We start from the raw sequence: 72,089 nt of genomic DNA, 5'->3' as shown, positions 1-72,089 counted from the left end.
CCACTGGAGGAAATCTACCCAACTGCTTTCTTCAACTTCTCCCATCTTAGAGCTATGAAGATGGCAACACTCAATGGCTTCATATTAAAAGAGTCTAGAGCAGGGCTTTTCAACCAGTGGTACTGGTACCACCTGTGGTACATTGGCACCTGGCAGGTGGTACGTGACCACCCTAGAAAAGTAGTGGGGGAGGGGAATGAGCTGAACCAGTGGCATCACCCCACAAGCCTGAGCGAGAGATGGCTGGAGCTGTAGGGCTGTCAGGGCTCAGCGGAGGCACCAGGATCAGTGCCAGGCTCCAGCTGGAGCTCGGTGCTGATCCTGGCATTTCTGCTGAGTCCAGAAGAAGCGCCAATCAGCTGGAATGTTGCAGCATCTCCAGGGTCTTGTGATTTACATTCAGATGCTTGGCAACTGATGCATATTTATGATGGTCACAGTGTCCCAGGGTTATGTGAAGTGACCAAAACTTGCTGCAACCACCCAGCAGAGGGGGGGAATAAAAACCAAACATCCCCCCCACCCCACCCCCGCTGCCGATCCTCAACAGAAATGATCACAACAATCAAAACCTTGGACAGGAGGAAGAGCGCCACTGGGCAGGCAGGCAGGTGTCTTGCTTGGCTGTGGCTTGGTGGGCAGTTTTTTCAGTGCCATTGTGACTTCAAACAGTCACTAAGTGAACTGTTGTAAGTCGAGGACTACCTGTACTTAATGACTTTTTTTTTCCTTTGGGGGGGGCATTAAGTTTTTGACACCTTGCTATGTGACTGGTGGTACTCGAATGTTGCCATATCCTAAAAGTGGTACAATGGGTGAAAAGGTTGAAAAGCCCTGGTCTAGAGATTAGTGATCAGTTCAGAGTACCACACAGACTGGGGGAAAAAGCATTATAAACCAGCTGTCTGGTTGTATCCCAAGAAATGAAAAGCAAGGTTATGATACTGAGCTATGACAATGCAATTGCAATCTCGGGGAGGGGGGGATTGGTGTAAAGGTAGTCACAATAAAATGTTTTCTTATCCACTTTTTGAAAAAAGAAATTGTTGTGATCTTACCTCAGTCCTTTTTAGTAATAGAAAATACTGATTAAAATACATTTGAGAATTTCCAAATAATTATGTACAAAGGAACCTAGTCAACTTGAGTTTAAGAATGAGAGTTTTAAGACTCTGCATGATTTGGCATAAAGTTGCTGTCCTTTTTAATCCTTAAGGTTTACATGTACATCAAATCTCTTAATTCAGACTAAGCAAGTATTGGAAAATCAGTTTGTATTAATGAACTACCTGTCATGGCTCCAACAGACAGAGACAAATAAAGCAGAACTCCTAGGCTGGAAAATTCCTCAAAGAACATGTTTATTAGTCAGAAAGTATTGGCACAATCAAAAGTGAAAGCAAGTCTGAAATTCCCACTAAAAATTTCCCAGTTACAAAATATAATGTCCCACCCACAAAACTATGCCATCACTACATTCCCCAATACATGCATTTGGTGGGGTTTCTTTATACAATTCCCAGTCCCTGATCACAGGAGCAGTAGATGACCTTGGTTCCCATGGGACAGAAGATTGTTTTGACTAGTGAAGCACCTGGGCAATCCCCCCTCCCGCTGTTCTATGTGGCAACCTGAAATAAAGAGAAAGATGGCTGCAGCCAGGCTCATTGTAGAGTTGACACTACCCTTTGATTAAGAAAAGATAAAATAGAAAAATTATTGGCAAGCTGTACTCTAAGACAACTTTCTCTCTCTCTCTCTCTCTCATATGTGATGTTGAATTAATACAATAATGAATCAGTTAGTAAGAAACCAATGTAGATGCAGTAGGCCCTTTACTTATAACTTAGACAAAAAGATAAAAAACCCAATTGTTTAAATGTATTAAGATTGCTACCTTTTGACCAAATGGGAAAGAAAGGAGTGGAAATGTATTTTAAAAACTGGTTGTATAGTATGGCTGTTATTCTATTTATTTAAGTAGAACTTTGAACAGACACGTACAGATATGCATGCAACCAGAACAATTAAATCTCAAAAAAGAACAAATACATTCAAATGCTGAACTTCACTAGCCTCATTCAAGGTCTAATTAATATTTCATTGGCATCCTAACACAAACCTATGGAAACACTGTGGAAAATGCCTAACTGAACACTCAACAATGGTATCAGCATAACTGTGGATGTTCCATTTCTTTTTACTCTTATTTCTTTTTATTTTATTTATTTAATTTAATTTGTATACCGCCCTTCTCCCGAAGGACTCAGGGCGGTGAACAGGGCAATAAATGCCAAAATACAAAAATACAAAAATTAAAAACAGATTAAACCATAGTGCCCAAATACAATAAATAAATTACTTAAAAACAATAATTAAAACCCAAACCCATCAGACCAGGCCGGCTTGTTCAAACAAATAGGTTTTTAGATCACGTCGGAAGGAGCGAAGGTCGGGAGCCATACGACTATTAACTCGTCAACTACAGTAATAACATTGAAAGACCAGATGGCAAAGCAAGTAGTATGGGGCTAAACCTATGCTGGCAGGGGAACACAGCTCTTTGGAGATGTTTTAATCTGGTATCATGAACATGCATGGGGCACTGTGAAAATCTTTGGTCCACTGGAAACCTTTTCATACCAGTGAATGAAATATAAGGATCCCAGTCAGAAGAGCCAGTCCAAGTTGAATTTGGGAAGGGATGGACATCTGATCAATGATTGGGCATCATCTGAAAAGCAGATTAAACCTCTAACTCAGACATGTCAAACATATGACATCACATGATGTTCCATGATGTATCAGAGCTTTTATCCCATTGCCGGCAATGTGGTGGGCGTGGTTTCCTGGTGATGTGTACAGCCTGCAGGCCGGCAGTTTGACACCCCTGCTCTAACTGTTAAAAAGGCTACTTCTACCTAGTGTCTGTGCACCAGACATAATTTGCTTCATAATTCTGCTCCTGAACCATGTAATCCAGAGGTCCCCAATCTTTTGGGCACCAGGGACCGGTTATGTGGAGAGAGGTTTTTCCTCGGACTGGAGAGGGCGTGGTTTTGTGTGCTGCCCGTATCTGCAGATGGGACTTTGCTTGTCTGTGTGGACCAGTTTCTGGCATGCCAAGGCCCAGAACTGGTCCATGGACGAGGGTTTGGGGACCCCTGGTATAATCTCATGTCATTGGTTCTTTGCTGCGAGTCAGAACACTTGCTTGATCAGTTGTAGTGTCTGAAACTGCAGAAAAGTTGTTTTCCCATGCAGCCCTGCAGTTCTACAGAGCTCCGGGGCTCTTTTTATTCTCCCATAGGCATTCATTCCAGTTTTTTCCAGCTGCCAACTACTTTCTCTCCCTGTCTAGCAATACCTACAGCACCTACAGTAATAGTTTCAGTGCTCTGAGGTTGGCGAAAATAAAGACAATCATGGATCAGCTCAAAATTGCCTTTAAAGTATTGGAAAACTGAAACAGGGATGATTTGTAAGTGATGCAGACTGTGATGCTAATACGTTTTAGTCAGAGAGCTAATATGATTGTTAGCATTGTTCAGGTGATTATCCAAATTATTCTGGTGCAGACTCCTCCTGTAGTCTGAAACAATAACAAAAAAACCCCACCCACCACTGATTTTGATTTGATGTAATTTACTCTCACACAACTTGATATGGCTGACTTGATAGGGCTGACAAAATAAATGTATCCCGGCAGTCATAATATCTAATCTACCATTTTTTAAAAGAGAAAAGCTTCTTTTCTAAGCTGTCTCTCAATAAGATTGATGCACAATTTAAACATCTGTGTTTTCCAGCAGAAAACAACAATTGTGCTTCACATCACTTGTGAGATTCCCTGGGTACCGACAACTTCCAGTGGGGGAAAGAAGTGGATGTCTTATTGTTAGGAATTTTCCTTTCTACTTCTTTAGCCTCTTTATTTTTAATAATTCAGATGCCATAAAAGAAGATCTGCTCTTGCAGCAGGAGAAGGATTTGGGAAAAGTGTTAGCACAAATGTCTTGCACATTAGCATGCCATCAAAGGGACTAAGGGAGAACCACAGCAATTTCTTTGAAGGTGTCCATACAAACCTATGGAGAAACAGATGACATTCTTGAATCCCCAATGAAGTCATTATGATCAGTGATACTCTAATGAATACCAAATATACCCATAATGAGAGGACCTTAAGCATTATTTTAATCAATTATGTCACAATAGTGTGGGAGTATATCAACAGCACTTATAATCTGGATGCTCTAGTTGGAAACTATAAATGTCTAATTAACATACTTCGTTGTTTCGACTCCTGTCACTGCAAAAGCAAGGAAATTACAATAGTTTCAGGATGCTTTCCCAAGACAGGATGAAAAGGCCTGCTAGGATCTTTTGTAAGGTTTAAATTGGTCTGATGATGTTTTGAATGGTAAGAATCCAGCTGAGCAGTGCATTGAGGAGGGCCTGCATTCTACTAGTGTTCCAATATTTGATGGGTTGCCATAAAGAAGAGAGTGGTCAAGCTATTCTCCAAAGCACTTGAAGGCCTGATGGAAAGTAGTCAAGAAGAGAGCCAACCTAGAACTAAGGACAGTGAGAACAATTAGCCAGTGGAATAGCTTTCCTCTATACATTGTGGATGCTCCATCAATGGAGGTTTTTAAGAAGAGATTGGACAGCTGTTTGTCTAAAATGATATAGGATCTCCTGCTTGAACAAGGGGTTGGACTAAAGGTCGTCCAAGATCCCTTCCAACTCTGTTTTTCTATTACTATTCTGTTATTCTGTAGCTTAACTTAGAGATGGTGGCAGATAATCAGGAAGGGCAGCAGAGAATGGGGCAGGAGCAATCATGCCTGCCAATAGTAGACTTCATACCACTGAAAGTCAGGGTGTCTGTAGGGAGCTATCAAAAAAGTCAAGGTGATGGCCAGGACCATATGCTCATGACCACCATTTTAATGTTTTGAGGTCTCTTGAGGATGCCAGAGTTTCAAATGTCCACAAATCATTGATCTTCAGATGCTAGGATCTCTGCTTTGCAAGCTATTTTAAGAAGAGCAAAAATAGTAGCAGGAGGAAAAAAAAGATGTACAAATGTCACTAAGAAAGTAGAATTGAGCTACAGTTATCTGGATCCTCTTCTGTTTATTTCCATGGGCACAACAGAACTGGGTAATGAAGTCCAATATATTCCTCCCTTCAAATACAGCCACTATCCTTCAGGATTAAAATCATTTTTCAAGGGTTGAAGTACCATAATATTGGGGGGGAACCCCAATGAGATCTGAATGAAAGATAAGGGTGAATTTATCAGAACATAATAAGATTTTGGATGTTGATCATGCCACTGGTGCTGAAGCCATTGCATAGCATCATTCAAATGGTTTGTGAGGTTCTTAAAAAGTCCAAAATTCAGTTCAAAAACAATAGGAAGGGGAAAGCTCACTATCTAAATTACACAACAGACAAAAGGTCAAACAGCCTTTACCATTAACTCAAATGAGCGAACTGATACATCACTAAATTATCTACTGTAATTGAAAAGAATAAGAAAAGTAGGTAGCTCAAGGTTAAATCATTGGGTCCTTGGTGCTCTCTGAGCTTGGTTGTTTGCTTGCTGATGTTTCCTTATCCACCTAGGTAACATCAATGGCTGCCAGCAGTTTGGCAGTTCAATTCTCACTGGCTCAAGGTTGACTCAGCCTTCCATTTTTCCAAGGTCTGTAAAATGAGGGCCCAGCTTGTTGTGTGGGCAATATGCTGACTCTGTAAACCACTTAGAGAGGATGGTAAAACACTTGTGAAGTGGTGTATAAGTCTAAGTGCTATTGCTAAGTGACATGACAGCAATCCTCCAATACTTGAAGGGCTGCCACAAGGAAGAGGGGGGCAACTTATTTACCAAAGCATCTGTAGGCAGAACAAGAAGGAGAGAAGCAAGAAGAGAAGCAACCTAGAACTAAGGAGAAAATTCCCAACAGTGATAATATTTAACCAGTGGAACAAATTGCCTTCAGAAATTGTGGGTGCCAAAACACTGGAGGCTTTTAAGAAGATACTGGACAGCTATCTATCAGTATATGTCTCCTGTAAGAACAGGGAGTTGGACTAGTGACCTTGAAGTTCCCTTCCAACTCCTTTACTGTTACTGTTAAATATTTCACATGCCTGTGGTTTGGAATTGTACAATTACTAACCTAGCACTATTGTGTTGGTTCTGTTTCTGTTTCAAGAAACTGTACTATTGTCAGAAGTATAGTTAAATGTGTGGCCTTTAAGAGGAGTTGCGTATATCCTCTACTCCTTCAGCTCTGCAATAATGCTGTTAAAGCAGCACAATTCAAAACTTCATCCTGTGGCTCAGTTTTACCATAGGAAAAATAATCAACAATCAAAGCAAATCTATACTTAAAATTCTTGGACCGAGTAACTAAATGAGAGGACAAGACAGTTGCATGTTAACTCTAGGATTGAGGTTAGAGATTGTTGTTGTTGTTGTTAGCTGCAAAGTCAAGTCCAACGCATTGCAACCCTATGGACAACGTTCCTCCAGGCCTTCCTGTGCTCTATCATCTGCTGGAGTCTGTATTATATATGTAAACAGTTAAGTTAGATGTGATTAAACCGTATACGTGAGGAAAAGCAAATCTGACAGGAGAACACGCGGGAACTTTGACAGCTGTCAAAGTTCCCCGCACAGCGCAGGCGCAACCGCTGACAGCTCGCGGCTGTCAAAACACCGAGCCATGCGGAAGCCTGAACTGTCAAGAACAGACGACGCGGATTGGTCCAGATAGACGCGGCGCCAAAATGGACGTTCCTGATTGGCCCTCACTGACAGCTGCCGGCTATAAAAGCCGGGCGAGTTATTCTGTTTTGCCTTGCTCTAAATAAACCTTTTAGTTAACTAGCCTGTCGTCCCGAGTGCTCATTCGGCTACTTCACTGGCGACGAAGGTGGGATCGCTCCAGAGCTGAAGTCACGGCCGCGGAAGAGAGTTCCCGGCCAGAGCTGTCACGGAAGTTTAACTTCCAACGGAGCGAGAACCAGGACCGGACGACATGGCAAACTTCGGTCGCGTGAGGGAATTCGACACCCGACATCCCGAAAGGTGGCAATCACACCTGGGCCAGGTCGAGGGATTCCTCCTTGTCAGAAAAATCACCGATGACCGAGCGAAGGCCGCGGCGCTGCTATACATCAGCGGACCCCCCATCTACGACGCTGCCGTAGGGCTGTTCAGCCCGGTGCCCATCACCAAAGTATCCTACGCGGACCTGGTAGACCAGCTGACGAAGCATTACATGCCAGCCCGATCCGAACTGTACTGGCGGGTTCAATTCGCCCAGAAGAAACAACGCCCAGACAAACCCGCAAACGATTTCATCGCTGGGGTCCGACACGCCGCGCGGAACTGCCGTTTCCCCGACCTAGAAGACCGCATCAGAGACCAGGTGGTGATCGGCCTGAGGGACGAACGCCTACAGAAGAAGCTGACATCCAAGACCGACATGAGCCTGGCAGAGCTGACCAGAGAAATCATGGCCTACGAGTACAACCACAAGAAGAAGCCGACTACCACGACCCCAGAGAGCCAAGCGACCGTCTTCCAAGAAAGCGCCACCCTCAGCGACAGCGAAGAGTCGGTGGATTTCACCGACAGAGAAGTCCTGCAGCACAGAATGGAACGCAGGCAACCAAGGAGAAGCGACACTTCGGACCGCCGAAGGTCCAGGAACCCCCCTCCGCCACCACCGCGAGCAACGGGCCGCCTGCGCCAGCTGCGGGGGCAACCATGCCCGAGGAAGCTGCCGGTTTAGAAACGCTAAGTGCCACAATTGCGGGAAGACCGGCCACATCAAACCGGTGTGCCGCAGCAAGGGCCGTGACAACATCAATGATTTGGAGGCAAACTCCCCAGGTAGGCCAGCTACCCAGGCCAGCAGAGAAAAACCGCCAGGGGCCCTGGTAGAAACAATTGACAGGGTAAACAGCCTAAGCTCAAAGGTTAAGATCAGGGTAAGAATTCAGGGGGTGCCCTGCCTCATGGAAGTGGATTCAGGGTCAGCAGTCTCCCTAATTTCATTTAAAACTTATCAGGAGATCTGTCAACAAGGCAAGGGAAAAATTCCCCTGAGGCAAACCCAGGTCCACCTAGCAGACTTCCAGAAAACCCCTATTCCTCTGGAAGGGAGGGCTAAGGTGGAAGTAGAGTACAGATCTTTCAAGGGTCCCCTAGAAGTACTGGTAACGCCAGGAAATCGCACCAACCTGATAGGGCTGAACTGGTTCGGACCGTTAGGGATCGCCATAACGGGGGTAAATACTGTACAATCACCCAGTCTCGAAGCCGTTTGCAATAAGTATGCAGACGTCTTCGATGGCACTTTAGGGAAATACACGGGTCCCCCCATCTCTTTACAATTAAACCCAGCCATCCAACCCATTAAGATAAGAGCTAGGAGAGTGCCCTTTGCCCTTAAAGAAAAAATTGAAAGGGAACTAGAGCGCCTCGTTGGGCTCGGGGTGCTTGAACCGACAGAGGGGGGAAGCTGGGAGACCCCAATAGTCACCCCGGTTAAGCCTAATGGGGAAATAAGATTATGCGCGGACTATAAGGCGACCCTCAACGTAGCTCTTAGCCCCCATGCTTACCCGGTGCCAGCGGTAAGGGACGTTTTTGCTTCCATCCGCTCCGGCGCCATTTTCACCAAACTTGATCTCACGCAGGCGTATTTGCAACTGCCTGTCACTAATGACACCGCGGAAGCCCAGACAATTGTCACCCACCGCGGTGCCTTTAAAATAAAAAGGCTACAATTCGGCATATCAGCAGCCCCGGGTATCTTCCAGGGTATCATGGAGAAAACCCTGAAGGGAATACCCGGGGTCTGCCCCTACTTCAACGATGTTCTCATCGCCGGAGAAAATGAAGAAAATTTAGCTGACAGACTGTCAGCTGTGCTGAGCCGGCTCAGAGAAGCCGGCCTCAAACTTAAGCTGCCGGCTTCAACTGCTGCCGGCTTCAACTCCCCTCCGCCCTGTGCGTTCCCACAGAGAGGGCCTCCTCAGGGTGCCTCCGGTCAGGGAATGCCGACTGGCGGCCCCCAGGGGGAGAGCCTTCTCTGTGGGTGCCCCGGCTTTGTGGAACCAACTGCCGGTGGAGCTCCGGACGGCATCGGACCTCCGAACTTTCCGTCGTGGTCTGAAGACCCATTTGTTTGAATTGGCCGGTCTGGCCTGATGGGGGAGCTGGGTTTTAAATTGTCATTTTAGATTGCATTATTGTTTTTTAATTGGGCACTGATTTAATCTTTGTTTTAACTTTTGTATAGTATTGTATTTTTATTTATATGCCCTGTGAACCGCCCTGAGTCCCCAGGGAGAAGGGTGGTATATAAATTAAATTAACAAATTAACAAACAAATTAAGCGGGAAAAGTGCTCCATTGGAGTCACCTCCACAGAGTTCCTAGGGTACAAAATAGACGGACAGGGCATCCACCCAACCACAGACAAACTAAGGGCTATTCAAACAGCACCTAGCCCAAGGAATAAACAAGAACTCCAAGCCTTTTTAGGATTATTAAATTTTTATCATGCCTTCATCCCCCACAAAGCCACTATCGCAGAGCCTCTGCATAGACTCCTGGATAAAGGAACTGCCTGGTCCTGGACCAAAATTCATGAAAATAGCTTCCAATCACTAAAAAAGATTATTTGCAATAGTTCAACGATCACCCTTTTCAGAGAAGATACACCAATATGCATCGCTTGCGACGCATCTCCCTATGGAATTGGGGCAGTATTAAGTCATTTATACAAGGATGGCACCCAAAGACCCATAGCCTTTTATTCACGCACTCTGTCAAAAGCAGAAAGGAATTACGCACAAATAGACAGAGAAGCCCTAGCAATAGTTGCAGGGGTCAAAAAATTTCACGACTATCTTTATGGGAGACCCTTCACTATATACACAGATCACAAACCCCTATTAGGGATATTCACTTGGAATAAAATAACACCTCAGATTCTCTCACCGAGAATACTACGGTGGTCCACATTCTTATCTGCCTATTCTTATCAGTTAATCCATAAACCAGGGAAGGAATTAGGACACGCAGACTGCCTCAGCAGACTGCCAATCCCTAGCAATGACCCAGACCCAGCCCCAGCTGGGATGATCTTAGCAATTTCGCAACTTCCAGACTGTCCCCTCTCTGCTAAGATTATAGCGAACAACTCAGCTAGGGACAAAATACTCAGCAGAATTCTCAGGTGGGCCACAACAGGGTGGCCAGCAAAAAACCCACACCCCCAATTCCAACCATACTTCAACAGGAAAAATGAAATATCTTCACATAGGGGATGCCTGCTATGGGGAAATCGTGTCATAATACCAAATAAGAACACAAATCAAACGTTAGACATCTTACACGAAGGACACCCTGGCATGGTCAAAATGAAAGCTATGGCCAGAAGTTATGTTTGGTGGCCGGGAATAGATAAGGAAATAGAAAAATATGTAGGAGGGTGCTATACCTGTCAAGCAACCCGGAACGAACCACCCCAGGCACCAATCCACAAATGGGAAACAACAAAAAACCCATGGTCACGCATACATTTAGACTTTGCAGGACCTATCCAGGGACAGAGTTTCCTAATTGTAGTGGACAGTTATTCTAAATGGTTAGAAGTCACTCCCCTTAAGAAAACAACGTCAGGAGCCACTATACAAGCCCTAAGAAAAATATTCGCCACACACGGCCTCCCAGACACCATAGTTTCAGACAATGGCCCTCAATTCACCTCTCGTGAATTTCAGATATTCGCTATGAAGAATTGTATTAGGCTGGTCACGTCTGCACCCTTCCACCCATCGACTAACGGGATGGCTGAAATTATGGTACGCTCCACAAAAGAAGCTTTAAAAAAATTCGTCAAGGGGAACTGGCAAAGGTGACTCAGCCAATTCCTAATGTCACAACACGCAACTCCATGCACAACAACGGGCAAATCACCAGCGGAACTAAGATGGGGGAGGAGGCTGATAACGCGGCTTGACAGACTGCATCCTGACACATACCCGGAAGAAAACGAACAAACCCCCCCCCCATCCGCACATTCAAACCAGGGCAAATGATATGGGCACGATCTTACTCAGATAAAAACAAATGGGTCCAAGGGACAGTGCTACAACAAACAGGACCCATTTCTTACCTAATATCCACACAAACTCACGGCAACCTACGCCGCCATATCGACCAACTCAGACCCAGACAACCGCCATACACCCCAGAACCCCAAACGTCGGAACTCAACCTGCAACCCCCTCCAGAAATACTACCGATACCAAACCAAGAGGAAGAGGAGCAAAGAGACGCACCACCGGCAGACCCAGACATCGCCCCACTTCCACGTCGTTCCACCAGGAACCGAAGGGCCCCCACCTACCTAAAGGACTACCAGTGGGCAGGTTCCAACGACAGAGAGGGAGGAAACGCTCCAGGGGAGGGGTAAGGGGTGTATTATATATGTAAACAGTTAAGTTAGATGTGATTAAACCGTATACGTGAGGAAAAGCAAATCTGACAGGAGAACACGCGGGAACTTTGACAGCTGTCAAAGTTCCCCGCACAGCGCAGGCGCAACCGCTGACAGCTCGCGGCTGTCAAAACACCGAGCCATGCGGAAGCCTGAACTGTCAAGAACAGACGACGCGGATTGGTCCAGATAGACGCGGCGCCAAAATGGACGTTCCTGATTGGCCCTCACTGACAGCTGCCGGCTATAAAAGCCGGGCGAGTTATTCTGTTTTGCCTTGCTCTAAATAAACCTTTTAGTTAACTAGCCTGTCGTCCTGAGTGGTCCTTCGGCTACTTCAGAGTCCATTTAAGCTCACACCTACTGCTTCAGTGACTCCATCCAGCCACCTCATTCTCTGTCGCCCCTTTCTTCTCTTGCCCTCAATCTTTCCCAGCATTAGGCTTCCTTCTCATTAGGTGGCCTAAGTATTTGAGTTTTAGCTTTAGGATGTGGCCTTCTAAAGAGCAGTCAGGGTTGATCTCCTCTAGGACTGACCGGTTTGATCACCTTGCGGTCCAAGGGACTCGCAGGAGTCTTCTCCAGCACCATAGTTCAAAGGCCTCAATTCTTTGGTGCTTGGTTAGAGATTAAGTTTATTTATACTTCACACTGAATTAGAATAGAATAGAATAGAATAGAATAGAATAGAATAGAATAGAATAGAATAGAGTAGAGTAGAGTAGAGTAGAGTAGAGTAGAGTAGAGTAGAGTAGAGTAGAGTAGAGTAGAGTAGAGTAGAGTAGAATAGAATAGAATAGAATAGAATAGAATAGAATAGAATAGAATAGAATAGAATAGAATTGAACAGAAGAGAATTCTTTATTGGCCAAGCATGATTGGACACACAAGGAATTTGTCCCCAGTGCATAAGTTCACAGTGTACATATAAACAACAAATAATAGGTCATAGGTCATAATCATAGTTACAATCCAAAAAGCATTTCTTTTTTAAAAAAATAATCAGACTGCAATTAGACATTCTGTGATCTACAATTACAAATGTGTTGACCTATAGCTTCTATCATTCTCAATCTATGTAATCATGCTAGTTTAGGATTATGGGAACTGTGATCAATACAACTGGAGAAGGCCAGATTTAAAAGGCTGCTTTAAATCTTGAATATCCCAGGATAAATATTAAAGCTCTGTTAGGTCTATTTATTCCATAAAATTGGAAGTAGTTTTCCCTAGGCTGTTTTTTGGGAAAAAATCCTAACTCCAGGATTATTTTCAGTGTAAGTAATAAATAATATTTCTTGCATGGTCAGATAGAAAATATAGCTCCCATAAGCCTTGCTTAAAGAAAGTTACTTTGCTAGAACTGGCTTTTGTATGGTTCTGTCTGTGGTGATTATATGCAATTATTTTTAACAATTTCTTACCAAATCCCATAAGGTAGTGATTAAAACTTGAAAGCTTTTAAAAGGCAAAAAAGGAGAAAGAAAATATTAAAAAGTTTAATCAAGTGCTTTGAGCTCTGACTGCTTCATTTCTTCCCCCGAGTCTGTGTCTTCTCAAATTCCATAAGAAAACAACCAAATCCTATTTTTAAACAAACAAATAAATAAATAAATAAAATGGCATATTTCTAATATTTGTTGCCTTCATCCAAACTCAGAGGATTCTGAACACATGTTGCAATAGCATTCTGTCTTTGTGATGTACAAAAAGCTTTCCTCAAAGTTCTACTCCTGGACTTCAATTCCATCATTCCTACACAGGATTGGGAAATAAAAAAAATCCTGTCCAAGGCATTTAGAAGACACCTGACCAAGAAAATCTTCATGGCTGTATAGCCAGAATGATAGAAGAGTAACTACAAAGCCTACAGAACAAGCAGTTCCAAATATTTAAAGCATCTCCTTGACAATAACCTATAATACTGGGGTCTTCAAACTTGGCTCTCTTATGACTTGTGGACTTCAACTCCCAGAATTCCTCAGCCAGCATGCCTGGCTGAGGAATTCTGGGAGTTGAAGTCCACAAGTCATAAAAGGGCCAGGTTTGAAGACCCCTGCTATAGTAGATAAGTCTAGTCCAGGGCTGAAATGGAGTTCCCTCTCCCTCTGTTTTAAAGGAAATGAATTAATTCCATGAGGAACTGAGGGAAGTGAAGATCACCACATCTTGATTATGGAGTGGATGGCTGATTGTCTTTTTTTTTAACTTTTAATGATCACCTTTGCATGCTTGTTGAAGCACAACTGATTTCTTCTTCCACCTTCTTTCTTTGCAGAACACACACAATGATCCTCTGATTCCAAAATTTAATGCAATGGTCATTGATCAGTCTGTGGACAAAAAGGAGATGGAGAAGATCTTGCACATATTGTACCACTGCCCATGTGAGTACTTTGAAAGTTAAAGAAAATACATTTTAAAAGAATCAAAATGATAAGTGTCCGACTCCTTTTCAATTTTCTGATTTCTACTCATTCTCTTTTGTGAACATAAAGTATCGTTCCACAAATAACAGTTCAGTGCAATGGGCCTTAATTTAGATCAGGAAATCATCATAAAAAGGAGTTCAAAATAGTGCATGTGGTCTCTGAGATTTTTCTTGCAGTCTTTAGAACCCTTTAGGCCATCATTTCTGAAAATCAAAGACAAAGGTTCCTGTTATTTTCACATCAGGAAACAGGTGAAAACTGTAAGATAAACCACAAATAGCCAGGTAACTGTTTTCAAAAATTCAACATTCCCTCATAGTCATAAAGACCTCTTGATCCAGGAATAGGTGCAATTAGTATACAAGATGAATTTATATGACGTTCTTCTCTGAATAGGAGCTGAGAGTCTAGGAGGAGCCCAAATTTGTGCGGATCCTGTTACTAGAAGTTACAGTGAAGATCTCTGCACCCTAAGTGGGCCGAAGTCACTCTGTCTTGCTAGGGTTGAGCCTTTTCTTCCCCATAACCTGATACACACTAAGTTGGTTTTAACTAATCAGTCTATGGTTGAGATATAAACTTGGGTGCTATTGACATACTGATGATACCTAACCCTATAAGTGATGGATCATCTCACTAAAATGCTTCATGTATGCACATGTTGAAGAGGAAAATGGAAAGAATAAAACTTTGAGGTACCTCACAAAGTAAGATCTTATGTTTAGATATCTTCTGCCCCTCCAGCACTCATTGCAACTGATCCTGAAAGAAGGAGGACATGCATTGCACTTAATTCCTTGAATCAATTCAAAAAAATAACATGTTCAAAGATAGTGACAGCTCCTAAGAGGTCCAGAATAGCCAGGATAGATGCAGCGCCCACATCTCGGTCTACTTATAGATCATTCATAAGCAGTAGCAATGCTGCCTTGGTGCTCTGCCCAGGTCTGAAACCACACTAGAAGGGGTCTAGATAGACTGCTTCCTCCAGGACCTTCTGTAGCTGTAATCCAACCACATTCTCCACAAAAAAACAAAGGTTGTAGGCTGAACAGAGGTTATTCAAACCACTGGTTCTGGTAATGGCTTGAATAGGGGACAGACCACTGTCTCCTTCTATACCTCAAGTTAAGCTCCTGGCAACAAAAATGCATAAACTAATAATTAAGTATCGAACAACAAATTTATAATCCTTGTATGACACTCATCACCTACCACATGAAGATGTTGTCTTCTTCATCTTAATGAAAGAACTGCCTGTATCTCAGAATTAGGTTTTTTTTAGATCTTGCACTTGTTAACTTTTAATGGAGGAGAACTGGTATATTGAAAACATGCTTTTGCCCTTTGGCTACAAATCTTTATTATGCTCCCATTCAGAATACTTTTATAAAATACATTTGTTCAAATCACTTCCCATACTCTTCAGAGTATATGTCACCAGGCTTAAAGAAATGACAATGGAATTGAAATGCAGAAAGAAAAATCAGTGAGGACATTAAAAAATGAAAGGAAAAGCATTAGTAGGCTATGTATGGCCAGCCTCAGGTCCAGGGCTACATACAGGTTGATTCCTCTCTGATGACTTCTATAAATGAATGGTTTATTTCAGTAATAGGGCAGCACAGTAGCTCAGCAGTTAAGACATTGGGCTTGTTGGCTGGAAAGCCAGCAGCCCAGGTTTGAGACCTGAGCGCCAAATGACAGGGTGAGCTCCTGTCCTTGCTCCAGCTCCTGCCAACCTAGCAGTTCGAAAGCATGCAAATGCAAATAGATAAATAGGTACCATTTTGGTTAGAAGGTAATAGTGCTCCAAGGTGTCATGCTGGCCACATGACTGGAAATGTCTTTGGCAGGACTGGCTCAATGGCCTTGAAAGAGAGATGACCACCACCCCTATAGTCAGCAACAACTAGCAGAGTGAAATCTGCAGGATAACCCTTTTTTATTACAATTTAATAGTTAAATTCCCTTCCTTACAGTCCAAAAAGAGTTAATCCATGAAAGAAGAACCCAAGAGTTCTGACTGGACGTATGCACTAGAACAGGGGTGTCAAACTCAATTTCATTGAGGGCCGCATCAGCATTGCGGTTGCCCTCAAGGGGCCGGGTGGGTATGGCCAGGGTAGGCGTGGCCTACTGGGTGGGCGTGGCTAGAGTGCGTATGGCCTACTGGGTGGGCATGGCCAGCTCTACATCGTTCGCATCAAGGGTGCCTATGGGGGCCTGGGCAGGAGTGGGAGAGATCTGAGGGTCTCTGGCAGGAGGAGGGTCTCTGGGCCAGGGCCAAGGCAGTGGGGGCCGTTCCCTCACTGTTTCCAGGGTGGCTTCGCGGGCCACATGAAACCACTTCGTGGGCCGGATCCGGCCCCTGGGCCTTGTGTTTGACATGGCTGCACTAGAAGGAAGGTAAATGGTGTTTATTAGGTGTTTAATAAACATTTGTTTCTTCTCATTTGTTTTTTTCTGTGCAGAGAATAGAGCCTTCTCTGTTTTGTGAAGGGGAAGAGGTTTGCATCTGTTCACCATTTTGGTAACTGAATTCACTTCCACCACTATGGGAAATCACGCTCACAATGTCACTGAACAGTTTCTCGCTATTTTGAGGAAGGAAGCCAATTAAAATTGTGCATAACCCTTAAACTAGGCACATCACAGTTAAAAGAAAAAGAATGCTCCAAACTCCAGCCCAAACTCAAGTCCTACTGATATGCATCACCCACTTAATATAATCCTTGTCTGCAATGGACTCATAATTCTCAGATGACCTAACTGGAGCAATTTTTAATTAGTAACTCAGAAACGCACATTTCTCAGAATAAAAAAAAGGCTCTTATTTACTCAAAAGTGCTTCTTAGCAATGTATTAAACATTGGTTGTTTGGCTTTATTTCGTCCAAAAGCAACTGTTGCATTTAGGATTTAAAATGGTTACAGTCCATGGGTTGTGGTACCATTATAGGGCATTGTTGAAAGTGATATAATTTTTCTAACCTTTGGTATAATAAGCTTGAATGTGCTATCTTTCTTCACCAATGGAGGATTGCAATAGAATAGAATAGAATAGAATAGAATAGAATAGAATAGAATAGAACAGAATAGAATAGAATAGAATAGAATAGAATAGAATAGAATAGAATAGAATAGAATAGAATAGAATAGAATAGAATAGAATAGAATAGAACTGGAAGGGACCTTGGAGGTCTTCGAGTGCAGCCCCCTACTCAAGCAGGAAAATCTATACAATTTCAGACAAGTCTCTTTTTAAAAACCTCCAGTGATGGAGGCAATCTGAAGGCAAAAGCTGTTCCACTGGTTAATTGTCCTCACTGTTAGGAAGTTTCTCCTTAATTCCAAGTTGCTTCTCTCTTTAGTAAGCATTAAACAATCTGAATTGAATTTTGTGCTATCTTAAAATGATAATACAGTTAGAAGAGGAGGAGGAGGAGGAGGAGGAGGAGGAGGAAGGCTCACATTACACATTACAGGAATACAGGGTTCTTTTTGTGGGGAAAAAGAAGAAGAATATTATATATTTCACTGTCTTGTTATTTATACAGATAGTAAAAAAAGGTAAAGGTAAAGGTTCCCCCGCACATGCATGCTAGTCGTTTCCAACTCTAGGGGCCAGTGCTCATAATAATAATAATAAACCTTTATTGTCAAAGTACAACATGTGTACATTGAGATTAGCTGAGCCTCCCCCTGTGCTCTCTCCCCCCAACACACAGTGATAACAAACCCTCCATCCCACCACACTATGTGAACCAACTACACCACACACCGGCCTCCCAAGTCAATTCTGCATAAGATTATGTCCCATTTAAAAGCCTAACAGCCGTTTCAAAGCCGAAGAGCCAGCGCTTTTCCGAGGACTTCTCTGTGGTCATGTGGCCGGCATGACTAGACGCCAAAGGCTCACGGAACGCTGTTACCTTCCCACCGTAGTGGTCCCTATTTTTCTACTTGCATTTTTACGTGCTTTAAAACTGCTAGGTTGGCAGAAGCTGGGACGAGTAATAGGTGCTCACTCTGTTACGCGGCACTCAGGATTCGACCCGCCAAACTGCCGACCTTCTGATCGACAAGCTCAGCATCCTAACCCACTGAGCCACCGCATCCCTTGGACAGATAGTAAAGGTGAGATTTAAAAAAATTCTAATCTAAAAAAGAGGAAGAGGTGGAGGAAGAAAACTTTGTGTTCATAAAGGGATTTTTATGACCACCCTGCTCTTGAAAATGTACCTTAAAAATTTTATGTTAGTTTGTATTTTAATGATTGATTCTGCAATTTAATAAAAAATACATGTTTAAAGGAATTAATCTATATGCTTTGGCCTGGTCCTAGTATTGCTGCATTTGGGGATGATATCATCAGGCTCTTAAAGAAAATTTTGTACACAAATGCCGTATATGAAGGACACAAAACTCATTGCTTAACAATGCATTGCAATGCATTGTTAATATATGTTCTTTAAAGACATTTGAGTCTCTTTTTTCACAAATGGGCAAGGAAGAGGAGAATTGTGGAGCAGAAATATTTTGAGAAGGATTATAGCATTTAATTTTTTTTTATAACATCATTTCCAGACCTTTTCTCTGGCCTCCCTTTTTAACAATTACCATGCTTAGCCATTCTGAAGCCACATTGATCCTTTCGATGCTACTGCATATTGATATTTTTCTTTTATTGATTAGTTTTCCCTAAAAATATAAAATATTTGCTAAAACCACATTACATTATTTTAACCAGACTGTTCAATAACAGTTGTGTGTGATGTTATGGGTATCATGAGCAGGAGGGGAAAATTTCAAAACCATTGTTATGACATATTGTGACTATTACACTTGAATCAGGATACAAAGATGCAGTATAGTATATCCGTCCTGACACAAGTGTTGTCATTTCGGTATAATCTCAGTTTGCAGGCGATGCTTGGGTGTGCTATAAACTCCATAAAATATTGATGTTTTTCTCCTAGAAAGTTGTATCCTACTTAAGGGTTGATGTCTATTGGGGCTTCTGCCCTACAGCATCTGCCTTCAGAGTAAAAGGGCTGCAAAACACATTCTCTATGAAATATGTATGCCTGAAAGTTGCAGGTTGGAATTCTGCAGTATTAACCAAGGGGTACATCCAGATCAGTAACACTGGATTTATTTTGAAGTAAACTTGTATCAAATTTGATATTTAAGGGCACCTTGCATAAAACTGGATATTCAAGGAAAATTCAAACGGATACAGACAAATTCACAAAATGTGTGTTTGTGTATATGTACACACAAATAAACATACATGCACACATGCAAGCATACACACACAAACTCTACACTATACACTAGATGAAGGGTGGGCAATTAATTTTCCCAAGGGACCACATGAGAAACTGGGACTATTGTGGAGGGCTAAATGAATAGGACTGTGAAGGAACACACACATGCAAAGCCACACATATGTAAACTGGAAAAATAACAGTCACCTTCAAAATAAAGCAACCCATAAAGGCCATACAAGGGCAGCCAAAGGACTGGAAGAGGCCCAGGTCCTGTAAAATGCCCAGGTCTGCACTAGACAATGCAAACATAAACATCTATTAACACTGAAATATCTCTCTCTCTCTCTCTCTCTCTCTCTCTCTCTCTCTCTCTCTCCACACACACACACACACACACATATATATAATCTTTCTATCCGTCTCTCTGTGTGTGTGTGTCTCTCTCTCATCTCTCTCTCATCTCTCTTATCTATCTATCTATCATCTATCTATCTATCTATCTATCTATCTATCTATCTATCTATCTATCTATCTATCTATCATCTATCTATCTATCTATCTATCTATCTATCTATCTATCTATCTATCATCTATCTGTCTGTCTATCTATCTATCTATCTATCTATCTATCATCTATCTGTCTATCTATCTATCTATCTATCTATCTATCTATCTATCTATCTATCTATCTATCTTCCTCTTAGCAAAACTGATTTTTTTGGCATCCTGACTAAATTCCTTCAAATCATTTGCAACATATGGGACAATATGTCTGCAAAAAGAAAAAAAAGGTTCATATTATGAAAACCATATTTATAGAGGTATGCCTGGGGCACAGCAAGTACAAAAGGAAGCTTTTTTTTTTCAAATTGAATTTTATGCATTGGACCTGGGTGGGGAAAAAAAACTTTTTCAAACTTTTCCCCCAGCTCAACCATACATTTAATTTGAAAGGTAGAGATAGCAATTTTGCAAGCAGGATGATAAAGGGATCAGGGGACAAAGAAATGTACGACGTAACCACCTAGAGAGATGGAGATTAAATACCACTAAGAACAGAAGGCTTTCTTTTGCAGCTAGGGCTAGAAACAGCAGCTACTTTTTTTCTTTTTTCCCCCCAACTATTACAGACCTTCATGCATTAAGAAAGCATCTATTTTAGGAAAGGTATATTGTGCTGTGAGGCTTGGACTCAATTAAAATTATTTCTGGATTTCCTGTGAGACTTATTTAATCCGTGCCACTGTGCTGACCTGCACAGAGAGAATGGCAGAGCTACCTCTTAGTTCAACATTTATTCCTCTAACACAACACTGACAGTCAGTTTCAAGCGGAACAGGTAATGCAAAGATCTCTCGCCTTCTTCTCCTTTGTACTTAATAACCAAGTAGAAAGGAGGACAGGGCATCCCTTTACTCTCACCCCAATCTGATCATATCCTCAATGCTCAGGGCTGGTTAAATTGGTGCATTCCTTCCATTGGAGAACACTTTATATTTCTGAGATGAATTTGAGATGAAAAAGAGCACTCATTTATCAGGTTCAGCCTGCATTTGGCAAAATATGGGATCATGGCAGAGGTTTCTAAAGTTACATAGCGACAGGAGAAAGTAGACTGAGTTGTGTTCTTCCTTCTAGGTGCCAGAATGGGAGGGCTCGGGATCACTGAGATGGGAAGCCATTAATTTCAGGATAAATTGAAAGAAGCACAGATGGATGGAGAGGGCCTTCCTTGCTCACTTTCATTGCTAAAGGTTTGTATTATCAGTTCTTTTTCCATCTCCTTTACGAAGAAAAACTTATTCGTTGTTTATCATTGCACAGTTGCCCCAACAGCCATGTTCAATGAAGTGAGAATCCTGCATTGATGATACACCTCCTCCTAAAAGGTAATATATTCAAGCCTGGTTTTGGTTGCCTGGAGGAACCCATCAAAAAGTTATGGAGGACTTTAAAAAGTTCAATATTCCAACAACAAAGTGTTCGTCTTGTCTCCTGGAGTTCTTAATTCTGAAATACACCCTGCAAACCTAGACCTAACTTAACCTTTTAAACAGATTTTAGCATGCAATCTTAAATTTGTCTAGTTAGAACTTGTGAAGTTGGTTGCGAAGTTAGCGTTTGTTCTCCCACTTTCAGCTAAGTCCTAACTCAAATCTTGACGTAACAATTAAAATGCTAGATGGGTTATGGGGATTCAGGTCCTTTCTCTGTCATTAAAGATCTTTAATGATTTTGAGCCAGTCGCTGTCTCCCAGATTAATCTACCCCACAAATATTAAGCAGATGTAAAATGGTCCTTCATTTATTTCATATTTATGTCACACCATGATAGAATTGTAAAAATATAAGATACAGTACACATCAAGCACATACAACTCTTGGAAGTGTACTTTGACTTAAAATCAAAGTAGATTAAGAATCAAGATGCTACCAATATGTCATAATTTTTGCATCCTACAATTTCACTAGCCAGAAGCTATCTTACTAAATGTGTACATTATAATCTTTGCATGGTGAAAACTGAATTTTTAACCGGTAATACGCATGTAATATTATTTTATATTTCTCCTCCCTATTATTTGTTTACATTTTTTTCTAGGATACATTTGTATAAAATAGTCACTTTGGGGAAGTTGTTTCGGTTTTATATTCTTTTTTGAAATGACATTAACTTCAATTCAGATCTGATTTTTTTTTTTAATTCCATTTATATCCCGCCCTTCTCCGAAGACTCAGGGCGGCTTTACAAGCTTAGCATTAGCCTTCATTCTATGTATATGCCTGCTTATTAGGGCTTTCATACACCCCCCCAAGCGGCATTATTACAAAGTCAGCTTAATTGCCCCCAACAATCTGGGTCCTCATTTTACCTACCTCGGAAGGATGGAAGGCTGAGTCAACCTTGAGCCTGGTGGGATGCGAACCTGCACTAATTGCAGGCAGCTGGTGTTACTTAAGGAGGCATTAGCCCACTGCTCCACCAAGGCTCTTTTACCTTTTTGTTCTTTTTTCTCCCTCTTTTTAATTAAATACTTTACCAAAAATACACAAACAAGTAACAAGGGAAAACATAGCCAAGAATAAAAGAATATCATACAGATAAACCGGGGATTTAAAAATATCATGGCGATTATAGTTTTACGGGACCTTCTTTTTATACATTACATAAATATCTGTAGTATTTTGGAAGAAGTGCATACAAAATATGTTATGAAGTATGCCTGTGAAGAACTGGTATCTTGGTATCTTCTCTTGAAATATTGTGACCTACTCTAGCCTCATAAAAAAAATACAGTTTGTTATAATCTCCCCAACACCTTATTTTTCCACCCTTAGAGGCCTATTTGCTCATAACTGCTAAAAATTGACAGGAGAATTTGCTGGCACTCTAAGATGAGAAATACAGGAAGCGTATAGGGTAAGTTCTAAAACAGACGTATCATCCTTTAAAAACACTATAGCATACTCCCTCCTCCCAAATCCTGCCTAAAGTGGGTGATGAGGCCCTACCCACCTTGTCCTTTTCACAGTCCCATTCCTTCTCCTGCATGTTAAGTGTAGTTATTGGGCATCAAAATGGTGTCAGCAATAATCTCTCCTTTCCCACCCACCCCCTGTGCTCCATTACCAAATAGATGGAAATGATGGACAATGATACATCCTGACACTGATCAATATATAAAAGCTTGAGAAAGAGATGGCTTGCCTTTCACTTCACCCCACTCCATTTCTCTGTATTTTCCTTATTTATGCTGTCTACTTCTTCTTATTCCCCCGTCTCTCTCTCTCTCTCTCTCCCAGCTTTGATCATCATGAAAAGATCTGTGATCACTGCAGCAGCACTGCATTTTGCCTCTTATAATGGAAGATGGTAAAAGAGTGTGGCAAGTTTGAGGAGGAGGACACAGCTCTGAGATTCTTATTCAAATGATTCTGAGTGCTTTGTCAATGAAATTCTAACAGCATTCTTAAGCTCCTTATATCTTTGCCCTGTTGGTTTATAGAGGGCTTCCTTATGCTGTCACTGAGCATTTAAAAGACTCTATGAACATTAATATTGTTATCGGCCTGTTCATCTGTCCATTTATTCCAAATTGATAGTATTCTTTTCTAGATAAGGAAGTTAAGATGAGAGTGCAGTGGTGCATCAGCTTCCTCTGTTCCTGGAGGAAACTGATTATCTTGACCCGTACCAATCGGATTTCAGGCCTGGGTACCGCACGGAGACGGCATTGGTCGTGCTGATGAATGATCTCTGGCGGGCTCGGGAAAGGGGTTGTTCCTCTGTCCTAGTCCTATTAGATCTCTCAGCGGCTTTTGATACCATCGACCATGGTATCCTGCTGCGACGTCTCAGGGGGTTGGGAGTGGGGGGCACTGATTTGCGGTGGTTCTCCTTCTACCTCTTGGGCCGTTCACAGTCGGTGTTGATGGGAGGGCAGAGGTCCGCCCCGAGGTCTCTCGTTTGTGGAGTTCCTCAGGGGTCAGTCCTCTCTCCCCTCCTGTTCAATATCTATATGAAGCCACTGGGTGAGATCATTCATGGTTTCGGGGTGGGGTATCATCAGTACGCCAATGATACCCAACTTTTTCTTTCCACCCCAAACCAACTCAGTGATGCCCTCGACGTGATGTCCCCTTGCCTGGAGGCGGTTCAGGTTTGGATGGGGAGAAACAGGCTCAGACTCAATCCTGCCAAGACTGAGTGGCTGTGTGTACAGGCATCTCGAGTGAACCATTCTATTTCATCTTTAATGATGGGGGGTGAGGTGTTACTCCCCCGTCGATAGGGCTCGCAACTTGGGTGTCCTCCTGGACTCGCGGCTCAGCCTTGAAGATCATATAGGAGCCGTGACCAGGGGGGCTTTTGCCCAGGTTCGCCTGGTGTGCCAGTTGCAGCCCTATCTGGACCGAGATGCCTTGCGCACAGTCACAAATGCGCGCGTGACCACCCGGTTAGACTACTGCAATGCTCTCTACATGGGGCTGCCCTTGAGGACCACTCGGAGGCTTCAACTGGTGCAGAATGCAGCCGTGCGAGTTGTGATGGGGGCTTCCTGATACTCCCATATAACACCTCTGCTCTGTGAGCTGTATTGGCTTCCGGTTGCCCTCCGGGTGAGATTCAAGGTGCTGGTGATGACCTATAAAGCCCTAAATGGCTTGGGTCCGGGATATCTGAGGGAACACCTGCTGCCAGCATCAAGTTCCCTTCGTCCTGTGCGCTCCCACAGGGAGGGCCTTCTCAGGGTGCCACCGGCATAGGATTGCCGGCGGGCAACACCCAGGGGGAGGGCCTTCTCTGTGGGCACGCCTGCCCTTTGGAACCAGTTACCCATAGAGCTTAGGACTGCCCCTGATTTTTGTTCGTTCTGCCGGGACCTGAAGACCTGGCTCTTTGAGCTTTCCGGCCAGGACTGAGGATTTTTTAAAAAATTTTTTAACTTATTTTAATTGGGTTTTTAATCAGAGTTATAGGGGTTTTAGATTTTAATTAAGGAAAATTTAATCTATTTTAATTGTTATTAATTTTTGTATTGTAATGTTGCTTTAATTGCCTTGTGAACCGCCCTGGGTCCTACGGGAGAAGGACGGTATATATGTTTAATAAAAATAAATAAATAAATAAATATTATTTCAAATCAGTGGGGCATAAAAGTACAAATATAAACTCTGGCAAGTCCACCAAGTTATCTCTACTGACTTTCAGAAGACCCACCATATGCCTATTTCAACCTACCCATTCCTACTTCCTGGTTAGTTACATCCCATATCAGGTGCCCAGTTTTGCTTACCATCTGCTAAGGAATTTTCCAACTTTGAACTAAATATTAGAAATGCAAGAGGATTAGTGGCATTCAGCCAGTGGCAGGGAGATATGGGAGGAACTGCAACCTTGCACATAGAGCCAGTCACAGTTCTCTACTTAAGGCCCTGTGAAGTCTCTGACTGACTACACATTTGGTACTTGACAGCTGGTTGAACGCTAGGTGAATAGAACGCCAGCTTTGGTAGGATTTTGGTTTGATCCAACCTAGCTTTTGAGCATGTGGAGGTGAGCTTGAAGCGTGTTGGGGAGCATTGGGCCTGGGGCTCTCTTCCATGCTATTTAACATCCTCTGAGGAAGTTGACTGGTTGCTTTGGGGAAGTTATCAAACAGACTGGAGACATTTATTTATTTTATGTATTTGGTTTATATACTACCCTATTCCCAAAGGACTCAGGGTGGTTTACAAGGCAAAATTTAAAAACAATCCAATATAAAATTAAAATAAATTAAATTAAGTCTAGCCACAAAAATTAAATCACAATTTAAAAACATTAAACCCCTCAGTCCAGACCAGATAGCTCAAAGAGCCAGGTTTTTAGGTCCCGGTGAAATGAACAAAGGTCGGGGGCAGTCCGGAGTTCCGTTGGCAGTTGATTCCATAGGGTAGGCGTGCCCACAGAGAATGCCCACCCCCTGTGGATCGCCCATCGGCAATCCTTGACCGGCAGTACCCTGAGGAGGCCCTCCCTGTGGGAGCGCACAGGACGATGGGAAATTGTCGCTGGCAGCAGGTGCTCCCTTAGATAATCCAGGCCCATGCCATTTAGGGCTTTATAGGTCATCACCAGCACCTTGAATCTCACCCGGAGGGCAACTGGAAGCCAATGCAGCTCGCGGAGAAGAGGTGTTACATGGGAGTATCGAGAGACTCCCATCACAACTGACGCGGCTGCATTTGCACCAGCTGAAGCCTCCAAGTGGTCCTCAGGGGCAGACCAAGGAAGAGAGCATTGCAGTAGTCTAGCCGGGAGGTCATGAGCGCATGGGTGACTGTGCGTAGGGCATCTCGGTCCAGATAGGGCCGTAACTGGCGCACCAGGTGAACCTGGGCAAAAGCCCCCCTGGCCACGGCTCCTATATGATCTTGCAAACTGAGCTGTGAATCCAGGAGGACACCCAAGTTGCGGGCCCTATCAACGGGGGTAACACCTCACCCCCCATAGTTAACAATGGAAAAGATTGGTTAGTCTGAGATGCCAGTATGCACAGCCACTCAGTCTTGGCAGGATTGAGACGAAGCCTGTTTCTCCCCATCCAAACCCGGACCGCTTCCAGGCAATGGGACATCACGTCGAGGGCATCACTGGGTTGGTTCGGGGTGGAAAGAAAAAGCTGGGTATCATCAGCATACTGATGATACCCCACCCCGAAACCACGAATGAGCTCACCCAGCGGCTTCATATAGATGTTGAACAAGAGGGGAGAGAGGACCGACCCCTGAGGAACTCCACAAATGACAGGCCTCGGGGCAGACCTCTGCCCTCCTGTCAACACCGACTGCGAGCGGCCCAGGAGGAAGGAGGAGAACCACTGTAAAAAAGTGCCCCCCACTCCCAACCCCCTGAGACGCCGTAGTAGGATACCATGGTCGATGGTATCAAAATCCGCTGAGAGGTCTAATAGGACTAGGACAGAGGAACAACCCCTGTCCCGAGCCTGGCAGAGATCATTCACCAGTGCAACCAATGCCGTCTCAATGCTGCAACCGGTCCTGAAGCCCGATTGGTATGGGTCCAGATAATCAGTTTCCTCCAGGAACAGAGGGAGCTGAAGTGCCACCACGCTCTCAACTACCTTTGCAAGAAAGCGAAGGTTGGAGACCGGATGATAGTTGTTCAAAATAGCTGGGTCCAGGGCAGGCTTCTTGAGGAGGGGCCTCACCACCGCCTCCTTCAAGGCGGCAGGGAAGGTACCCTCCCTCAAGGAAGCAGTTATTACTGCCTGGAACCAGCCTCGTGTCTCCTCCCGAGCTGCATATACCAGCCAGGAGGGGCACAGGTCCAATAAACACGTGGCGGAACTCAGTCTCCTCATGATCCTGTCCACCTCATCTGGGGTCACAGGATCAAATTCAGTCCAGGTAACATTCTCTAGACCGCTCGATTCCTCCCCGTCAGTCTCTGCCCAGTCAGAATCCAAACCAGCTCGAATCTGAGCGATTTTGTCCGTCAGATGATAGCTAAACTCCTCGGCTCGCCCCTGCAAGGGCTCCTCCTTCACCTCCTGATTAAGGAGGGAGTGAGTCACCCTAAACAGGGCGGCCGGGCGATTATCTGCGGATGCGATGAGGGCAGCGAAGTAATTAGACTTCGCTGTCCTCATTGCTGCGAGATAAGACCTTGTAAAGGTTCTTAACTGCAACCGGTCAGACTCAGACCAGCTGGATCTCCAACAGCTCTCTAGACCTCGTCTCGGACGCTTCATCTCCCGTAGCTCCACAGAAAACCATGGAGCCCACTGGGATCTGCGCTGGGTCAAGGGTCACAAGGGTACAACACGGTCGAGCGCCTCGGTGGCAGCCCTTTCCCAGGCATCCACCAAGGCGTCGGCTGGGCTGTGAGCGAGGGGGGATAGGTATAGACCCAAGCGCCGTGTGGAACCGTTCCGGATCCATTAGGCGCCTGGGGCAGAACCATCTGGTCGGTTCCGCAGCCCAGCAGCGGGGGGTGGCATAGTGGAAGACCAACCGCAGGAGGTGATGATCGGACCATGACAGGGGGATAATAGTTGGTGAGCCCCCTCCCAGATCATTAAGCCACTGCCCAGATAAGAAAACTAGGTCGAGAGTGTGTCCTCCCCCATGAGTCGGACCCTGAATTACCTGGGTGAGGTCCATGGCTGTCATGGAGGCAATGAACTCCCGGGCCAACTCAGACGACCCTCCCAGAGAAGGCAGGTTAAAGTCGCCCAGAACTATAAGTCTGGGAAACTCAACCGTCAACCCTGAGAGGACGTCGAGAAGCTCGGGCAGGGGCGTTGCTACATCACCATCCAAAGTTCAGTCAGGGCTGCCATGGAAAGTTTGAAACAGAATGTGGCATCTGTCAGGATCTAGATGAGACAAGATAGGCTCAGATAAGTCGCTCCAATACTCTAGGATAAAGTAATATCAGTTCTGCCCCAAAACAGTTAACTTGTGATCTGAGGTACCAGATAGATTTCCCTTCCCTTCCCTTCCCTTCCCTTCCCTTCCCTTCCCTTCCCTTCCCTTCCCTTCCCTTTCCTTTCCTTCCCTTCCCTTCCCTTCCCTTCCCTTCCCTTCCCTTCCCTTCCCTTCCCTTCCCTTTCCTTTCCTTTCCTTTCCTCCCCTCCTCTCTTCTCCTCTCCTCTCTTCCCCTATTCCCTTTCCCCTCTCTCTACTCCTACCCGTACCCCCTCCCCTTCACCCTTCACCCTTCCCCTTCCCCTTTTCTTTCTCCTTTCCTTTTCTCTTTATTGTTTTATCTATTTGGATTAAATATATTGAAAGAAACTAGATTGCTGCTATGAAAGAAGTATACCAAGATATTTTGTTCCATTAGAAAAATGAATGTGGACTGAATTGCAAAACATAGAGGGGATGTTTAAAGTATTAAAAAAATCCATGATGAAGCAGTGTAGTAGAAACAGCAGTATAACAAAGAGGAATATGTAGAGATACATTAAATGGAGCTAGTGAAAGCTGGATATATTTTGATTTTCTTTTCTTACATCTTATCCCTTGTCTTAAAATGCATCTCCTTTCTTTTCTGCATTGTGTACAATGTTACTTATCTCTAAAGCTAGTAGCATGATGAGTATGTATACTATACATGCATGCAGGTCATCAAGTATGCATTTTAGACCCTTTTAAGCATATCAGTTGAGTGGAGTTGACAACAATGTTACAAAATTCAGAGCTGTGAAATACCCCAAAGAAAATCCTGTTCTGATACGCAGATTAATTCAGGAAATGCAGATCTCAGCAGTTTTCTTAAAAATGCTGTCCAAACAAAATCCTGAAACATCCCTAAACTTTGAATGTAAAAGACTTTAATGCCAATCCTTAATATGTTCAGATAGGTTGGTGGGGGAAGGAAAAAAACACTTTTCTGAAAATCTGTTAAATTGCTAGACTATGTGAATGTCAGATTTGATCCAGAACAAGGCAGCTGTCCTGGGTGTCCAATCACACTGGGCCAATAAAGAATATTCTATTCTATTCTATTCTATTCTATTCTATTCTATTCTATTCTATTCTATTCTATTCTATTCTATTCTATTCTATTCTATTCTATTCTATTCTATTCTATTTCTCAACTTACAACAGTTCATTTACTTCAAAATTACAGTGGCGCTGAAACAAGTGACTTATGACCATTTTTCACACTTATGACCTTTTCAGCATCCCCATGATCATGTGATCAAAATTGGGAACTGACTCAGATTTATGACTGTTGTCATGTGATCCCCCTTTTTTACCTTCTGATAGGCAAAATCAATGGGAAAACCAGATTCACTAATTTAACAGCTACAATGATTCACTTAACAACTGCGGCAAGAAAGATCATAAAATGGAGCAAAATTTACTTAACAAATGGCTCACTTACCAACAAAAATTTGGGCTCAATTGTGGTCATAAGTTGAGGAATGCTTCTATTCTGTCCTGTCCTGTTCTGTCCCGTCCCGTCCTGTCCCATTCCGTTCCATTCCATTCTATTCCATTCCATTCAATTCCATTTTTTTTAATCCTGCCAATGTGGAGCCAAACAGCTAACTTTTGATGTCAATGGAGTCCCTTTGCCTTCAAAAAAGGAAATTAATTGTATTCATGTTTCTGATTGTAGACCAAAGTCAGAGTTCCTGTGTTAAACTCCTGTCAGCACATGATCCTTCTTCAGAAAGCAGAGATGAAAAAAAAATGGGAGGGAAGAGGAAGCAAATTAAAAGTTAAGTCATTTCATGTCAGCCTGTCTTTGCAATCACTGACCTTAGTGGCAGTACATGCCTCCAATTATTTTGATAAATCTATTTTACCTTTACAGAATTATAACCATAGCAACATTATCTCTCCATAACAGAGAATAATTTCCATTTTCATGCCTGTAAGGGTAAAGGATAGTGGCAAAGTAGCAAAAAAAGACACAGTTTTGCTCTGCTTTGATCTTGACAGTGCTAAACACAATATAGTAGAAATGGGGATGTAAATAACTGTCTGCTATTATTATCCTGGTCATGCTCCATGTTTAACTCCCTGGACTTGTTGAAATCAAAGCCCACAGATTGAGCAATTTCTCCAGTGGACCTGGAACGTAAGACAAAGGTGACATTTGAAATATTTGTTCCATGGGAAACTCCCCAGCTGAAAATAGTTTTATGTTATAACTCTTAGGAGAGATCATCAGAAACTATCTTGTGTTTCAAACTAGATACATCACCCTGAAATAGCAAAGGAAAGAAAAATACAAGACTTTGAATTATAATTCTGGTGATGGATACTAAAAAGTACTACGGATTATAAGAGGAACCACGCAATAATTCCTGGACCAAACAAAGAATTGTCTACTCTATTGAAGTGCTAATCAGCCAGCAGATACTTTGAACAGATGATGGGCAAAAAAAATGGACTTGAGAGAAATAGAAGTAGGAGAAAACAATAAGGTGGATGAAAGGAAAGAGAGGTTATTGGAATGTCCTTGAAAGAATTGTGGCTTGTTCCTGGAGGGAAGCTAAGATGGCAAACATTTGTCTATGCAATCACCAGAGTTTAAGCCTGACTCAATGGAATCTAACTAATTAACTATTCTGCATTTTGGAAGTAATGTACCACCAAGGATTAGCATGCAGAAAGGACAAATGGAATACAACTCTGCTCTGTATTCTGCTTACTACAGAATGAATTTCTCATACCTTTTCACACCGAGAAATATTGTCATTGGCGTCTCCAGTTATTCCAGTGTAACATTAAACCATGCTTTACCATAGGTTGAATGTAGGTCTATCTCTGATCCTTGACTATGGTTCTACCAACCACTTTACTGGCATTTAAAATAACTTGAAGGAAGATTGGGCCAAGACTAACAGAGCAGGATAGGCACAAGGAAGGGTAGGATGCTGGCAGGATGATTTTAAGAAAGTGAAAAGTAGAAGATTCCGTTAAGGCTGGATAACTCTAACTGATTTATTTTATTTTATTTTATTACATCCTACAACAATGTAATTCTTCTCAGTTGTATTTTCTCCACAGAAATTACTGGCCCAGTAATTTCCTTGAAAACCAGAATAACAGAAAAACAGAGTTAGAAGGGACCTTTGAGGTCTTCTAGTGATTCCTTCTGGGACCTGATCAAATAGGACTATCCTCCCTATGTGAGACAACATTAGAATGAACAGAACAGAATAACAGAATAGGAAGGGACCCTGGAGGTCTTCTAGTCCAAACCCCTGCTTGGGCAGGAAACCCTGTTACCATGTCAGATGAATAGTTGTCCAATCTCTTCTTAAAAAACTCCAGCAATGGAGCATGAGTCTAGGACACAGGTCTGCAACCCGAGGCTCCGGAGCCGCATGCGGCTCTTTCAGCCGTCTCCTGCGGCTCCCAGTCCTCTGCCATGTGCAGTCCAAAAAAAAAAAAAAGGTGAGACTAAAAAAGTTCAACCAATCAATTCAAATATGCAGGGTAGGTGCATATCTCGCCTTGACTCCACTCTTCAGTCAAACCCTGTTCTGCGCATGCATGCATGTACGTGCATGTGCACACATTTTTTGCAGCTCCCAGTTTTTCCTTTTGTGAGGGAACCGGTTCCGAGTGGCTCTTTCACTGTTTCAGGTTGCTGACCCCTGGTCTAGGACAACTCACTGCAGCCAACTAACCACTCTCTGGGGATGATTTATTGCCCTTCTATGTTACTGTTCTTTGGAGAGCTCAGGTTGGTTTATCTTCAGGATTCCTGTTATTTTATTTCCCACAGCAATGTTTTGAGATAAAGTTGGTTGGGTCACTGACCGGTCCAAAATCATCAAATGAGCATTATGGTCAATAATCTGCATCTTCCTAGGTTAACTTCTATAATATAATCACTATACTATAGTGGTTCTCATTTTTAATGACTTTTCTGTGCTTTGGATAAAAAGGAACGATCCCTCTATTCATTTGAAATAATCGAGTGGAAGAATTAGGTTCTTAGTCCTTCCCCTTGCCAAGTGCAGAAATCAAATGAAAACATATCTGATCGATTCAACATCTCTTTGAAGGCATCTAGTGCAGGTAAGCCCATCACCTGATTAGGTAATTGGTTCCACTAGCAAATCTTATCTTCCTATATTTTAAATCCATTATTCCACATCCTGCATTCTGGAACTACAGAAAACAGATCAGAACATTTCCAGTTCCCTTGATATCTTATTATAGAATTTCATTTACAAGCTCCTTATCAAGCTTTTTGTCAGTTTCTCTGAATCTTTCTTAAAGTGTGGGCTAGAGGTGGATACCACTCGCAAGTTGGGAATTTAACCCGTGCAAAATAGAGTCACAGAAGTACTTGGAATTGATGTTTCTATTGGATCATCCTAAAATAGCATCAGTTAGGGCACAGGTCTGCAACCCGCGGCTCCGGAGCTGCATGCGGCTCTTTCAGCCATCTCCTGCGGCTCCCAGTCCTCTGCCATGTGCAGTCCCCCCCAAAAAAGGGGGACTAAAAAAGTTCAACCAATCAATTCAAATATGCAGGGTAGGTGCATATCTCGCCTTGGCTCCACTCTTCAGTCAAACCCTGTTCTGCACATGTACACACATGCACACACATTTTTTGCAGCTCCCAGTTTTTCCTTTTGTGAGGGAACCGGTTCCAACTGGCTCTTTCACTGTTTCAGGTTGCTGACCCCTGAGTTAGGGGCATCTGCTTGCCATTTGTGCCAGCATGTCCCGCTGCTAGTTCATATTGAACTTGTCACTCAAAGAAAATGCTGTTGCTGCCAAGCCAGGTATTCCCATTCCATATCTATATTATATCTACATCTATATCATTCCCATTGGTCAAAGAACTTCAACTATTGGTGTCTAGAAGAAAAGACTTCTTTGCTTCCTCACCCATCCTTTGAAACTTCTTACCATACAAGGTGACATGCCTCCACCCTTCTATTCTTCTATGGGAGACTGAAGATGTGGCTCTGTCGGTTAGCCTGGGGTCCAGATTGAGGAATTCTATGCTGGACATTGCTGCTGAATTGATGGCAGATTCCATATCCCCCCTTGCTCTCTGATCTCTTCCCGTCCATCTTTTGGTTATATATTCTCATTGCATTTCTTTTCAGCGTTTATTTTATTGTTCTATTGTTTTACTTCTGTTTACACTCTGTTCACTTCCGCCTTTTTATTGTTGTAAGCCACCTGGAGGAGCTGCACACCAAGATAGGCAGGAAATAAATTTAACAAATAGTAATAAATAATCTTTGTATTTAATTTCCTCTATGACTTCCTAAGGGACGCGGTGGCTCAGTGGGTTAGGACGCTGAGCTTGTCGTTCAGAAGGTCGGCAGTTTGGCGGGTTGAATCCCGAGTGACATGTAACAGAGTGAGCGCCTATTACTCGTCCCAGCTTCTGCCAACCTAGCAGTTTGAAAGCATGTAAAAATGCAAGTAGAAAAATAGGGACCACTACGGTGGGAAGGTAACAGTGTTCCGTGCACCTTTGGCATCTAGTCATGCCGGCCACATGACCATGGAGACGTCCTCGGACAAGTGCTGGCTCTTCAGCTTTGAAACGGAGATGAGCACTGGCCCCTAGAGTTGGAAACGACTAGCACACATGTGCGGAGGAACCTTTACCTTTACCTATGACTTCCTATTGTGTTAAATTTTTATTCTATTTTTACCCTGTGTCTCTAATTTATCATTTTATTTGTAAATGTTGATTATTAGGGTATTTCACCCCAATCACCTGCTCATTATTCATGGATGAAAAATAGTGAAGAGTATTGGACCAAGACTGATGCATTTCTTTCAGTGTTCTCCTCCACACTTATATGGAATGGAGGCGCTTTGAGAATGGCTTTTGAGTTAATTTGTGAAGAATTGTCATATCAGCTACTCCACAATAAACTAGCTTGCTAATCAAAATTTGATAAGGTGCCAATAATTGCACCTAGTGTGTAGGACCCTAACCCTCACCCTTGTACACCACATCCCCCTAGATATAATGGTCTTGATTCTCTCACCCCTCTAATATCCTGTCGAAGGAAGATATTTGTGAGTCCCAAAAGTATCAGAGACAACTTAGATCTGAAAGAGACCTTGCAGTGACTTTCGAAAGGGTGTGTGCTTGTGTGTGTGTGTGTGTGTATCTGTGTTGGGGGAGATCATAGATAATACGAAGCAGCCCTTATATCCTCTTAAGTAAATGCTGCACAGTAGACATTGAGTGATGAGTTAGAGTCTGAAGAGATATAGTCTTTCCTTAAGAAACAAAAGAGAAGGTTTATTCTTTCCAATGTTCCACGCAACAGCATGTATGATATGTGGAAATCTACCCTGTGCTTCATCTCAAAGAGAAGCAGGAGCTAAAGAACTTTGAGGCACAAGTTAAATGTTGAAATATTGACAGTGTCTATTGGAATAAAACAGGCATGTCAAATTGCCAGCCTGAGGGCCGGATGTATCATAATACAATGGGGGAAAAGTCAGGGCAATGGGGGAAAAGTCACGATATGTCACACGACGTCACGTGACATCGCGAGTTTGACATGACTGGAATAAAAGAAGATCAAAGGGAGAAGAATGGAAAATGGCCTAATTAAACCCCTAATGTTTAACTTACACTGATCAAGGAGTAGATTAGCACAAGGTGTGGCTAATTCTCAGGTATTTGATAATACACTTAATTCTTCAAAGAGTTCACAACCTCTCTACCCATCTTTCTTCTATTATCCTATAGTAGAGAGATGTTAGCAACAAACTACAAACCAATAGAGTGCTCTGCGAGTTCTTCCATTTAAATTTAAGTTTTATTTCCTGGAACTTGTTTTTCAGTGACACCATTTAGTTTTTCTATTTTATTGGATAATTTTAAAATTATTTTTAGTCCAATAGTCATAGATCATTCTCATCAGAACCGTTGATGCATTTATTTCCTTCCAGTGCCCTCTATTGTCCAAACTTCAAAGTTGTCTTATCACTTATTTCCAAATATAAACACAGACTGTTTCCCATGGGAAGAATTTAATTAACTTCAAGGTCTTAAATCAAGTATATCTGAGTCCTTAATCTGTCTGAAACTTTCTAAAAGCAGCCCAATAATACTTTTGCTGTATATTCTGATTTATTTTTTTTACAAACCATTCAATGCAGTTAAGACTTCTTTCTTAAACGAATGAATTCAATATGACTTGCCATTCTGAAAGTTCTCAATCATTGCAAGCAGTAATAAATAAATAATAAATAAATAGATCCAAGGTGATTAAGAGATGAACCTCAGTTAAATGTTGAATAGATATCGGCTACTTTAATGGTTTTACATAATGGAATTCCATTACTCAGTTCCCAACATCTGCTCACAAAAAATAAGTTGTACAGAATATACTTGGGTAATCTTGAGATATCTCCTTCTCTGTAGAGATTTCTACAGTCTGAAATTAGCATTTGAATGCCCTTTTCAGCTGTAATATCATCCATCCCTTTTAGGGATGTCAGTTCCTAATAGTGTTTACTGGAAGTCTCTTTGGAAACCTGGAAGTGACAGTTGTCTTGAGTGAAATTCACAAGAAATACTTGGAATGAGTAGTAAACACAAACACACAATCTTTACTATACATCCTATACAGTGTCTCACATTAAACTCCTTTGAACATGTGATCTCATCAAATGTTCTGTTTTGGGTTGAATCAAACTGTTTTGAGCATTCTGGAAGTAGCGTAACCTCAACAAAAACCCTTTTCAAAATAGTCAAAAGAGCTTGTTTTATGTTCAAAATTGTGGATTTGAGCTCAGAGGTTTCGTACACCTATGCTTTCTGAAAATTTTTGTTAGAAATGAATGTGAGGAATTACTAAAGATCAAAAATAGTACATAGTGTTTTTTATGCATCACATGTTGGATTTACAGATAAGTGGAGTGTAGAGCTTTGCATCTGTTTCCAAAATGTAAAGACTCAAAGACTTTTCAGCCAGAAAAACCTTAACAAGTCATACCTCCACTTTTTTTGTATTTATAATGGAACAAAACCAAGGCTCCAAGCAAGCACAATGATTAATATCTGGGTATCAAATAAAAGAAACTAATGATTAAAATCTCATTTTTGCATTTTTGTCTTCTCTGCCTTTGTGTTTAGAGGAGTCATAATTGCCTTTAGCAAAGTGGTACCAGCTACTGCAGTACCAGAATTCCCAACAGTAGGAACAAGGCCTTGATAAAGGAATATGGAGATCTGAGCAGAAGCTTATTTGGCAGTTTAAAAGAATATTGCAAGAGAGAGAAAATACAGCTTCCAGGGATATTTTCCCCTTATCCTGAAACTGAAAGCAAGTGAATGTAATTGGCATGAGAAATGCTGAAATGTTCAGTTCTGAGCCACAGCTATGCTCCAAACACCGACTCTACTGTTTCACAAAGCAAAGGCACCAGTTCTAGCCTTAGTATTTCAAAAATGTCCCAGCTTTTGGTTGCCATTCTATTTCTATCCAGCATAGTCCTCTTAATAAACAAACATTATAGGATGGATAGAACACAAACAGGCTATCACATATATGAATAGTATCCAGTCTTACCACTCACCATATAAAAATAATTTCATTCATTCTTCCTGTTCTGCTGTCCTCCTCCTCCTCCTCCTCCTCCTCCTCCTCCTCCTCCTCCTCCTCCTCCTCCTCCTCCTCCTCCTCCTCCTAAAATCTTCACCACACATTTGGGTAGATCCACAATCACACTCTGGTAATCTGGAACAAAACTATCCAGAAGAACTTTAGTTTTATTCTCTTGCAGAACAAAGGAGTGATGAATAACTAACTGACTTTACTTATTCTGTGCTTTAATAACAGACAGGAATGACATTTAAAAAGCAAGTCTCACTGTGCCGGGTGGCTCTCCGGTATGTGTTGTGTTTAAGCTGTCGTGCTACAGCTCTTGTTCTCATTGGAAGCCAACAGATTTTAGGGGCGGTTCAGTCCATTCCCTTTTAATTAGGCAAATTCGGAATTCAGTCCCACTGATTTCATTGTGGTGCAGCTGAAATCCTATACACAATTTCTTGGGGTTTATTCACTAAACCGATTGGGACAAATGTAGAACTCATAGGATTTGAAAACAAGTCTAAAACCATTCAACAAACTTGGCACAAAAAGTGATCCTGTGCAGAGAAGGCCAATGCCATCCTTCCCTCCATCAGAACAATCAGGAAGTCACCTTCAGTAGGAAACTCAAAAACCGGGAGTAAATATTTCCATGTACATTAACTATCTTTCTAAAGTTAAATAGTTCAGGGTCCAAAGCCTGTCAAAAAGCAATGAGTATCTCAGATCAGCCCAGATTTTGAGAGATGAAGAACATTAACAAAACTATATTTGTGGTTGGTTTTTTTTAAAAAAAATAAAATAAAAGGAAAATGCCAATAACAACAGCAAAAGGGGAAATAATTAAAGAAAAAGATTGACATAATTTAATGTCAGTGTAAAATTCATTCAGTTCTTAAGCTTGTCATTAAATCTAGACTATATGGAAGCATTGCGTCAACTTTTCAGTTTCAGAACATGAAGACTTTTTCAAGAAATGGATAATAGACCCATAGGTTGGATCCTTTGTTTAGTGTCAGCAGGATACTCTCCATAAAACAGCAATTTTCACATTTTAGGAATATAGTGTAACACCACATTCACATCTTTAACTATTATATTTCTTTCCTAAGTTGTTTTGTGATTTGAGACCAAAACAAAGCTGTAACTGAACAAGACCAAACCATATGAGTCAAAGAATCTTAAAATTCGTTCCAATACCACCACAAAAATTATTTTGGGAACTGTGCTGCAAGTAAGATAAGGTTAAGGTGAATAGTATTTTTTTTTAATTGAAAAGTTTTAACATACATTTTGTCTTTAACAGTCCCCCCTCCCCCTCCCCTACCCCTCTCCCCCTCCCCCCAAGGTGAATAGTATTAAAAGTGGATAAGTTTAAGGTTGTATCTGAGGAAAGGTAGGGAGGATCATATGTGAAAAAAGCCATTTTTTTTGTTTTTAAAGCAGCAAAATAAATCTGAGCTTCTCTTTCTCTCCAGGCAAAGAGTGAGGCACACCAACAGAATGTTTCCTTGTAGTGTTCTGAAAGGAAGGGATATTGTAGACCAGGGGTATCCAATTTTAAGATTTGTGGACTTCAGTTCCCAGAATTCCCCAGCCAGCATGATTCAATGTCAAGAAGTGCTTCAAAGTTGTGATTCCAAAAGCATAACACTTTCCTCAAACAAAATCAGCCTTTATGGGTTGTTATTATTACACACAGCTGTGATAATAACCATGCCGACTGAACCCAGCTTGCATTTCATCTCTAACAAACTTTCTAGGATGGAACAGGCACATTTAAGTTTTAAAAGAAAGCACAAGTCCAAAGAGTAACCAACAGATTTTGCTTTGCATATATGCAACATCCGAAAGTACATATGCTATAGATGATACAGACAACTTTCATTGTATGGAAATATAGGTTAGCTGCAGCATGGAGACAAGTACGGAGAGTTTCCTCCTACTTTGGGGGGTACAGAATATTTTAGACATGATTAGGCTAAGAAGCAGAGCCTCCTTATTCTCCTTGAAAGTGAGCTTCACGGTGATGTAAAACCTTTAAAGGGTTTAAAGGGAAGAAAAGTTATGAAGGTTGTCACTTTTGATCTTACTTTCCACTCTGTCTCTGCATTTTGAAGAGAAGAACAAAGAAAAGTGCTTCTAAACTATTGCCAGTTGTAAGCAGAGCCATCTCCTCTTTTCTTTGGTCTTTAAGTTTTAACTCAACTTCTTCCTGCCAAGCACAGCAGGAGCAGGTATTTGGCCAAATTCCCTTCCCTGGGTTACAGCAATACAAATCCACCCATTCTATGGAGCCTCATTGATATGAAACAGCAGCATTTCAGCTGAGTTCGACTTTCCAGCACAATGTTGTGGCAGAAAAGATACAATCCATAAAGGATTGGTCTCGGTTCAAAAGGCAGCGACTGAGAGAGACTAGAAAGCACAGTCTGTATTCTGAAGGAGGGATAAACCAAAGGTACAAAAATAGAGCCTGTTAGAAAATAATTGCCCTTTAAAAGGCAATTTCCATCAAACAAGCTCTTCTATAAGTCATCTTGTTGCTTAGAGTTCCAACTGCTTTGATGGGTACAGCATCACAATATTTATGGGGCTTAATTAACATGTGAGCAGCATAACAATGGGCTCTACTTTCTCTTTATTCATATCTATTCACCCCCTCAAGGAACCACCTTGATAGTTGACTTTTCAATCTTATCTTACTCCTTATCGGATAGAAATGTTTAACTCATAGGGTCCAGTAAAATGTTAGTTTTAAATGTCTTAAATCATTGCAAGTCAAACAGCATGGAATTTTTGTCACTTTTCAGAAAAATGCTACTTTAGTTCAGGATTTACTATAACACAGTCTCATACCTGGTTATTTGCTGAATAGCTCCTACGGATACTGGCAAAGTCTCATGGATGACAACAATTACCCCCTTACGCTACCATGAGACCATAGCTGGTGCCAAATCAAAACCTGGGTTAGCCATTCTCCTCATTCCTTCCTCATCCACATTTCAGTGATATAGACCAACTCTGCCTTCTCCATATTTAAATCATAATGAGGATGGGTTAATTCCAGACAGCCCTTGCATTCAGTAGCAATAGTCACTTTTGGGGCTCCAACTATAAGGCCCCTAGTTTTTGAGATGAGGACTGAAAGTTGGATAAAGGATCAGTCCAATATATCAATTCCAGCTTCTCTGAGTGCAGCCTCAGCCTCCTGCCATATCTCCCCTGGTCCATTAAAGTAAAGGTAAAGTTTCCCCCACACATGTGTGCTAGTCGTTTCCGACTCTAGGGGCCGGTGCTCATCTCCGTTTCAAAGCCCCTGGTCCATTAGAAGCATAATTATATGACCCCAATTGACACCCCCATCTTGGCCATCACCCCAGACTAGGAAAGCAATCAAATATCACATCTTCACCCAATTAACCTGGGTGATTCTTGAACTATACAGTTCTTCAAACATCCCACTTCTATCTCCATAACTCAGATCCATTTTACTTTTGTTAGAAGTGGAGAGACAAAGGTCCAGTGCAGAAGATGCTCTCCCAATATTTTCATGCAATGAAAGTCACTGAGGAGGCAGAAACAGAGGAAAGAGCCATTAGTTCCAAATAATGATTGCAAGATCCATCTAAATCCAAGAATTAATCCCTACGGCTGCAAACCCTGATCTCCTACTAACAGACAAAAGCTCTCTTTGGAAATCTCATACTGCTTCTACTACTGGGTGTCTGCCGATATGCAGTGGTCAAGGAGATGAAAGGAATGCAGACAGATGAACCGATCAGGATCAAGATATTGGTGACAAGCCTGAAACGGTCCAAGCTCTAGCACTGGAGGACAAATGGACTTTCCACCTTCAGAAAAGGCACCTGGATGCTGCAAACTGAGACACACCATTCTCTTGCCAACTCCTCCTGCTTTGCCTTGTTGTTGGCTTAGTTCTGAAATAATTGGTGTTGCCTCCAAGCAGATGTTCACATTGTTGCAATTCTCTCACTGTCTTTTTGGCCTTGTTCTTCCCATGTGGGCATTGGTTTCCAATAGGCTTCCACTATGACTCCATCACCTCCTGCAAACTCCAGACTGTTGGTGTCTTGGAGTTCCTCTCTCCTCTCTCCTCAACCTCTTTCTACCTAAATGGGAACTGACCTTCTTCCATGCCTTCCTAATAACTCTCTACAGTGCAACATACTAAGCAGGAGACTCTCTCTCCTTCACACACACACACACTATATTTTTCGTATATTTTATTTCAATGTGTGTTTGTAAGTGAATCCATGTGTTTCTATATATACTAGATAATGCCTTTATGGCACAAAGAAAGGCAATCATAGCAGGTGTGCTTTCTCTAATTCAAGAATAACAGGATTGCTGTGATGTTATTGTGAAAATTTACTGTTTGTCATCATCTCTCCCATATTATTCCCTGCTTTATAAGCAAAATGAACATTTTAGTTACTGAAAATGAAATATATATTAAGAGAGAGAATAAACTTTATGCAGAATTGGAGATGAAAAACTTCTTTAAATAATAACAACAGAAGCTATTTTAAGAGAAACAAGAATCTTCCCAAAGGAAAAAGTATTAATTAGCAGTTGGTTTTCAACATGAGTCAGTCCCTTATTCCTCTATATAAAACAAATGAAGTCCATAGTATAATAAACAAGCTGCAAGCTTTAAGAAGCTTGAATTCTGAAAAGCACTTCATTAGAAAAAAATCCTTTCATTTTAGAATGTTCTGTTCTGGGAGACCATTGACACAAAAGCTGTCTAAGTCTTTTTCTCCTTTCAGTGTTCAGTTTGTCCTCCCCCACCCCAACTTTTATGTATATTAATCAAGGACTCACGGACAAAACCACAGAATATAATACAGGAAACTAAAATTCTTTGAGGAAGATGTGGAAGTTGAATGGCAACAGGAGTGTTCTTAATCATCATTTCTGGCTTCAGAATGGCAGGTACAACTGGGCAATGGAAACCTTGCCCTTATTTGTGTGGTGTACCATGCATGCAACAAATGCCAAAATGGAGCGCTCTTTTGATCATCCCCCATTTTGAAACCAGTCACCATCACTGTAAATTCCCCTGAACAGAGAAGCAACTGAAAAATCATCTTTATTTCATTATGACTTTTGCTGTCACCGCCGTTGATTATTTCATTATCATCATGATTGTGACTTTGGGACCTGCCACTGGCCGACTGAACTTTTCATCGATTCCATCTACTGCCACTCTCCATTGCCTGATGTTACGGTTACCGTTTCCCTTTATATGTCAGCGTATACCTTTAGAGAACTTTACTCACTGCGAGATTCCCCCCTCTCACAGGAGCGTCCATCTGTTTTACAGAAGATCTTTCTTGATGATGGGTTATGGGACCCTGAGAGATGGCATGGTGCAAAGAGCAGTTTGAGGGTTTTTTTATTGAGATTTTTAAACAAAATTTTAAGGGGATCCAGGAGGGGGGAGGCCCAAAGGATCCGGAATGAACTTGGGGGAGTTCGATCTAGACAGCAGTCCAGACCATCAGATGGTCGTGGGGGGATTAGGGGTTTGGGGGGGCTCAGCTCTGTGTGAAGAGGGTCTTCCCATCCCAACGGTGATTGGAAGGGGCAGAGAGTGTGGGAGCAGAGGGCTTTATCACAATTGGGGAACGGGCCACCACTATCTTCAAGTGGTTGCCTGTTCCCGCCCTCGTGGCTCTTCTTGCTCCCCCGGGGGCATAGGATTGCAGGACCCTGGGCTCAGGTTGGTTTATTTCAATGCCAGGTCCATGGTGAACAAGGCTCCCCTCATACATGATCTTATCGAGGAGGAGAACGCGGACCTGGTCTGCATCACAGAGACCTGGTTGGGCCAAGAGGGGGGTATCCCCCTCTCGGAACTATGCCCACCGGGCTTCCAGGTGCTTCACCAGCCATGGGCCCAGGGCAGGGGTGGGGGGTGGGGGTTATTATTTGGGAAAGTCTTTGTCCGTGAGTAGCCACTGTCCCTCAGATAGGCAGGTGTGAGTCTCTCCTTTTGAAGCTGGGTCCTAGAGTTCAGTTGGGCCTATTGATTATATACCTGTCTCCCAGCTGCATGTCATCGGCCCTGCCCAAGCTCCTCGACATCTTGCCCGGGTTGGCGATTGAGTTCCCCAGGCTTATAGTTCTGGGGGATTTCAATCTGCCTTCCATGGGTGAGGCGTCTGAGTTGGCTCGGGAGTTCATGGCTTCCATAACAGCCATGGACCTGACTCAAATAATTCAGGACCTGACCCATAATGGAGGGCACACACTCGACCTGGTTTTTATCTCTGGGCAGTGGATTAATGATCTGGGTAGGGGGGATTTAACTATCCATCCCCTGTCATGGTCCAATCATTTCCTTCTCCGGCTAGACTTTCAGTAGGCCACCTGCCACCGCTGGGAGGCGGAACCGACCAGGTGGTTCCACCCCAGGCACTTGATGGACCCTGAGAGGTTCCAGACGGAGCTTGGGACATTTCCTGCTTCCCTTGCCCACGACTCTGCTGAGGCCCTAGTGGTAGCCTGGGAGAGGGCTGCTGCTGGGGCCTTGGATCGAGTTGTGCCTTTGCGGCCTCTGACCCAGCGCAGATCCTGGGTGGCCCCCTGGTTTACCGAGGGACTCCGAGAGATGAAGCGCCGGAAAAGACACCTAGAGAGCTGTTGGAGGTCCAGCAGATCTGAATCTGATCGAACACGGCTAAGAACTTGTCTTAAGTCTTACCTAGTGGCGATGGAAGTGGCAAAGCGTGTTTACTTTTCCACTCTCATTGCATCTGCAGATAATCGCCCAGCCGCCCTGTTTAGAGTGACCCGCTCACTGCTTAACCAGCGACCGAGGGATGACCCCTTGCAGGGTAGGGCTGAGGAATTTGTTCAGTATCTGCAGGACAAAATCGCTCAGATTCGGATTAGTTTGGACTCCGACTGGGCGGAATCCGACGGAGTGGAGAGGCAGGTCTTGGTCATACCATTTGGGATGAGTTTGACCCTGTGACTTTGGATGATGTGGACAGGATTATGCATAAGCTGAGCGCTGCCACTTGTTTATTGGACCCATGTCCCTCCTGGCTGGTTTCGGTCACTAGGGAGGTGACAGGGGGCTGGCTCCAGGCAGTTGTTAATGCTTCATTGACAGAGGATGTCTTCCCCTCTGCCTTAAAAGAGGTGGTGGTAAGGCCCCTCCTCAAGAAGCCTGCTCTGGACCTGGCCTCGTTGAATAACTATTGTCCTGTCTCCAACCTTCGCTTTGTAGTGAAGGTTGTTGAGACTGTTGTGGCGCGTCAGCTTCTGCAATTCCTGGATGAAGTGGACTATCTGGACCCGTACCAGTCCGGTTTCAGACCCGGTTACAGCATGGAAACGGCATTGGTCGCACTGGTAGATGATCTCTGGTGGGCCCGGGACAGGGGTTGCTCTTCTGTCCTGGTCCTACTTGACCTCTCAGCGGCTTTTGATACCATCAACCATGGTATCCTGCTGCGACGGCTCAAGGGGTTGGGAGTGGGAGGCACTGTTTTATGGTGGTTCTCCTCCTACCTCTCAGGCCATTCGCAGTTTGTAGTGGCAGGGGGTCAGAGATCTACCCCGAGGCCCCTTTTTTGTGGGGTACCTCAGGGGTTGGTTCTCTCCCCCCTCCTGTTCAACATCTATATGAAGCCACTGGGTGAGATCATCCGTGGATTTGAGGTGAGGTATCACCAATATGCCAATGATACCCAGTGTTTTATCTCCACCCCGAGCCAACCCAGTGATGCCCTTGACATGATGTCCCAGTGCCTGGAGGCGGTGCGGGTCTGGATGGGAAGGAACAGGCTCAGGCTGAACCCCTCCAAGACCGAGTGGCTGTGGATATCGGCATCTCATACTGTCCATCAGGCTCCATCTCTTCTGATGGGGGGGAGCTATTGCCCCCCTCAGAAAGGGCCCACAACTTGAGTGTCCTCCTGGATTCACGGCTTAATTTGGAAGATCATCTAACTGCCGTGACCAGGGGGGCTTTTGCACAGGTTCGCCTGGAACGCCAGTTGCACGCCTTTTTGGACCGAGATGCCCTATGCACAGTCACCCATGCCCTTGTCACCTCTCGCCTGGATTACTGCAATGCTCTCTACATGGGGCTGCCCTTGAAGTGCGTCTGGAGGCTTCAACTGGTGCAAAATGCGGCCGTGCGGGTTCTTATGGGAGTATCTCGATACTCTCATGTTACACCACTCCTGTGCGAGCTGCATTGGCTTCCGGTTGCCCTCCGGCTACGACTCAAGGTGCTGATAATCACCTTTAAAGCCCTACATGGCTTAAGCCCAGGGTACTTACGAGACCAACTGCTGCCAATGTCAACCTCCCATCGCCCAGTTCGCTCCCACAGAGTCGGCCTCCTCAGGGTGCCGTCGGCCAGGCAATGTGGGCTGGTGACCCCCAGGGGGAGAGCCTTCTCTGTGGGAGCACCGACTCTCTGGAATGAACTGTCCCCAGAGCTGCGGACGGCCCCTGACCTTCGGTCCTTCCTCCGTGACCTAAAGACCTGGTTATTCCAACAAGTGGGCCTGGACTGATCATGGTTTTTAAATTTGGTTTTTTATTGGTTTAAATTGTTCTTAATTCTTATACTGTTTAATCCTCTTTTAATTTTTGATTTTATATCTTTTAACTTTTTATTGTTGTGAGCCGCCCTGAGTCCTCAGGGAGAAGGGCGGCATATAAATTTAATTTAAAAAAATGATTCCTTTGATTTTACAGTATTGCTAGAGATTTGGGAACAAGGTGCCTCCCTCTTTAATGAAGCTTTTGATGAACTCCTGCTTGCAGGAGCTGATCATGCTATTGTCTTCCTATTGAATGATTTTTCAATATCAAAGGACTTAGCAGGAAGAAAAAAAACGTGATGTACTTGATTTACTTTTGTGCCTGTATGGAGCCACTTCCTAATTCTGAAGTGTATTTCTCATTAGGTGCTGACAGTTATCAGCTCCATGAGATAGAGATGAAAGAAGATTGTGTATACCAGGTGTTGTGTAGCACAGGAATGAAGACGAGGCAAGTGATTTCAGGAAAATTCATGATTTATTGCTTGCAAGATCTTAACTGAGAATTGGGCTGTAACCAGCCGCAATATATAGTCTAGCCCCTAGGCAGCAGCCAATAGGTTTGAAGCAACCATTGCCGCCTAGGGACAGCCAATAGCAGCACTGGAGACTTGTAGTCTGGGTTGCTGGAGAGCCGTTAGCTGCTCCAGCAACCCACGTGGTATTACCATTGAGCCCAATACATAACACCAGGGGTGTCCAATCATGGTAACTTTAAGACCTGTACACTTCAACTCCCAGAATTCCCTACCCAACATGACTGGCTGGAGGGTTCTGAGAGTTGAAGTACACAGGTCTTAAAGTTGCCAAGGTTTGACACCCCTACTGTACTATTTAATCAGTGGAAGTCTTGTGATATAATCTGCAATGACCCTCCTACATGCAGAGGCTGAACAGAGGAGAGACCAGAAAAGAGTCCAGAATGCTAATTAGGCAGCTTGTGGTCTCCTATGAGGCTAAATAGCTACTTAGCTACTGCTTAGCTACTGCTAAGCTTGTAAGCCGCCCTGAGTCTTCGGAGAAGGGCGGGATATAAATGGAATTAAATAAAAATAAATGTTGCTCAGTGTCTTGCTAGAGAATCATGATTAATCTGTCAAACACTGGAGTCCAAGACAGCTTGTCTTTATCCTCAGGGAAGGAATTGTGTGAATGTGCCTGCATCTGTTTAGCCAGGCTATTTAATTGCACAAACCACCAGAAATATGTGATCTTGTATGCAGCTTGATTCAGCAATGCTGAGGTTTAAAAAAGTATTAGATGTAGACGCTGTCATTTTCTGATACTATTCTACATTATCATGGTCTTTCCTGCATTGCAGCCTTTAGAGGTTTCTGTGAACCTGCACATAAATGAGCCAGAAATGAAGATGGTTTAAGAAATCCTTTCTAGATTTCATCCCCTTCCTCTGTTTGCCCTCAGGGGTGACCAAGTATTTTTTGGTTAATACAATCCCTGATTGGTGGAGTCTTCTGTTTTGGTTTTTTTTACTCTCCCATCCATGCCACAAAAACAAGCCCCATTTGTTTTTAAATTTATGGGCCTGCCTTTTGAGAAGTGATAAAAAAATGAGAAGGGTTTTTGACTTCTTCACTAAAAAGAAACTAATTAGAAACTAATAATCTAAATTCATTAATGCTGTTATGTATTTATATGTTTCTTAACGTTAACATTAAGAAATATAGGGCTGAGGTAAAGCCGCGGCAGCTTTTGACAGCTGTCAAAAGCTGCCGGACAGAACTACGCAGGCGCCCACCGTCTGACAGCTCTCGGCTGTGAGAATCACCTGGCAACAGCACGCGCTACCGATGACAGCTCTGAGCTGTCAAAACCAGCCGGCTCGGATTGGCAGAGCAGACGGCGCGGGAAACCGGCTCAGCCCTGATTGGACAAACGTTGACAGCTGCTAGTATAAATAAGAGCGTTGTTCTTCTGTTGTCGCCTGGTTCTTAATAAAGTTAAGTTTGCTTAACTTCGCTGTCTCGCCTGCTCTTTCAAAGCACTGGCGACGAAGGTGGGATACCAGCTTGCATAGCTGAAGTCACCGCCTAAGGGGAGAAGAGATTTTTTCCCTTAGCCAGAGCTAGTCACTCGCTGAAGTCACTAAGGAAGCCTAGCTTCCACACAACGCAAGTAGCAGCACCCACGACCAGACAGCATGACGAACCATGGCCATATTCGCGAGTTCAACACTCGCCACCCAGAATGCTGGGAATCTCATCTAGGCCAGGTAGAAGGGTACCTGGTGGTGAAGAAGATAATGGACGATCGGGCTAAAGCAGCCGCCCTCCTCTGGCTCAGCGGGCCCGCCGTCTACGATGCCGCTGTGGGACTCTTCAGTCCAGAACCCATCGCAACAATCCCCTACGCTGAACTCACCGAGGGGCTGAGTAAACACTTCATGCCCACGAAGTCAGAGCTTTTCTGGAGGGTAAATTTTGCCCGAAGAGTACAACTTCCTGACGAGCCCGCTAATGACTTTATAACCCGGGTCAGACACGCTGCACAGCGATGTCGGTTCCCCGATTTAGAGGACCGAATCCGGGACCAAATCGTCATAGGGCTTAAAGATGAACGGCTGAGGAGGAAGCTGATCGCCAAACCCGCTCTGACGCTGGCTGAAGTGGCGATGGAAGTCATCGCCTACGAAGACAGCCACGGTGACAGCCAACGTCCCCCTGATAGCGGGCCCAGTGGGTCCGTGCACCAGGAGGATGGCGCCTTCAGCGGGCCAGAGGAGGACGACATCTCCATGGACATTGATGCCGTGCAGCGGCGATTCGAGAGACTCAGGCTGCAGCGCAACAACCGAGGGGGCCCTTCCAACAACAACAAGAGCACTAGCTACCAGCCGAACAGAGCTAAATGTGCCAGCTGCGGCGGAAGCCACCCAAGAGCATCATGCCGGTTCCGCAGTGCCAAGTGCCATGGATGCGGAAAAACAGGCCACCTCAAAGCCGTGTGCCGGAGCCGGAGCCGAGAAAATCTACATGAATTGGAGGTGACGTCTGCAGGTACAAACCAACCCACACCCAGGGACAAGCACAAATCCAAACCCCTAGTGCAAAATGTGAAGGGAAAAGTGAGAGAGCACACGGTCCACAGCACCCTTAAGCCCAAAGTCAAGGTGGACGTCCTAATTCATGGAATCCCCTGCGAGATGGAAGTGGACTCTGGGTCCTCCGTCTCTCTCATTTCTTGGCAAACTTACAGGGACATTTGTAACCGCAGCCGGCAACGGCCTGCCTTATGCCCCACTAAACTCCGCCTAGCGGATTTTCAAAAAACGCCCATTAAACTCCGGGGAAAGGCCTCAGTCCCAATGGAGTTTAGACAATTTAAGGGACCCCTTACTATACTAGTTACCCAGGAAAACAGGCCCAGCCTGCTAGGGCTGGACTGGTTCGAGGCACTAGGAATAGCGCTGACAGGCGTCAACGCCATTCAGCTGTCAAACTTGGAATCCGTCTGCCTTCAATTCGCGGACGTTTTTGACAGCTCACTGGGAAAATACACAGGACCCCCAGTATCACTAAAACTGAACCCTAATGTAATGCCTATCAGAATCAAGGCTAGAAGAGTTCCCTTCACCTTGAGAGAAAAAATAGAAAATGAACTAGATCGGCTAGTTACTTTGGGAGTTTTAGAACCAGTGGAAGGGGCCAAATGGGAAACACCCATAGTGACCCCTATTAAGCCCAATGGCCAAATCAGATTATGCGCTGATTATAAGGTGACCCTGAACCGCGCATTAAACACCCATGCCTACCCGGTCCCAGCTGTCAAAGACATCCTCGCGGCCATTAAGTCAGGTGCCATTTTCGCTAAGTTACACTTGGCGCAGGCGTATTTACAGCTGCCTGTCACCCCTGACACCGCCTTAGCTCAGCCCCAAGCTCCCATACACAGATGGGAAACAACCAAAACACCCTGGTCACGCGTCCACATAGACTTTGCAGATCCATTCCAGGGACAAATGTTCCTAATAGTCGTAGATAGCTATTCTAGGTGGCTAAAGGTAGCCCCAGTTACAAGCACAACTTCTGCAGCCACAATACAAGTTTTAAGGGGGTTGTTTGCCACACATGGGCTTCTGGATGTATTAGTCTCTGATAACGGCCCCCAATTTACTTCCCACAAATTCCAGAGTTTCACAATGGCGAACTCTATTAGGCACACCACCACGGCTCCGTTTCACCCCTCGACGAACGGCTTGGCTGAGGTGATGGTGAAATCAACCAAAGAGGCACTGCGGAAAATCATCACCGGCAACTGGCACCGCAGACTTGCTCAATTCCTTCTATCACAACACACCACCCCCTGCACAACTACTGGAAAGTCTCCAGCAGAACTACGCTGGGGCAAACGACTAACTACCAGACTGGACCGTTTACATCCTGACAGATCCCCACCGGACCCAGAGCTTCCCCTCCGGTACAGAACTCTCAGCATCGGGCAAGCTGTCTGGGCTAGGAACTACGGAGGCGGCAATAAGTGGACACAGGGGGTCGTCATAGAACAAACAGGTCCCCTATCATACATCATTGACACAGGGAACAATTCCCATATCCGCAGACACATTGATCAACTACGACGACGCAGCCCACAAAATATGGGGGAAAGGGGGAACTTGGAAATGCAACCAGAACCGCCGCCGCAGGCACCCGCACACCAAGACCCCCACGAACAATTGACACCACTACAAAACCCCGCACAACGGGACTTCTTTCCTCAAAGAAACCCTGAAACAAGGGAGTCAAGCCCCCCGCCCCCCGAGCCAGATCCCAATACATTTGAATAAAAGGAACAAACTGGAGAAACAATCCCCCGGCGGTCCGAAAGAATAAAAAGACCCCCCACCTCTTTGGAAGACTTCGAATGGGGCAACCCCAAAAAGAAACAATCGGGAAAACGGCTACTCAATCAGAGGGAGGGGTAAGGGGTGTTATGTATTTATATGTTTATTAACGTTAACATTAAGAAATACAGGGCTGAGGTAAAGCCGCGGCAGCTTTTGACAGCTGTCAAAAGCTGCCAGACAGAACTAGGCAGGCGCCCACCATCTGACAGCTCTCGGCTGTCAGAATCACCTGGCAACAGCACGCGCTACCAATGACAGCTCCGAGCTGTCTAAACCAGCCGGCTCGGATTGGTGGAGCAGACGGCGCGGGAAACTGGCTCAGCCCTGATTGGACAAACGTTGACAGCTGCTAGTATAAATAAGAGCGTTGTTCTTCTGTTGTCGCCTGATTCTTAATAAAGTTAAGTTTGCTTAACTTTGCTGTCTCGCCTGCTCTTTCAAAGCAAATGCTATGTTCTGCTTGGGCTAGAAGGCAGGACTATTACCGCATCCTCACAGTCACATTATCAAAATTTGGGTGCTTGGCCACCCGACATATTTATGATGGTTGAAATATCCTGGAGTCTCGTGATCACCGTTCGTGATCTACCCAGCTGGCTTCCAACAATCAAAGTCATTGGGGGGGGGGACTGGATTTGCTTAATGATCATGGAATTCAGCCTGAAAGTATATTGCTAGTACTGTTGTCCACACAACTGTAAAAATGCTCACTCAGAAATAAGTCCTCCTGAAACCATGGAGCTTTCAAGTTTCCTTCTTCTGGGTTGAGCTGTAAAGCACTTTCACTTATGACTCCACTAACCAATAAACTTGAATTGCTTACAGTGTATTGTATATGACAACAATATCCCCAAGGCCCCATTTCATTTTTACAACTATATCCTTTTGCTTTGTCTGTTGAGAATAAGCTGTGCAGCTCCCAAATAAACCATGTCAGGTGTTTTTAGGCTTATCTGTCAAAATCCTTGTCTAACTTTTGTGTGGCTTTTGTTTTTCTTTTTTTTATTTTCTCAGTAGTTTTTTTATAACAAACGTCTATCCTATTCTTAGTGGTGAGACAGTTTGACACATGTCTTAATCTGGCTATTCTTGACAATCCCAAATATGTTACAGAAGGCCGTGGCAAACCACGTCCATGTAGCTGCCAAGAAAACCACATGGACATGTCTATAAAACCACCAGGAGCTGAGCTCAATTCAAAGAAAACTTAACAATGTCCTTTTTAAAAAAATGCCTTAGTACTTCTGAGCATCCCATATTTGAGGTAGTGTAATAGAATTGCATTTAGAATTGAATGTTTCTCTTGATTTTGATCAAAGACTTGGGCCTGTACTATAGATGCTTTTCAGATTCTCCCAGTGGAATATTGGTTTGATAAATGCACATCTAGAATAAATAAAACACTTCGCATCAGTTATTCCTAAAATCATCATTGCTATAAGCCAGGGGTGTCAAACTCAATTTCATTGAGGGCCGCATCAGCATTGTGGTTGCCCTCAGGGGGCCAGGTGGGTATGGCCAGGGTGGGCGTGGCCTACTGGGTGGGTGTGGCTAGAGTGCGTATGGCCTACTGGATGGGCGTGGTCAGCTCTACATCATTGGCATCAAGGGTGCCTATGGGGGCCTGGGCAGGAGTGGGACAGATCTGAGGGTCTCTGGTGGAAGGAGGGTCTCTGGGCCAGGGCCAAGGCAGTGGGGGCCGTTCCCTCACTGTTTCCAGGATGGCTTCGCGGGCCACATGAAACCACTTTGCGGGCCGGATCTGGCCCCCGGGCCTTGTGTTTGACATGTCTGCTATAAGCTGTTATAAGCAATTTCTATACTAGCTAGGGATTGCTTATAGGTAGTTCTCAACTTACAACAGTTCATTTAGTGACCGTTCAAAGTTACAACAGCACTGAGAAAGGGACGTATGACCATTTTTCACACTTATGACCATTACAGCGTCCCTATGGCCACATGATCAAAATTCAGATGCTTGGCAACTGGTTCATATTTACGATGGTTGCAGTGTCCTGGGATCATGTGATCAGCTTTTTTGACCTTCTGACAAGGTTGTTGGGGAAGCCAGATTAACAACCAAGTTACTAACTTAATAATTGCAATATGCCCAAAGAAATTCACATTAGATTCATCAAAAAATCAATCAGAGATGAGATTTTATATAGAACCAGAGATGATCCAATAGAATTTAGAAGGAAACAACTAGCTGTTCTTAAACAAATCCCTAGAAGGGTAAGAGATTTAAGAAGGCCATAACAACACATAACATCCAAACTAACAAGACAAAATATTAACTTCAGGTAGTTGATGCCGGAAGGAGTTATGGTGACATGGCAAGGAAAAAGATACAGGTTAGACACAATAGATAAGGCAGAAGAGTTGTTCAGGCAATATTTTGGTAGTGAAGAAGAGTTAGAAATAAGAGAATTGAGAGAAGAAGGTGCCATAGGAGAACAGGTTATAGAAACAAGGGAATTACAAAGTAAAGAAAAGGAAATTGGGAGAAGGGGAAAAGTGGATAGTGGTAATGGTGATGAGGGCAGATTTAAAGAACTTAAAGAGATCAAACTAATTAGGGCGACAAGATCAAAATATAAGCAGTGATATGGAAGAAACAGCGATTTTATCCTTAAATGTCAATGGTTTAAACTCCCCCGCAAAGAGGAATAAAATTCTCAATAAGCTCAGTAAAATGCATCTGGATATAATAATCTTACAAGAAACACATATAAATAAGCGACATCAAGACTTACTGAATTATCCTAAGTTAGGAACTATGTTTGTGTCATCATCACAACAGAAAAAGGGAGGAATAGTGGTGTATATTAGGGATGGAATCTTGGCAAGACAAATTTATAAGGATGAAGAGGGTAGAATATTAATAATCGAGGTCTTTTTGAATCAAAAAAAGTAGCCCTCGTTGGAATTTATGCCCCAAATGAAAGACAAAAACAATTCTATAAAAAATTGCATAAGGTTATTAGAGAAATTGATAATGAGAACATTTGCTTAATGGGTGACTGTAATGCAACAGTGGACAGAGAACTAGATCATAAAAGTGGTATAACAAGGAAAGGAATTAGAAGAACACTTCCCAGTCCTTTTTTTAAAATGGTGGAGGAATTTAGCATACAGGATAGCTGGAGGGAGAGAAATTTGAAAACAAGGCAATTCACATACTATTCTGGTCGCCACCTATCATGGTCCAGAATTGATATGGTCTGGCTATCAAAAGAATTAAATCTGGAAGTAGAGGATGTCACAATAGATACAAACCTATGGACAGATCATAATGCAATTACAATCAGATGGAAAGGACAAAAGAAAAGAAGGAGGTGGACCCTAAAAAGAGCAATTTTGAACCAAAAGGAATTCAAAGCTAAGATGGAAGAGCAAATGCATATATTTCTCCAAACAAATAAGAAAGAAGATATGAACAGTCAAAATCTATGGGATACGACCAAAGCAGTTATGAGAGGAGTTGTAATGGCTAATGACAATAAAAAAGGCAACTCCAAAAAAGCTCAGAGGAGGAACATAGGAAATTGGAAATACAACTACAAGAAAAACTGCAAAGTAGGGATCTGAAACAACAATTAGACTTAATTAAACACAAACGGAATATTATGGAGAAGGAGGAAATGGCACAGAAAATAAAAGGTGCTAGACAAAAGATTTTCAAACATGTGAACAAACCTGGGTGATGGCTGGCCTATAGATTAAAGAAACAAAAAGACAAAAGATGGATTAGTAAATTATGTGATGAATGGGGGAGATGATCTATCAGAGTGAAGGGGGAAAATGTGACATATGAATTTTATAAGAAATTCTATAAAGAAGAAAAAGGTATTAGTGAAGATAAAATACTACAATCCCTCCAGAAAGCTGACCTACCGAAGGTCCCGGAAGAAGTCCAAAACATGTTAAACAAGGATATAACACTTCAAGAAATTACAGAAGCAATTAAAAAGCAAAAAAAGCAACAAGATGCCAGGCCCAGTTGGATTACGATCTGAAATATATAAGAACTTTCAAGAATTGTTAGGTCCAATCTTAATTGGTGTATTCAATGAAATGTTAAAAAAGCAAAGGCTCCAACCTCATGGGAAGAAGCAACTATTACATTATTACCCAAAGAAAATTCTGATTTGACACTTATCCGAAACTATAGGCCCATATCATTACTTAATTTGGACTATAAAATTTTTATGGCGATAATGGCAGAAAGATTGAAAAGGTTTTTTGCTGAGTTTATCCATCCTGATCAAAATGGTTTTTTGCCCAAGAGGCAGATAAGATATAATGTCAGGATTATACTAGACATGTTGGAATACTATGAGACCGACAATGAAAAACACCTGGCACTTGTTTTTGCTGATGCACAAAAAGCATTTGATAATGTTAAATGGGATTTCATGTTGACTCAGTTAAAATACATGGAATTTGGCGAAAAGTTTATAAATATGTTCAAAGCAATTTGTTTGAAACAGGAAACAAAAGTAGCATTAAATGGAGAAACGACCAAAAGTTTTCAAATTCAAAAAGGCACAAGACAAGGCTGTCCATTATCACCATTATTATTTGTCCTCTCTCTAGAAGTCTTGACCAGAATAATTCAGAAAGAAGAACAAATTAAAGGCTTAGAAACCAAAAAGGAAATATTCAAATCACAGGCCTATGCAGACGATCTGGTTTTTATTGTGGAAGAGCCTTTGAAGTCTGGTGTAAGGTTGTTGGAAGTATTGGGAGAATATGGTGAAGTAGCAGGCTTAAAGATTAACAAAGGAAAAACTAAAATGTTAGTTAAGAATATGATGAAATCACAAGAAAATGAGCTAGTTGGGAAACTGAATATTCAGACAACAAGAAAGGTGAGATATCTAGGGATTCAACTGATGGCAAGATGTGTCACACTTAAAAGAGATAATTATGATATATTAGTCGAGCAAATTAAAACAGACCTAGACAGATGGAAAAACTTGCAGCTCTCCTTTATGGGAAGAGTTGCAACAATAAAGATGAATGTATTACCTAAACTACTTTTTTATTTCAATGTATACCAATCAGATTAGGAAAGGGGTTCTTTGGAAATTTAAATAAAAATATATCTTAATTTATTTGGCAAGGGAAAAAATCGAGAATTAAATTTAAACTTTTACAGGACTCTAAGGAAAGAGGTGGATTCGGCCTTCCAGATTTGGAAAAATATTATCAAGCAGCCACGCTCACCTGGGTGAAAGAGTGAGTACACTTAAGAAACAGGAGATTATTAGCCTTAGAAGGCCATGACATGCAGATAGGGTGGCATGCAATTCTTTGGGAAGGAAAGTATAAGGCTCATCAATACTTCCAGAAGCATTACATCAGATGGGCATTATTAGATGTATGGGTTAACATTAAAAAAATGTAACTATATGGAAATTCCTAATTGGCTATCCACTTTGGAGATGTTTATACACCCAAATTTTATGAAATTAGGAAAGGTGATCACATACAAAGACATCTTAGGCGAAGGAGGAGAACTAAAATTGAGAAAAAAAATTATTAGAAGAAGGAATAGAACTTGAATGGTGAGTGTACCTTCAAATAAAATCGTGACATATGAAGAATAAAAAAGAATGGGGAATAAAACCACAGCACAGAGAATTAGATAAAATTTTATTAGGAATGGAGGAAAAAGAGATAAAAAGGATATACCAATATTTATTGGAACAGGGTATGTTGGAAGAGCAAATAAAAGAAACAATGTTAATTTGGAGTAAAAATTTTGGTTTCGGTATTGATTTAGACAAATGGCAAGAACTATGGGAAAGGAATAGGAAGCTCACATTATCTACTGCATACAAAGAGAATTTATACAAGATGTTCTATAGGTGGCACCTCCCCCCCTGTGAGCTTAGCCAAAATGGATAAAAAGACCTCACCGAAGTGTTGGAAATGCAAAGAATCACTAGGGACCTATTACCATATGTGGTGGGAATGTTCAAAAGCACAAAAATTTTGGCATTGGGTAAAACTGTGGTTAGAAGAGATATTAATGCAGAACATCGAGCTAAAGGCAGACCTCTTTCTGCTGGGTATTACCAAGAACAAACATAATAAATGATCCTTATATCTATTATTACATATGCTAACAGCAGCAGGATTAGTCTTTGCACAGAGATGGAGAGATAAGGAGACACCCTCAGAAGAAGAGGTAATCAATAAGATTTTATCCTGTGCCGAAATGGATAGGTTGACGTTAGAACTCAAGGAAAAAAGCGAAACTGATTATTATAAAATCTGGAATAAATTGTATATTTGGCTGGGAAAAACATAGGGAAAAACATTTTGAGTTAGCAAAATACATCGATCAAGAAAGTTACTGGTCAAAAGAAAAATTTCAAAGTGAAAATTAAGATTATAGATGAGGCAATTTAACTGAGAAGAAATACTTGTTTAAATATGTGGATTATGTATTATAGAAACTAATTGTTAATGATTTCTTCTTACAAATGTAAATCCAGCAATCACACTGTTAACCAACTATTATGTGATCCATGTTTTTAAAATCAATAAAAGAATTTTTTAAAAAATAATTGCAATGATTCACTTAACAACAGTGGCAAGAAAAGTCTTAAAATGGGGCAAAACTCACTTAACAAATGTTTCACTTAGCAACATAAATTTTGGGCCCACTTGTTGTTGTAAGTCATAAGCCGAGGACTACCTATGTTTTGTCTCGGGTCTTAAATGTCCAAGTTCTGCAAGCAGTGATCGGGGTATTCAGAATGAATGTCTGCAAGGGGTCAGCCCATGGCAATACATCTACCAGGAGATTGTGATGTAACCCCAGACTTCTAAAGGAAGGATGCAAACAGCTATGTGACCTGGTCACTGGCTGAAGTTATTGATGTACAAAATACCGTAACTGAAGAGGCCTAGTGAAGCCTCTGTTGCTGCCTCAGTACGAGTCTTCACCTCAGTTCACTTTCTGCCATTGCTATTTGTTTCATTTATTTATCTGTCACACTTGCATGCCGCCTATGTTGCCAAAGACGACTCTGGGCAGCTTACAGACATGGAATAAAATGCAGTATAAAACAATTTTAAAAAGATCTTAAATTTTTAAAAGTCAATTAAAACAAAACCCAGCAGGACGGAGAGGAAGGGAACAAGGTGGTCACAGGGAGGTGGTAGGGAGTGCTCTATCCCATGAGCCACCTCTAACATGCCACACTCAGGCTATTTGGCACAGGCATGTCTTCAAGGCCTTTCAGAAGGCCAAAAGGGTGGGAGTGGATTTGACTCGGGGGGGGGCGGGGCTGGAGACATGGCAGACAAGTCTCTTCTGGACTGCTAGCCAAAATCCCTTGGTTGATGGAGTCTGCAGCATGCCTCTTCTGCTGGCACAGGTGAGGCTGTTTAATCCCATCGAGATAAGTCAGTTTCTTAGATAGCCTGGACCCATGCGGTGAAGTGCCACTCATGTCAACTGGTTAGGTATCTGAATAACTTCATTTAAATTTACTTATGGTTTAAATTAGATTATTGTAAAGCAGAATGGAGTCTGCTATTAGCCATTAAATTTTGAACAACTTTGTGACCAGCAAAAGAACTCTACCAGGTGATTGTTCCTTGTGAATTTAATAATAAGGTATCCTTCAGGCAATGCCTAGTTGGAACGGCTCCAATTATTTCCTATAATTTATAAATAGTGACATCCTGTGATACCTGTGGCCAATGAGAGCTCCTCTTGCACAAAAGGGACAAGAAAATGTTCTCAGAATATAGGTGATCCTCGACTTACGACCACAACTGAGCCCAAAATTTCAGTTGCTAAGCAAGACAGTTGTGAAGGGAGTTTTGCTCCATTTTATGACTTTTCTTGCCAAAGTTGTTAAGTGACTCATTGCAGTTGTTAAGTTAGTAATCTGGCTTCCCCAATTGACTCTTCTTGTCCAAAGGTCATAAAAGTGAGTATCACATGATTCCGAGACAAGGCAACTGTCAAATACATGAGCCAGTTGCCAAGTATCTGAATTTTGATCACATGACCATGGGGATGCCACAACGGTCTTAAGTGTGAAAAGTGGTCATAAGTCACTTTTTTCAGTGCGGCTGTAACTTCAAACAGTCATTAAACAAAAGGCTGCAAGGCAAGGACTACCTAGTTTGGGTAGTCAAGAAAATGGCTTATCATCTATCAATTGCTTACACACATTAGCCCATTTAAAGATGCAGTGGTGGTTTCTGTCTGACCAATCAGGGTGCACTAGCCATAAATACATGGCAACAGGTTGCCATCAGAATGATTACAAGGGCTGCTGACATAGGCGAACCCTGAGACCTTATAACCATTCTGGTGTCAGTGCAATGTAGCCCCTTGTTTAATACCAACTTCTACAGAGTCCACAAAGGTCCATGGTTATCTTTAAAGAAGTGAGCAAGGTCTTTTTAAAAAAAAATAAGTTGTTCATTTGTGAGGTGAAAGGGCGCTCCACACTTCTATAGCAATAATAAGTGTCGAATTGGGACTTCCAAAAAAGTAGATATAAAATTCTATAATTACCGAACTCAGAAACCATTTATTATTTCCCAGCTCTATTACTTTGCCTCGACGAGGACAAAGTGCCACATTACCGCGTTCCCAGGAGTGCAAAGGGGCTACAGCTAATTCACATTTTATCGCAGAAATGTAGGGTGCTATGGTTCTTTGCAAAGCTCCTCTTGCCATTTGCCCCTTTGAGCATTCTGGGATGATCAATTGCCTTTATAATGCCAACTATAAAGTTTTAAGTCACGCATAAGCACATTTAAAGTGGAACATAACAAAATAAAGACATCATCTAACAAAGGTATACATCAGTGAGTATAAGTTAATAAGCCTGCGAATGGAAGTTTTGGTGAGAAAGGAAGTGTTAAAGGATCTTGACATGCTTTGTTATCCTAGGCAAAAACGAGGCTAGCAGGAAAATCTGAAAGTTGTGTTTCCCATACATTTTAAGGGAACTAGGTTGATAAAAACTGTGTCAGGCATGAAGGATCAGGATCACAGTTCTGTAACTAAACTAAGTTCTAGTTAAGCTGATTTATTGCTCATTGCCTATATAGAACAATCTAGTCAACGAATGTTCAACCTTCTCCCACAGGCTGATGTGTACTATTTTCAGAAATTTGAATTGTGACAAACAGACCATACATTTAAAAAGGAAAAAAAACTCGGTATCTATAATGGAAAGTTGAAACAATTCAATCACCAGTAAGTACTCTGATGAGCAACCATTAGCAAAACAGAGAAAAAGTCATGTTCACATACAAATTCATTGGAAATACATACACATATAATATAATAGGCATCCTTGGCTTTCTTTGCCCCAGTGATCAAAACTGGCAGAGAGACTGCACAACCTTATCCCCTGATTTCTCTTTGGGGAGTTGAGTGGTTTATAAATACACTTATTATTAGTATTAATAAGAGTAGATCCATGGCTAATTATGCTCATTAATCATTCATGCCCTAGTCAAATCTAGGCTAAGTTATTGTAACTTAACAGTGAGTTAAGTTGCAGTAATTTATTGCATTTTACAGGAGACTTCATTTGAACATGGATTTATTTTTTTTTTATTTTTTTGCTAAGCCCCATTGTAGTAGTCAACACATTAAACCAGACTATTAGAATTCATGATCGTTTATCCTGGTGGCCATTTTTTTTGAAGTACCCTAAATGGGAAGGAGCAAATTAAGTGTTCATGGGAGGGAAATCAAGAGTAAGGGAATGGCAATGAAAAATGACTGCTTCTGAGGTCTTTCAGATGTCATTCTTGTACAGAGAAAATCTAAAAGGAATTAACTGTATTCAACTTGATCAAATGGGCAGATGAAGGTGAGAGAAGGTGGTTCCTCGGAAAGCACAATTATTATTTTATAATTATTTTAAGAAATTAGCATATTCATAGAGCCAGTGTCTCTGTTGTATGAATGATAGGTTAAGTCGTGGCTGGCTGCTTTGTAATTTTATGTTTTTGTTAATATTATATATTGTGTTGTTTTTCACTTGTTTCATTGTAAGCCACCTAAAGTTATGTAAAAGTGAGATGAGTGGCTATATAAATCAAGTAAATAAATAAAATAAATATTGGGGATACATAAATAAATACTATTAAACATAATATTATGTTTGCCTGCATAAACCTTGGTGTATGCTCATTGTTAACTACAAAAAAAATGCTTGTGGTTGGATATTTTACCTAGGAATTATTCCAGAATCAAAGCTTTCTTCACCACAGAAAGTAGCAAAACTAGTGATAAAGAATACGGATTTTCCTGGACTAGAAAGAAGAAAAAAATGTGTTGTTTAGGGAAACTGTGGTTATAATAATTGATGGAGCTGCTTCTGCATCTCCGATAGTAATAAACAAATCCTCAGCTCTTCAGAAAATGTGAAATAATGCATTGAATCAGCTACCTGTGGGCAAAATATGGTTCTGCAGTTGGATAATATATAATACTACTAGAAAAATTCCATTTAAATACAATCAATCATCTTGTTTGCATTACAGATAGTCCTCAACTTGTAACAATTTATTTAGTGACTGTTCAAGCTTACAAAGGCACTGAAAAAAGTGACTTGCAACCAGTCACTTATGGCTATCACAGCATCCCCATGGTCATGTGATCAAAATTTTGGTGCTTGGCAACTGGCATGTATTTATGACAGTTGCAACATCCCAGGGTCACGTAATCGCCTCTCCCAGCTGGCTTCCAACAAGCAAAATCAATGGGCGAAGCCAAATTCATTTAACAATCATATGATTTATTTAACAATTATTGCAAATAGATCCTAAATTAAGCATCACCCAGTTAACAACTTTCTTGCTTTTGAAATTCTGGTCCTGTTTGTGATCATAAGTTGAGGGCTTCCTGTTCACTGTTGGGATTAATTAATTATTGTTTTTGGATATAAAAATCATTTTGTATATCTTTCAAAACCCTCATATCAACTTCAGTCTGCTTCTAAAATCCTTGAGCATGGAGAAGTTGGAATGGGCATGAGGCCAAGGGATTGGTTGCAATTCAGAGCCATCTGAGTTGATTTCACATGTGCCAATATAAAATCTAAACAGTGTTTAGATTGTTTCTGGAGACAATACAAGTTTAAATCTACTTGAATGTTCTCTTACATTTGGTTCATGTATTTATTACAACTTTAGCTCAGTTTTATCCTGAATGATCATGGAGACTTACATTGGGATGTGCCCTAGTTTTATCCTATGGGGTATGGCTCAGGTTTATTAATTGATTGACTGATTGATTGATTTCCCACCTTTATTATTTTTACAACTAACTCAAGACAGCGAACATATTCAACGAACCTTCTCCTACTTTCCCCACAACAACAACTCTGTGAGGTGAATTGGAAGGAGAGAGAGTGATTGGCCCAAAGTCACCCAGCCAGCTTCATGGCTAAGGCTGGATTTGAACTCACAGTCTTCCTGCTTTCTAGCCTGGTGCCTTATGTTTCAAATCACCCAGTGAGCTTCATGTTCACCAGGCCAAATCCAATGATGTAATTGCTGTGGCTTTTAAGAATGGAAGAACGGCTCTGAAGAAAAGGAAAAAATCACTTAAGATGTAGCATGATTAAACCTCCACATTCATTTAGAAGCAGACAGAATGATGTATATAAAAAAGAGAAAGGACAGAGAGTTGTCAATTCCATTTACATTTACAAGTGCTCCAGATGATCATGAATGACTCTGTATGACTGAATGAATTATATTTAACAACCATTTATTCTTATTTAACAAAGCCTATGGCTCAGTGCATTTAACCGAGCCTATGGCTTAGTTCCATTAACTTCACTTGCCTGATTATTACGCAAAGAACATTTTCTTGATTTCCAAACTAAAGCTTTGGAGAATGTGTTTCTTTTTGGCAGTGCTTTAAAATTTGTTGTCTCCCCTTTGTATCTAACAGAACTATTCTATGTAGAGTCCTTGGTATTCTCTGAGCTTGCAGACGTTTCATTACCCAGCTAGGTAACATCATCAGTACTATTTTCCCATACATAAACCTAAGTAATCTCAAGAGAGTATTGTTGATTTTTTTGTGGGTGTTCTTTTTTTGGGGGGGAAATTTCCTCAAATATACAAGCTATCAACTACAACACATTGTTATAGGTCCCTAAATTTGACCAACATATAATGCTACACTGCATTAGCATGATTTAGCTTGAAATTCTCAATATCACTCTAGATTCCTTGCACTGTCAATTGCTAGAAACAAAAGCATTAACTCTAATTGGTTAATTGGCCACTGATTTAAAATGCATATTTTAATTACAGCAAATTCTAGCAGTTTCATTTCAAGAGATTTTTCTCCCTGGAGCAGAAAAATTACACCAACATGCACACTGTTGCACCTTGATGATGTTTTGCTTTTATTATTTTGTTTGATTTCTAAATTTTGTATACCACCCACAGTTTATAACAGCAGCTCCCAACCTTTTCTATACCCTACACCCCTAGAATGCTTCTGATATAGTCTTGCACCCCTTACAAAAGTTCAAAATAATGGCTATGAATATACATATACACTATAATTTTGAAAAACCAAGTTTTCACACCTCCTGGAATATCATCTCGCACCCCCAGGGGGTGCGAGCATCCCCAGTTGGGAACCCCTGGTCTATAAGATTGAGGCAGGTTGCAAATATTTTTCCAAGTGGCACATCGTACTCTTAGTTTAGAGAACAATATGCATACTGACTTCTCAGCTACTGTATCCACTGTCATCTGCTCCAGTATGTATGGGACTTGGGCAGCCAATCAATTTAGAATCATCTTCATCATCATCATCATCATCTTCTTCTTCTGAAGCACCACTTAAACATCATTGGCATTGACAAAATCACAATCAATCAATTTCAAAATGAAGCTTTATTTGGAACAGCTTACATCCTGTGCCAACACTTTAACACCATCAAACAACATCTGCCTATTCAAAGTCCTTGGGAAGGACTTGATAGGTAGATAAAACTGCCAAATCTGGTTTAAACATCTGGGTGACTATGCTACCAACCATAATAACAACTGACTCTTGTATTTAGTACAGATAGAGTTCAATACCGGTAGTCTCAACTTACGACTGATCACTTAGCAACCGTTCAAAGTTGCAGCAGGCTCCCCTGGGGTACCTATGACCCATTTCTTAAGTTTCAACAGCCAGCAGCCACCACTGAGCCCATGTCAAGTGCTCAGTAACTGGCCCCATTTACAGCCAATTGCACCATCCCATAGTCACAGTTTTGCTGAAAGCTGGCATTTACTTTCAGTTTTTGGCAGAGCCATCCCATAATAACCGCAGCCTTCACTTAATGACTGCTGCAAAAAGGTCATAAAATTGAGTCGGTCACATGGCAGACCTGTTTTATGATCATCATGACTTATAAGCAAGATAGGCACGTGCCATTATGCTTGTATGTGGAGAATTACTATGTGTACAGTATGTATTAATTCCTAAGGCATCTAATGATGCTTATCTGAGCAGTTCTGACCATAGGTTTCTCAGTGTCCGTGTTTCCATGTTTCTCCGTTTCTTTTGTGTTCATTCCCTGCTTTTGTTAGCTTATCTAAATTTATTTTGCTATTTTGTTTTCCTAATCTTTGTCACTCTGCTAACCACTAACATGCAGAGATGGAATATTCTGCTTCTGTCATTAGTTGCTTTTATTCTTCTCCAAACTATTGTTTCAACTTCCAGTGGAATTCCCTAAGACGTTGTCTAACCCAAAGACTGCAAACTTTGATACCTCTTATGACTGCCACAGAGTTGCTACTGTCTTCTCTGAGGTTACTGGTAGCAGATCTAAATTGTCTCCACACAGGACTTTTTGTGGACCTCTCAGGAAAGCATATGGGGAAATGAGCTTGAAAGTTAGTTTTCGCGCAGTGAAAAATAACATCCTAGCAAATCTTACCATTTAAAAATCAAGGGACAGATGTAAACCAGCCCTACCAACAAAAGGGAGGGTCAGGCAGTCTGTTTTATATGATGGCCAAGAAACATAGGCATGAATGGGCTTGACTATTGTTTCTACATTCAGGACTTGCTTTTACAACAAGCAGTAGCTACAATAATTTCATTCTGGCTTCAATATACTTACCAGAAGCTCTTGGGATCTTGAGAGCTTGCCTACTTCCAGTTCTGTCTATTGGATGAAACCTGCCGAAGTGAATTCTTCTTGCTCATTCTACCATACAATCTATGTTTTGGTGTGATACTGATATTCAGGCTAGTTTTTAACCTATCACCATGATAACAGCAGACAAATCGGTTCCTTGCTCCATTGATCAACTGTGTTTCCCGAAATGCAAAACAGGTTTTGTCCTGAAGGTCAGAATCTTGACAATTGCTACAATTGAAACAATTCATGAGGTGAAATCACTGGCCTGTTTGTTTTGGTGCTATAAACCATGACTCCAGCCTTCTTGCATTCTCCCTAGTTATTGTTCACAGACAGATATTTCAAAGTATTTTGGAAGGGTTCAGTTAAATACCTACACACGTCTAGTAATAGATATGATTTATATTCATGTGCAAGAGATGGATGTAATAAAACAAAGGAGAAAGAGAAGGAGTAAACAGTGCATGTGGTATATACAGGTAGTCTTTAACTCACAACTGTTATTGAGTCTAGAATTACTCTAATATGTTGTGCTGGTCATTAAGTGGATCATCATATGACTGATACAATTTTACATACTTTTTGCAGTGATTGTTAAGTGAACACCATGGTTGTTAAGCAAACCCATTGTCCACAATATAAAATAAGTTGGTTTCCAACAAAAAAATGTAAATTGTAGTCATATGAGCACAGGATGCCACAAATGGCCATAATTGTGGGATGTTTGACAAGTGGCCAAACTATGATCACCTAACCAGGAAGGGCCACCAGAACTTCAAATCTGGGTCATGAGTTCTCTTTTTGGGGGTAACTTCAAACTGTCACTAAGCGATCAGCCATATATCAAAGACGATCTGTATAAAAACGTTTACTGCAGAAAGTACAGAGGTTAGTGGATGGCATTCAGTATTTAGTCATTTATCTTTTTATAATCCACAGTTTTCTACAATCCACATTGCCAGCAGATGTGAGACTGCAAATGATGCTGAATCTCTGCTTAAAACCTTTCAGGTGGACACTTTGAGTTCAGACTTCAGAGATTATAACAGAATGAAAAAATGCATGCAGGGTTAAAACTCATCATGGTCTTAGGCTTCTTCCTTGTGTGGACCCAATTATGACTATACAGGTAGTCCTCAATTTACCACAGTTCATTTAGTGACTGTTCAAAGTTACAGCAGCACTGAAAAAAGGGACTTGTGACCATATTTCACACCATTGTAGCATCCCCATGGCCATGTGATCAGTATTCAGATGCTTGGCAACTGGCTCATATTTATGACAGTTCCAATGTGTCATGGTCATGTGATCATCTTTTGCAACCTTCTGGCAACCAAAAACAATGGGGAAGCCTGAATCTCTTAACAACTGTATAACTAAATTAACAACTGCAGTGATTCACTTAATAACTGTGGGGAGAAAGGTTGTAAAATGGGGCAAAAATCACTTAGCAAATGTCTCACTTAGCAACATAGATTTTGGGCTTACTTGTGATTGTAAGTCTAGGACTACCTGTATGTCGGTCAAATTTAGGGACCTAAATACTGTAAAGAAAGATTGCCTGAAGGAAGGGGTTAGAAATCAGTGTTCTACTTTGCTAAATACACACTGATTTTATAATGTGCCTTTTTCAACACTACAAATGTTGAGACATCTTGCATAATTGACTGTATACTAAAAATTCTGGAACTGATGATCTTCAAAGAAAGACGTGGAGGTAAATTTCTTCCCAAGTATCCTTTTATTTGTTTAAAGAGCTTACATCATGATCTTTAAGTCACAAGAGTGGATTTGTAAGTAATCTCCTAGTTTGATTTACCTTATTCCAATTCCTACATCAAACTTCAGTGTGAAAAATTGTGCTCTGTAAAATAGGAGGACCAATGAATCACATACTGTATTGCCATATTCAAGGTTTTGCAGATTAATCCCTTTGCTTTATTATTTATTTCCTTCATGCATTTAATAGTGGCTTTACTTACTTAGAATGGTTTGAAAAATTCATTTTCAGCAGTCCTGTCTTCAGATTAGACTGCAAAAAAGTATAATCACTAAACACAATGGAGATAATCAACTATTTGAGCACCTAATCTGGCCAGAAAAAAATGTTTATTACTGCAACAGTGCAAGGAACAGGAAGATCTCAGCTGGATCCACAGACCCCCAAGTTGACTTCTGTGTTTGACATTTAGGTGGTCCAAATCTATTATTTCCTTGCAAACCGTACAAATCCCATATGGAAATTGTTGCAACTCAATAAACATGGAACCATATGACGCCACTTTCACAAAGTCACTCTCAAGGAAGGACTATACTTTACAAGATTGTGTTGTTTGTTAGATGAGAATAACCTATTTGCTTCTCAGTAGTAAACAACAGCTAGCAGTGCTTTTTTTGTTGCCACAAATTCATAACAGTGGAAAAGTTATTATTTCACTAGACCATGTTGCATTATGCACTGTATTGCTGTACTGTTTTTTAACTTTTATTTTCTAATACATTTTAATTTTGACTTTCTTATGCCAAATACTGTAGTTCAAAATGTATATTTCATTAATCTATCTATTAATCTATCATCTCTCTCTCTCTCTCTCTCTCTCTCTCTCTCTCTCTCTCTCTCTCTCTCTCTCTCTCTCTCTCTCTCTCTCTCTCTCTCCCATATTACATGTTCTTGGAAAAGAAGGGAATTAAAATATTGAAGAATTTATTTGTTTTCATGATGGTTTATTAAAAACAATAATAATAATTTCCAAAGAAGCTGAAGAAACAGTGGATAACCTAGTTAGCTGTTGCAAGAACATCACACAAACTGAGTACAAACAATGTCAAAGCAGCAACCATGGTGCATTGGAAGATCTGCAAGAAATATTATTTGCCTGCAAGCAAGAACTGGTGGGACCATAAGATAGAGTAAGTTATAGAAAATGAAGAAGCCAAAGTGCGCTGGGACTTTAGAATTCAAACAGACAAGCACTTGCCACACGACACGCAGACTTAACAATTGTCAATAAAGACAAAAAAATCTGGATGGTGGATGTTGCATTACCTGGAGACATAGAGAATAGAGCAGAAAGAACTGGAAAAAGTAACAAAATAGAAAAAGCTGAAAATAGAAATATAAAAATTATGGCAAAAGAAAGTAAAGATAGTACCAATAATATTAGGTGCCTTGGGTGCAATCCCAAAACAACTGGAGCACCACTTGAACACCATAAGCACTGACAAAATCACCATCAATCAGTTGCAATAGGCAGCTTTATGTGGAACAGCTTACATCCTGTGGCAGCACCTTTAACACCATCAAACAACATCTACCTATTGAAGGTCCTTGGGAAACATTCGATAGGGTGGATAAAAATACCAATTCAGTCTAAATATCTCACTGACTTTACAGTGAATCATAAACACCAAGCCACTAATTAATTTGAACTATCCTCAGTTTGATTTGGAATCATTATACCAGTCATGGCTAATCTATAACATTCATGTGAAAGATGACTTGCCACAACATTTTAAGTGGCATGCCCGCATTCACCAACACCTGACAACAACTATTCTCAAAAGCATGTCCCATTCTTGCATGATTTTCGGAGCCTGCAGGGGCCATGCAAGAATGGGAGGTGCTCTCATGCATTCTTTGGACCTTTGAGAAGTCAAGCAAGAGGGCTATGCTCTTGAGCAATGTCCAGAGCCTCCAAAAAACATGTGGGAACAGGGTGTGCTTTAGCATAGGTTTTGGAGAATGCAAAGGTGGCAGAAGAAAATTCTCCAAAACTGCTTCACAAATGAAGTCCTTGTGTTACCGGGTGCAGCCTTGAGTAGGCTGCAAGGACCTGTCGACACAAGAGGACATCACCCGAAGGTAAGAGATAAGTTGTATATCCTAGAATACACCAGGCATAGGTCAATTTCACCATTCCTCAAGGCTCACAGCCTTGAGGGAATAGCATGAAATGGGAATTTTCTGTGACACTGATGTCACTAGGGCCTCTACTTCAGGTCCATCCTCTTTGCTTTCACACTGAGTGCTGCTGGTCAGGGTGATCTAGTGGTGGTGGTAGTGGGGGATAAAGAATTGTTTCTGTTTTGTTCAGGGGGAGGGAAACATGCCAGCAGAGTCCAGTTAGGCACTTTTCAAATTTTTGACACACCGAGCCAAAAGGTAGAACTGGCACTTCTCCAACTTGGCAAACAGCCGATGTTCTCGGAGTCGCTGCAGGACCTGATGGAGATGCTGATGGTGCACCTCACACGACGGGGAGTAGATCAGGATGTCATCCAAGTAGATCACAACAAACTGATCCAACAAATCCTGGAAAATGTCATTCATGAAATGCTGAAACGCAGCGGGGGCGTTGGTCAGGCCAAACGGCATCACCGTGTACTCAAAATGTCCATAACGAGTACCAAATGCCATCTTCCACTCATCACCCGGCCGAACCCTGACGAGGTTGTAAGCTCCATGCAGGTCCAGTTTCGTGAAGATCTTAGCCTCCCGGAGTCGGTCCAAGAGTTCGGGGATGAGGGGCAGCGGGTAACGGTTGCGCACCGTGATGGTGTTGAGTTTCCTATAATCGCAGCAAAGCCGCAATTTGCCAGACTTCTTTTTAATGAAGAGCACGGGTGCAGACACTGGCGAGGACGAGGGCCGGATGAAACCATGAGCCAAATTCTTCTCCAGAAAGTCCCGCAATGCAGCCAACTTGGGGTCTGACATGGAGTACAAACGCCCCACTGGGAGAGGCGCATCAGGGACTAAATCAATGGGACAGTCATAGGGCCTGTGCGGGGGTAATTGATCCGCCTCTGTCTCACTGAACACATCAGCAAAGTTGGACAGTTCGGGAGACAAAGAAACCCCTGGGGAACCCTCCACCTGGCTAGCACAGATATGGCGGGTGTGGTCCACGCACTGCAAGCTTGGGAAGGTGACCAATTTCTGTGACCAATAGATTTGTGGGTCATGTGCCCGGAGCCACGCCAGGCCCAATACCATGAGGAAATGCAGATCTGAGGCAATATAGAACTGGATGGCCTCCACATGGGAACTGATGGCCATACATAATGATTGCGTGGCAGCTGTAATTGGCCCAGACAGGAGCACTCGACATCGATAGTCTCCACTAACATGGGCGGATCCACCAGGCACTGGATAACAGCCCATTTGGCCATAAATGCTGAGTCCATAAAATTTGTGGTGGCCCCAGAGTCAATTAAGGCATGGACTGGAATCCCCTTTGGCTTGCCAGGAAGGATCAGACATGCCTCCAATATCAGATGCTGTGGAGGTCCACAGGCAGCATCGGAAAGACGTCGCTCAGTGTTGTTGTGGGACGCCCGATCTATCATACCGTCTAGATCAGGCTCGGGGAGTTTCCCGACAGAAAAGTAGGGGACTTCCTCGGGGCAGACTCGGTCACTGATGCCTGCTGTCACTGGGCAAAAGGCAGCCAAATGTCCATGGTCCCCACAGTAAAAACACAACCCCCCCGATCGTCGTCTATTCATTTCAATCACCGATAGACGAGACCTGGCGGCACCCAGCTCCATTGGCTCCTCCCTTTGAACTGGGGTCTCATGCACAACAGGGGCTGCAGGGGTCTGTGGGGTGGCACGGCGACTCCTTCGCTGCTGCAACCGAGCATCGATCCACAGGCAGAGATGGATCAGTCCATTCAGGTCTGAGGGAATATCCACACGGGCCAGCTCATCCAACATCTCCTCCGACAATCCATCCTGGAAGGCATCCACAAGCGCAGCCCAGGCGGAATCCTGGCTAAGCATCCGAAAATCGCTGATATAGCCCTGTAGGGGGCGTTGACCCTGCCTCAGAGCTTTCAGGCATCGAGTAGCAGTCTGCGTCTTTATAGGGTCCTCTTACATCAGATGCATATGATCACAAAACCCCACAAAGTTGTCCAACAATGGACTAGGATGAGCCAGCAGAGGCGTGCCCCAACGAGCTGCATCACCTGAAAGAAGGCTTAACACAAACCCCACTTTATCCTGGTCAGTGGGGAAATCAGCTTCTCTCACGCTGATAAAGAGGTGGCATTGTCCCAGGAAAGCAGGAAACAGTTCTGGATTGCCAGTAAATTTATCTGGCATCGCAACTTGGCATTATCTCCTGGGTGGGGGTGATGGTGGGGGTGCAGCATGGACCTGAGCTTGCAATTGAGCCACCTGAGCTGCCAACAAAGTGAGTTGCTGGGCGAGCTGGGCATTCTCAGCACGTTGTTGTTGTTGTTGTTAGCTGCGAAGTCGCGTCCGACCCATCGCGACCCTATGGACAACATTCCTCCAGGCCTTCCTGTCCTCTACCATCTTCTGGAGTCCATTTAAGCTCACGCCTACTGCTTCAGTGACTCCATCCAGCCACCTCATTCTCTGTCGTCCCCTTCTTCTATTGCCCTCGATCTTTCCCAGCATTAGGCTCTTCTCCAGTGAGTCCTTCCTTCTCATTAGGTGGCCAAAGTATTTGAGTTTTAGCTTCAGGATCTGGCCTTCTAAAGAGCAGTCAGGGTTGATCTCCTCTAGGACTGACCGGTTTGATCGCCTTGCAGTCCAAGGGACTCGCAGGAGTCTTCTCCAGCACCATAGTTCAAAGGCCTCAATTCTTTGGCGCTCAGCCTTTCTTATGGTCCAACTTTCACTGCCATACATTGCTACTGGGAAGACCATAGCCTTGACTATACGTACTTTTGTTGACAGGGTGATGTCTCTGTTTTTTAGTGTGCTGTCTAGATTTGCCATGGCTTTCCTCCCAAGGAGCAAGCGTCTTTTAATTTCTTGGCTACAGTCCCCATATGCAGTGATCTTGGAACCCAGGAAAATAAAATCTGTCACTACCTCCATTTCTTCCCCATCTATTTGCCAGGAATTGAGAGGGCCAGATGCCATGATCTTGGTTTTCTTAATGTTAAGTTTCAACCCAAGTTTTGCACTCTCCTTCTTCACCCGCAACAAGAGGCTCTTTAGTTCTTCTTCACTTTCTGCCATTAGAGTGGTATCATTTGCGTATCTTAGGTTGTTGATATTTCTTCCGGCAATCTTAATTCCAACTTTTGATTCATCTAGCCCTGCCTTTCTCATGATGTGCTCTGCATATAAGTTAAATAGGCAGGGCGACAGTATACAGCCTTGCCGGACTCCTTTCCCAATTTTGAACCAATCAGTGGTTCCATGTCCAGTTCTCACTGTTGCTTCTTGACCCGCATATAGGTTTCTCAAGAGATAAATAAGATGGTCTGGTACTCCCATCTCTTTAAGAACTTGCCACAGTTTGTTATGATCCACACAATCAAAGGCTTTAGCATAGTCAATGAAGCAGAAGTAGACGTTTTTCTGGAACTCCCTAGCTTTCTCCATGATCCAGCGTATGTTGGCAATTTGATCTCTAGTTCCTCTGCCTCTTCGAAATCCTGCCTGTACTTCTGGTAGTTCTCGATCCACATACTGCTGAAGTCTAGCTTGTAGGATTTTAAGCATGACTTTACTAGCATGAGAAATGAGTGCAATGGTGCGATAGTTTGAACATTCTTTGGCACTGCCTTTCTTTGGAATTGGAATGTAAACTGATCTTTTCCAATCCTGTGGCCACTGTTGAGTTTTCCAAATTTGCTGGCAAATTGAGTGTAGCACTT

The sequence above is a fragment of the Vipera ursinii genome (assembly GCF_947247035.1).
Source record: "Vipera ursinii genome assembly, chromosome: 2".
Classification (NCBI taxonomy): Eukaryota; Metazoa; Chordata; class Lepidosauria; order Squamata; family Viperidae; genus Vipera; species Vipera ursinii.
Note: the sequence above shows the minus strand (reverse complement) of the source record.